Genomic DNA, 71619 nt, shown 5'->3' with positions numbered 1-71619 from the left:
CACCGGCCCCGTGTGTGGAAGGGATTAATTGCACCATCCGTGCTGCTGAGACACCAGCTTGTCCACACCGATGAGAGACCGTTGACCTGCTCCGTGTTTTTGATGCGATTCACTCATTCTTCCACCCTCCTAAGACACCAGCTTGTTCACAGTGATGAGAGACCAATTAAATGTTCTGACTGTGGGAAGAGATTTAAACGGTCCTAGGAGCTGAAGAGACGCCAGCTGGAGAGAGCAGGAGAGATTCTGTTTGCCTGCTCCGTGTGTGGGAAGAGATTCACTCGGTCCTCGAATCTGCTGGCACACCAGCGAGTTCACACTGGGGAGAGGCCAGTGAAACATTCCGACTGTGGGAAAAGCTTTCAAATGTCCCAGGAGCTGAAGGGACACCAGCTGGAGAGAGCAGGAAAGAGACCATTCACCTGCGCCGTGTGTGGGAAGGGATTCATTCGGCCATCCCACCTACAGGCACACCAGCGAGTTCACACTGATGAGAGACCATTTAACTGTTCTTCCTGTGGGAAGAGCTTTAAAACCTCTTGGGATCTGAAGCAACACCAGCGAGTTCACTCTGATCAGAGACCATTTATATGTTCTGTCTGTGGGATGAGCTTTAAAAGCTCCAGCAATCTGAACGGACACCAGCGAGTTCACACCGGGGAGAGGCCATTCACCTGCTCCGTGTGTGGGAAGGGATTCACTCAGTCATCCCACCTGTTGGGACACCAGCGAGTTCACACTGATGAGAGACCATTTAAATGTTCTGACTGTGGGATGAGCTTTAAAACCTCTGGGGATCTGAAGGAACACCAGCGACTTCACTCCGATCAGACACCGTTTACATGTCCTGTCTGTGGGATGAGCTTTAAAAGCGCTGGGATTTTGAATGGACACCAGCGAGTTCACACCGGGGAGAGGCCATTCACGTGCTCCATGTGTGGGAAGGAATTCACTCGATCACCCCACTTGTTGAGACACCAGCGAGTTCACACTGATGAGAGGCCATTTAAATGTCCTGACTGTGGGAAGAGCTTTAAAAGCTCTGGGGATCTGATGGGACACCAGCGACTTCACACTGGGGAGAGGCCGTTCACCTGCTCTGTGTGTGGGAAGAGATTCACTCGGCCATCCCACCTACTGACACACAAGCAAGTCCACACTGGAGAGAGGCCATTCACCTGCTCTGTATGTGGGAAGGGATTCACTCAGTCCTCCAACCTGCTGATGCACCAGCGAGTTCACACTGGGGAGAGGCCATTCACCTGCTCCATGTGCGAGAAGGGATTCGCTCAGTACTCCAGCCTACTGAGACACCAGCGCGTTCACACGGTTCCAGTCACAGTCATAGAGTCATAACGGCACAGAAGGAGGCCATTTGGCCCATCGAGTCCGTGCCGGCTCTCTGTAGAGCAATCCAGTCAGTCCCATTCCCCCGCTCTATCCCCGTAGCCCTGCAAGTTTATTTCCCTCAAGTGCCTATCCAGCCTCCCCTTGAAAACATTGAGTGTCTCCGCTTCCACCACTTCCGTCGGCAGCGAGTTCCAGCTCCTCACCACTCATTGCGTAACAAAGTTTTCCTCACATCCCCCCTGTATCTCTTGCCCATAACCTTAAATCTGTGTCCCCTAGTCCTTGTACCATCAACTAGTGGGAACAGCCTTTCCCCGTCCAGCCTATCCAAACCCGTCATAATCTTGTACATCTCTGTCAAATCACCCCTCAACCGCCTTTGCTTTAATGAAAACAAATCCAGCTTCTCCAACCTGTCCTTGTAGCTAAGATCCCCCATCCCCGGAACCATTCTGGTAAATCTCCTCTGCACCCTCTCGAGCCTTCACATCCTTCCTAAAGTTTGGTGACAAGAACTGGATGCAATACTCCAGTTGTGGCCTAACCAGCGCTTTATAAAGTTTCAGCATAACTTCTCTACTTTTGTACTCAATACCTCTATTTATGAAGCCCAAGATCCCATATGCTTTGCTAACCACTCTCTCAATATGTCCCGCCACCTTCAGGGACCTATGCACATTAACTCCCAGGTCCCTCTGTCCCTGCATGCTCTGTAAAACTGTGCCATTAAGTGTATATTGCCTCTCCCTGTTCCTTCTGCCAAAATGCATCACCTCACACTTCTCTTTATTAAATTCCATCTGCCACTTGTCTGCCCATTCTGCTAGCCTTTCTATGTCCTGTTGCAGTTGATTGGTATCATCCTCACTGTTTGTCACACCCCCCAAGTTTGGTGTCATCAGCAAATTTAGAAATTCTACACTGAATTCCAATATCCAGGTCATTTATATATATCAAAAAAATTATATAACTGCTGTGCTGATGATTCTATAGACACTGGAACAGTTCCCATGGATTGGAGGGTAGCTAATGTTACCCCACTGTTCAAAAAAAGTGGTAGAGAGAAAATGGGGACTTATAGACTGGTAAGCCTGACATCGGTAGTGGGGAAAATGCTAGAGTCCATTGTAAAAGATGTAATAGCAGAGCACTTGGAAAACAGTGACAGGATCAGACAAAGTCAACATGGATTTACAAAAGGTAAATCGTGCTTGATTAATCTACTGGAATTTTTTGAGGATGTAACTGGTAGAATAGATAAGGGAGAACCAGTGGATGTGGTGTATTTGGACTTTCAGAAGGCTTTCGATCAGGTCCCGCATAAGAGATTAGCGTGTAAAGTTAAGGCACATGGGATTGGGGGCAAGGTACTGACTTGGATAGAGAACTGGTTGGCAGACAGGAAGCAAAGAGTTGGAACAAACGGGTCTTTTTCCGAGTGGGAGGCAGTGACTAGTGGGGTACCGCAGGGATCAGTGCTAGGACCCCAGCTATTCACAATATATATTAATGACCTAGACGAGGGAACTAGATGTAATATCTCCAAGTTTTCAGATGACACAAAGCTGGGTGGGCATGTGTGCTGTGAGGAGGATGCTGAGAAACTCCAGTATGATTTGGACAGGTTGGGTGATTAGGCAGATGCCTGGCAGATGCAGTATAACGTGGATAAATGCGAGGTTATCCACTTTGGTGTCAAAAACAGGAAGGCAGATTATTATCTGAACGGCAATAGATTGGGAGAAGGGGAAGTGCAACGAGACCTGGGTGTCCTTGTGCACCAGTCGCTGAAGGTAAGCATGCAGGTGCAGCAGGCAGTTAAGAAGGCAAATGGTATGTTGGCCTTCGTAGCGAGAGGGTTTGAGTACAGGAACAAGGATGTCTTGCTGCAGTTGTACAGGGCCTTGGTGAGACCACACCTTGAGTATTGTGTGCAGTTTTGGTCACCTTATCTGAGGAAGGATGTTCTTGCCATGGAGGGAGTGCAGCGAAGATTCACCAGACCTGGGATGGAAGGAATGACGTATGAGGAGAGATTGGGTCGATTGGGCTTGTACTCGCTGGAGTTTAGAAGAATGAGAGGGGATCTCATTGAAACTTATAAAATTCTAACAGGACTAGACAGACGAGATGTAGGAAGGATGTTCCCGATGGCAGGGGAGTCCAGAACCAGGGGTCACAGTCTAAGGACAAGGGGTAAGCCATTTAGGACAGAGATGAGGAGGAATTTCTTCACCCAGAGAGTGGTGAACCTGTGGAATTCTCTGCCACAGAAGGCAGTTGAGACCAAATCATTAAATATATTCAAGAAGGAGTTAGATATATTTCTTAAAGCTAAAGGGATCAAGAGATATGGGGAGAAGGCAGGGACAGGGTACTGAGTTTGGATGATCAGCCATGATCTCATTGAATGGCGGAGCAGGCTCGAAGGGCCTTCTATGTTTCTATGATTCCCTTCTTTTGACTGTTCTTGGTGTTACATAGAATGTACAGCACAGAATCAGGACATTCAATCCAACTTGTCCAGTGTTTATGCTCCACACCCACCCTACTTCAGTTAACCCGATCAACATATCCTCCTATTCCTTACACACTCATGTGGCTTCCCCTTAAATGCATCTGTACTTTTAGCCTCAACTACTCTTTGTAGTAGCGAGTTCCACATTCTCACCACTCTCTGGGTAAACAAGTTTCTACTGAATTCCCTCCTGGATTTATTGGTGACCATCTTATATTTCGTGGATGTTAAAACCCCAATAACTGGACTGGATTTTAATATTCTGTATCAATAAATCAGCTTCGTTAGAAACAGACAGTCTATTGAGGCCCTGTTTCGAAGATAAGTCGAGAGCCAATTGATGACTTGTTACAGACACTCCCTGTCCTCAATAACTGTGTCCAGGAGAGAAGCTAAGGGGCTTCTGTTACTTTCGTGGAGTGAATTTTTGTGCTCATCGAGATTCTGGATGTCATTATGCGGAAAGGAACATTTTAACATTCTCAGCACCTGGTGTCAACATTAAACACTCCCAGGGCAGGTACAGCACGAGGTAAGATACAGAGTAAAGCTCCCTCCACACTGCCCCATCAAACACTCCCAGGGCAGGTACAGCACGGGCTAGATACAGAGTAAAGCTCCCTCTACACTGTCCCATCAAACACTCCCAGGGCAGGTACAGCACGGGTTAGATACAGAATAAAGCTCCCTCTACACTGCCCCATCAAACACTCCCAGGGCAGGTACAGCACGGGTTAGATACAGAATAAAGCTCCCTCTACACTGTCCCATCAAACACTCCCAGGGCAGGTACAGCACGGGTTAGATACAGAGTAAAGCTCCCTCTACACTGTCCCATCAAACACTAACAGGGCAGGTGCAGCACGGGTTAGATACAGCGTGTCAGCCGTGGCTCAGGCGGCAGCACTCTCTCCTCTGAGTCAGAAGGTTGTGGGTTGAAGTCCCACTCCAGAGACTCGAGTCTAAAACTCCGTGCTGCCTCTCCAGTGCAGTGCTGAGGGAGTAAAGCCCAGTGCAGAGTAAAGTTCCCTCTGCACTGCTCCACTAACAGGCATGAGCCCCAAACTCAGAAGAGCGCCCTCTGCTGTATTCCACTTGTCTCAGCAGTGGGAGAAGCAGGCGGCGGAAGTCCCGCCCCTCGGACACCCCGATTGGTTGGCGGACCCGCCGCCACCTCAGTCCTCCGAGCTCCGCCCGCTCTCTCCCTATTGGTCGGAGCTCCCGTCAGTCACCGCCGTGGAGTTGATGACGTGTCCCAGTCCGGCTCCCTGCAGAAGACAAGGGGCTGCGGCCGCTCAATCCGCTCCGCTCGGTGCCGGGAGGGCGCTGGGACGGTGCGGTTTGTATTTTCTTTTTATTTATCTCCCCGCCGCGCTTCTCTCCGGTATATAAAAAAAACCTGATAAAACTCACTTTCCGCCGGTGATCCGGGCTCTTGCGGTTACCCGGGCCGACCCAGGATGCGGGGTCCTGCGCAGGAGCGGCACATGCGGAGTAGGGGGAGGGGGTGGGGCCTGTTCAGAGCCCGTGCTCACCTTGGAGCGGCGCATGCGGAGTAGGGGGAGGGGGCGGGGCCTGTTCAGAGCCCGTGCTCACCTTGGAGCGGCGCATGCGGAGTAGGGGAAGGAGGCGGGGCCTGTTCAGAGCCCGTGCTCACCTTGGAGCGGTGCATGCGGAGTAGGGGAAGGAGGCGGGGCCTGTTCAGAGCCCGTGCTCACCTTGGAGCGGTGCATGCGGAGTAGGGGAAGGAGGCGGGGCCTGTTCAGAGCCCGTGCTCACCTTGGAGCGGCGCATGCTGAGTAGGGGGAGAGGGCGGGGCCTGTTCAGAGCCCGCGCTCACCTTGGAGCGGCGCATGCGGAGTAGGGGGAGGGGGCGGGGCCTGTTCAGAGCCCGCGCTCACCTTGGAGCGGAGCATGCGGGGGAGGGGGCGGGGCCTGTTCAGAGCCCGTGCTCACCTTGGAGCGGCGCATGCGGAGTAGGGGGAGAGGGCGGGGCCTGTTCAGAGCCCGCGCTCACCTTGGAGCGGAGTAGGGGGAGGGGGCGGGGCCTGTTCAGAGCCCGTGCTCACCTTGGAGCGGAGCATGCGGGGGAGGGGGCGGGGCCTGTTCAGAGCCCGCGCTCACCTTGGAGCGGAGCATGCGGGGGAGGGGGCGGGGCCTGTTCAGAGCCCGTGCTCACCTTGGAGCGGCGCATGTGGAGTAGGGGGAGAGGGCGGGGCCTGTTCAGAGCCTGCGCTCACCTTGGAGCGGAGCATGCGGAGTAGGGGGAGGGGGCGGGGCCTGTTCAGAGCCCGTGCTCACCTTGGAGCGGCACATGCGGAGTAGGGGGAGGGGGCGGGGCCTGTTCAGAGCTCGCGCTCACCTTGGAGCGGAGCATGCGGAGTAGGGGGAGGGGGCGGGGCCTGGTCAGAGCCCGCGCTCCCCTTGGAGCGGCGCATGCGGAGTAGGGGGAGGGGGCGGGGCCTGTTCAGAGCCCGCGCTCACCTTGGAGCGGCGCATGCGGAGTAGGGGGAGGGGGCGGGGCCTGTTCAGAGCCCGTGCTCACCTTGGAGCGGTGCATGCGGAGTAGGGGGAGAGGGCGGGGCCTGTTCAGAGCCCGTGCTCACCTTGGAGCGGCGCATGCGGAGTAGGGGGAGAGGGCGGGGCCTGTTCAGAGCCCGCGCTCACCTTGGAGCGGCGCATGCGGAGCAGGGGGAGAGGGCGGGGCCTGTTCAGAGCCCGCGCTCACCTTGGAGCGGAGCATGCGGAGTAGGGGGAGGGGCCTGTTCAGAGCCCGCGCTCACCTTGGAGCGGAGCATGCGGAGTAGGGGGAGGGGGCGGGGCCTGTTCAGAGCCCGTGCTCACCTTGGAGCGGCGCATGCGGAGTAGGGGGAGGGGGCGGGGCTTGTTCAGAGCCCGTGCTCACCTTGGAGCGGCGCATGCGGAGTAGGGGGAGGGGGCGGGGCCTGTTCAGAGCCCGCGCTCACCTTGGAGCGGAGCATGCGGAGTAGGGGGAGGGGGCGGGGCCTGTTCAGAGCCCGCGCTCCCCTTGGAGCGGCGCATGCGGAGTAGGGGGAGGGGGCGGGGCCTGTTCAGAGCCCGCGCTCACCTTGCAGCGGCGCATGCGGAGTAGGGGGAGGGGGCGGGGCCTGTTCAGAGCCCATGCTCACCTTGGAGCAGCGCATGCGGAGTAGGGGGAGAGGGCGGGGCCTGTTCAGAGCCCGCGCTCACCTTGGAGCGGAGCATGCGGAGTAGGGGGAGGGGGCGGGGCCTGTTCAGAGCCCGTGCTCACCTTGGAGCGGAGTAGGGTGAGGGGGCGGGGCCTGTTCAGAGCCCGCGCTCACCTTGGAGCGGAGCATGCGGAGTAGGGGGAGGGGGCGGGGCCTGTTCAGAGCCCGCGCTCCCCTTGGAGCGGCGCATGCGGAGTAGGGGGAGGGGGCGGGGCCTGTTCAGAGCCCGCGCTCACCTTGGAGCGGCGCATGCGGAGTAGGGGGAGGGGGCGGGGCCTGTTCAGAGCCTGCGCTCACCTTGGAGCGGCGCATGCGGAGTAGGGGGAGGGGGCGGGGCCTGTTCAGAGCCCGCGCTCACCTTGGAGAGGCGCATGCGGAGTCGGGGGAGGGGCCTGTTCAGAGCCCGCGCTCACCTTGGAGCAGCGCATGCGGAGTTGGGGGAGGGGGCGGGGCTTGTTCAGAGCCCGCGCTCACCTTGGAGCGGCGCATGCGGAGGGGGCGGGGCCTGTTCAGAGCCCGCGCTCACCTTGGAGCGGCGCAAGCGGGGGAGGGGGAGGGGCCTGTTCAGAGCCCGCGCTCACCTTGGAGCGGCGCAAGCGGGGGAGGGGGAGGGGCCTGTTCAGAGCCTGCGCTTACCTTGGAGCGGCGCATGCGGAGTAGGGGGAGGGGCGGGGCCTGTTCAGAGCCCGCGCTCACCTTGGAGCGGCGCATGCGGAGTAGGGGGAGGGGCGGGGCCTGTTCAGAGCCCGCGCTCACCTTGGAGCGGCGCATGCGGAGTAGGGGGAGGGGCGGGGCCTGTTCAGAGCTCACCTCCAACAATGAGAAGAACAACAACTTGTATTTCTGTTGCGCCTTTAACGTAGGAAAACGTCCCAAGGTGCTGCACAGGAGTATTGTAAGACATTGAAAAATGTGACCCCGAGCCACAGAAGGAGAAATTAGGGCAGATGGCCAAAAGCTTGGTCACAGAGGTGGGTTTTAAGGTGCGTCTTGGCAGGAATGACGTATGAGGAGAGATTGGGTCGATTGGGTTTACACTCGCTGGAGTTTAGAAGAATGAGAGGGGATCTCATTGAAACTTATAAAATTCTAACAGGACTGGACAGACTAGATGCAGGAAGGATGTTCCCGATGGTCGGGTGTCCTGAACCAGGGGTCACAGTCTAAGGATAAGGGGTAAGACATTGGTGGAAGTGACCACCGCACAGTCCTTGTGGAGACGAAGTCCCGTCTTCATGTTGAGGATACCCTCCACCGTGTTGTGTGGCACTACCACCGTGCTAAATGGGACAGTTTTCGAACAGATCTGGCAACTCAAAACTGGGCATCCATGAGGCGCTGTGGGCCATCAGCAGCAGCAGAATTGTATTCAACCACAATCTGTAACCTCATGGCCCGGCATATCCCTCACTCTACCATTACCATCAAGCCGGGAGATCAACCCTGGTTTAACGAAGAGTGCAGGAGAGCATGCCGGTAACAGCACTAGGCATACCGAAAAATGAGGTGTCAACCTGGTGAGGCTACAACACAGGACTACTTGCATGCCAAACAACAGAAGCAACATGTGATAGACGGAGCTAAGCGATCTCACAACCATCGGATCAAATCAAAGCTCTGCAGTCCTGCCACATCCAGTCGTGAGTGGTGGTGGACAATTAAACAGTTAACAGGAGGAGGAGGCTCCAAAAATATCCTCATCCTCAATGATGGTGGAGCCCAGCATGTGAGTGCAAAAGACAAGGCTGAAGCATTTGCAACTATCTTCAGCCAGAAGTGCCGAGTGGATGATCCATCTCAGCCTCCTCCTGAGGTCCCCAGCATCACAGATGCCAGTCTTCAGCCCATTCAATTCACTCCACGTGATGTCAAGAAACGGCTGAAGATACTGGATACTGCCCAAGTATGTCCGGTCCACAAAAAGCAGGACAAATCCGACCCAGCCAATTACCGTCCCATCAGTCTACTCTCAATCATCAGCAAAGTGATGGAAGGTGTCGTCGACAGTGCTATCAAGCGGCACTTACTCAGCAATAACCTGCTAACTGACGCCCAGTTTGGGTTCTGCCAGGGCCACTCAGTTCCTGGCCTCATTACAGCCTTGGTCCAAACATGGACAAAAAAGCTGAACTCAAGAGATGAGGTGAGAGTGACTGCCCTTGACATCAAGGCAGCATTTGATCGAGTGTGGCATCAAGGAGCCCTAGCAAAACTGAAGTCAATGGGAATCCAGGGGAAAACTCTCCATTGGTTGGAATCATACCTAGCACAAAGGAAGTTGGCTGTGGTTGTTGGAGGTCATTCATCTCAATCACATGACATCACTGCAGGAGTTCCTCAGGGCAGTGTCCTAGGCCCAACCATCTTCAGCTGTTTCATCAATGACCTTCCCTCCATCATAAGGTCAGAAGTGGGGATGTTCACTGATGATTGCACACTGTTCAGCACCATTCGAGACTCGTCAGATACTGACACAGTCCGTGTCCATATGCAGCAAGACCTGGACAACATTCAGACTCGGGCTGACAAGTGGCAAGTAACATTCGCACCACACAAGTGCCAGGCAATGACCATCTCCAACAAGCGAGACTCTAACCATCTCCCCTTGACATTCAAAGGCATTACCATCGCTGAATCCCCCACTATCAACATCCTGGGGGTGAACTGGACCAGCCATATAAATACTGTGGCTACAAGAGCAGGCCAGAGGCTGGGAATTCTGTGGCGAGTGTTTCACCTCCTGACTCCCCAAAGCCTTTCCACCATCTACAAGGCACAAGTCAGGAGTGTGATGGAATACTCTCCACTTGCCTGGATGAGTGCAGCTCCAACAACACTCAAGAAGCTCGACACCATTCAGGATAAAGCAGCCCGCTTGATTGGCACTCCATCCACCTTCAACATTCACTCCCTCCACCACCGGCACACTGTGGCTGCAGTGTGTACCATCTACAAGATGCACTGCAGCAACCCGCGACCTCTACCACTTAGAAGGACAAGGGCAGCAGACGCATGGGAACATCACCACCTACAAGTTCCCCTCCAAGCCACACACCATCCTAACTTGGACCTGTATCGCCGTTCCTTCACTGTCACTGGGCCAAAATCCTGGAACTCCCTTCCTAACAGCATTGTGGGTGTACCTACACCATATGGACTGCAGCGGTTCAAGAAGGCGGCTCACCACCATCTTCTCAAGGGCAATTAGGGATGGGCACTAAATGCAGGCCTAGCCAGCGACGCCCACATCCCATCAATGAATAAAAAAAATTAATTTAGGACTGAGATGAGGAGGAATTTATTCACCGAGAGTGATGAACCTGTGGAATTCTCTATCACAGAAGGCAGTAGAGGCCAATTCATTAAATATATTCAAGAAGGAGTTAGATATATTTCTTAAGGTTAAAGGAATCAAGTGATATGGGGAGAAGGCGGGGACAGGGTACTGAATTTGGATGATCAGCCATAATCGCATTGAATGGCGGAGCAGTCTCGAGGGGCCAAATGGCCTACTCCTGCTCCTATCTTCTATGTTTCTGGAACCAGGGGTCACAGTTTTACATATCCACCTTTCCCAGCCCAGGGGCAGTGAAGCTGATTTTCAGGCCCCAGCTGCTGGCACAGGTTGGTTGAAAGGATCAACTGTAATGGCGGCTGCAATCCCCACAAGCCCCCGCGCTCCAGAAGCGCACCGGCCGCTGCGCTGAGTTGTGGCTGACCCCGCGCATGCGCCCCCATGGCCCCGCCCTCTCCTGCTCCACAGGCGCCCGGCCCGCACCGCGCATGCTCAGCACACACCCTGGGCCCCTGTCAATCATCCTCCCCCGCGCCTGCGCGCTGGGCCCCTGAGCTCCAGGCTGCCGCGCGGGGCTTTCTTTGTAAAGTCGGTGTTGGTGAAGAGCCGCAATCAGTGAGGGAAAGTGAGTTTTCCCCAGATCTGATTGAGATCAGAGGCGGGGAGAGAATAAAGGGGAATCCAAACCTGAGAGTCCGCGGATCCGGGCCCCGAGCGGAGCTTCTTCAGTTTGGCGGAGCGCGCTCCAGGGACACGTGACCCGGGCCCAGGGCCTGATTGACGGGAGCTTCCGACCAATAGGGAGTGAGCGCGGCGGGGCTGGAGGAGCGAGCCGTCGCCCTGCGCACCCACCCACCTCTTCGCCTAACCAGTCACGTCAAGACGTCGCCGTCGTACAATGATAGACGTGAGCTCTCCACCAATGAGCGAGGGGAGGCAGAGCCTGGAGGACCGACCGAGAGGCTTTGGTCCTCCAACCAATCGCGGTGAAGGAGGAGGCGGGACCTGGGATCGGCCCGCCGCCATTTTGTAAAGCGGCCTGGTCAGAATCTCTGATCCTGGGAAAGTTTATTTTTAATGTTCCTTTCGCATTTTACAGCTCAAACTAATTTTATTTTACAGACGATACTTGTTTTAAAAAAAAGCAGTTTGTTTTTAAATTGATGAAACAGAAACAAGAAACCCTGTGACGCAAATGTGAGTAAAAATATTTTTTCTCCGAGTTAATTTTTAAAATATTAATTTTGTGCGTTTTTAATTATTAATTTCAAGCACTTTAAGAGAAATATGGGAGTGGTGGGGGTTCTCTTAAAGGGACAGGCGCTCTCTTTTTCTATGAGATTTTCATTAAAGGGACCGCGTCCCTGTGGATGACTGATTTTAAAGGGACAGCGTCTCCCTTTTTATTAATGTATATGTAAGAGACTGACATTTAAAGTGGGGCTAATCCCCTGCTCCCCTGAGTGCTTGGTGAGAAATCAGGTGCTGTTTGCTCTCACCCCCCTCCCAATTTTCTGCCAAGGGACAGAAAGCAGAGAGTAGTGGTGAACGGTTTCTTTTCAGACTGGAGGGAGGTAAACAGTGATGTTCCCCAGGGGTCGGTATTAGGATCAATGTTCCCTCTAATTTTTTTTGAGGTGCGTGGCCCCTTTAACGGGCTGCACGGCCCATTCAAATTTCCGCGCATGCGCGTTTATTCCATTTATAGTGCGGTGAGCCGGCTGCGCGGGACCTCCAGACCGCTGCGTGGCCGCGCAACATAACGTGAACATTGATTCGGACCACTGCTTTTTTGATATATATCAATGACCTGGATTTGGGGATCCAGGGCAAAATTTCAAAATTTACAGATGACATGAAACTCGGAAATGTAGCAAACAATGAGGATAGTAACAGACTTCAGGAGGATGTAGCCAGACTGGTGAAATGGGCAGAAACGTGGCAGATTAAATTTAATGTAGAGAAGTGTGAAGTGATTCATTTTGGTAGGAAGAATGAGGAGAGGCAATATAAACTAAATGGTCCAGTTTTAAAGAGGGTGCAGGAACAGAGGGGCCTCGGGGGGTATGTACACAAATCTTAGAAGGTGGCAGGACAAGTTGAGAAGCCTGTTAAAAAAGCAAACAGGATCCTTGACTTTATTAATAGAGGAATAGAGTACAAAAGCAAGCAGGTTATGGTAAGCCTTTATAAAACACTGGCTAGGCTTCCGCTGGGCACCACACTTTAGGAAGGATGTCAAGGCCTTAGAGAGGGTGCAGAAGAAATTTACGAGAATGGGACCAGGGATGAGGGACTTGAGTTACGTGGAGAGACGGGAGAAGCTGGGGTTGTTCTCCTTAAGCAAAGAAGATTAAGAGGAGATTTGATAGAGTTGTTCAAAATCAGGATGGATTTTGAGAGAGTAAATAAGGAGAAACCGTCTTCCAATGGCTGAAGGGACAGAAACCAGATTTAAGGCGATTGGCAAAAGAACCAGAGGTGACATGAGGAAACAGATTTTTACACCAAGTTGTTGTGATCTGGAATGCGCTGCCTGAAAGGGTGGTGGAAGCAGATTCGATATTATAATTCAAAAGAGATTGAGATAAATACTTGAAGGGAAAACATTTACAGGACTTTGGGGAAAGAGCAGGGGGAGTGGGATTAATTGGATCGCTCTTTCAAAGAGCCGGCACAGGCACGATGGGCCGAATGGCCTTCTTCTGTGCTGTATCATTCTATGATGCTATTCTACACAGACACACACACATACAGACAGACAGACACACAGACACAGATACTCACTAAAATACAGTCAGACACACACACATTTTTTCTGCATTAACTTTTATTATTAATTTCAAAGACTTTAAGAAAAAGGTGGGAGTGGTGGGCGGAGGGCTCTTAAAGGGACAGGGACTCTTCTTTTCAAAGTGGTATTCATTAAAGGGTCCGAGTCCCTCCTTGCCTGTGGAGGACCAATTTTAAAAGGACAGCGTCTCGAAATCAGGTGCTGTCTGCGTGTGAACCACCTCCTCCCAATTTCCTGCCAAGCGATCCCTGCGGGCACCACTCCACTCTAGGAGTGGCTCCTAGAATCAGACAGCACAGAAGGAGGCCATTCAGCCCATCGTGCCTGTGCCGGCTCTTTGAACGAGCTCTCCATTTAGTCCCACTCCCCTGCTCTTTCCCCATAGCCCTGAAAATGTTTCCCCTTCAAGTATTTATCCAATTCCCCAGTGAACGTTATTATTGACTCTGCTTCCACCGCCCTTTCAGGCAGCGCATTCCAGATCACAACAACTCGCTGCGTCAATAAAATTCTCCTCACCTCGCCTCTGGTTCTTTTGTCAATGACCTTATATCTGTGTCCTCTGGTTACCGACCCTCCTGCCACTGGAAACAGTTTCTGCTTATAAGCTACAGCTATACAAAGCCCTGGTTAGACCCCAAGAGAGTCATAACGGCACAACAGGAGGCCATTCGGCCTGTGGAAATGTGAATAAAATGGACGATGAATTGGCTTACAAAAATGGCTTCGCACAAGGAAAGTCTAGATTAGATTAAAGAGCAGCCCCAACTTTGCAAAGTGCAAAGCTAGCAGAAAAGAGAGACACCTGCCCCAGCCTGCGGCCAAGTGTTAACGAGCAATAAAGGTCACTGAAAGGGCGTAACTGCTAGCTAGAAGATGATTGACTAGCTATTGTGCGGTGCCCAATCACGATCCGCTACTTCAGGAAGGCATATGCAGCAGTGAGACAAGTCAGGACTTGCCCGCCAGACTGAAGACCAGATCATGGCCAAACTGAAAGGGCTTAAGTGATCCCCATTGGAGAACGCTTGTTGCCAGGGAAGTGATGTAATGACCCTTGTCCCACTGTATAAAAGGGGCTTCCCGACCGGCATTCGCTCTTAGCCAGAAGACGTGTGGATCATCAAGAGAGTCAGACACCTCCCGGGGACGTAAATGCTGGCAACACGTGCCTAACCCGGTGTGACTCTCGGGACACGAATGTACTGTAAAAGACCTCAATATACTGTGTGACCACTGCGAACAGTTGGAAGTAATAAAATGTTGTTTTAACTCTCCGAACCCTCGAGCCTGAAATCATTCTTCGTACTACGGAACTCAAGACGAGGACCAGGAAAACCCGGTTCTAACAGGCCCATCGAGTCCATGCTGGCTCTCTGTAGAACAATCCAGTCAGTCCCACTCCCCCGCTCTATCCCCGTAGCCCTGCAAGTTTATTTCCCTCAAGTGCCTATCCAGTCTCCCCTTGAAAACATTGAGTGTCTCCGCTTCCACCACTTCTGTCGGCAGCGAGTTCCAGGTCCTCATCACTCGCTGCGTAAAAAAGTTTTCCCTCACTTCCCCCCTGTATCTCTTGCCCAAAACCTTAAATCTGTGTCCCCTAGTCCTTGTACCATCAACTAGTGGGAACAGCCTTTCCCCGTCTAGCCCATCCACACCTGTCATAATCTTGTACACCTCTGTCAAATCACCCCTCAACCTCCTTTGCTCTAATGAAAGCAAATCCAGCTTCTCCAACCTGTCCTTGTAGCTAAGATCCCCCATCCCCGGAACCATTCTGGTAAATCTCCTCTGCACCCTCTCAAGGGCCTTCACATCCTTCCTAAAGTGTGGTGACCAGAACTGGACGCAATACTCCAGTTGTGGCCTAACCAGCGCTTTATAAAGGTTCAGCATAACTTCTCTACTTTTGTACTCAATACCTCTATTTATGAAGCCCAAGATCCCATATGCTTTGTTAACCACTCTCTCAATATGTCCCGCCACCTTCAGGGACCTACGCACATTAACTCTCAGGAACTCCCTGGAGCACTGTGTACAGTTCTGGGCACCGCACCTCAGAAAGGATATACTGGCCTTGGAAGGAATGCAGCACAGATTCACCAGAATGTTACCCGGGCTCCAAGGGTTAGATTATGAGGGAGAGATTACATAAACTAGGCTTGTGTTCCCTGGAATCTAGAAGGTTAAGGAGTGATTGAGGATTTTAGGATTTTGAAAGGAATTGGTAGAGTAGATAGAGAGAAACTTTTTCTGCCGGTGGGGGAGTCGAGGACAAGGGGACATCACCTTAAAATCAGAGCCAGGCCATTCAGGAGAGAAGTTGGGAAACACTTCTTCACACAAAGGGTGGTAGAAGTGTGGAACCCTCTCCCGCAGAAAGCAGTCGATGCCAGCTCAATTAATCATTTTAAATCCGAGAGCCATAGATTTTTGCTAGACGAGGGAGCAAAGGGATATGGAGCCAAGGCAGGTGGGTGGAGTTAAGACACAGATCAGCCATGATCTCATTGAATGGTGGAACAGGCTGGAGGGGCTGAATGGCCTCCTCCTGTTCCCATGCTCCTATTTACTCTATCAAAACCCTTCATGTTTTGAACACCTCTATTAAATCTCCGCTGCACCTTCTCTGCTCCAAGGAGAACAATCCCAGCTTCTCCAGTCTCTCCACGTAACTGAAATCCTCTGTGTATTTGTCGTGGTGCAGCAGGCTATAGCAAATAGCTTTCTTAAGAACATAAGAAATAGGAGCAGGAGCAGGCCATTCGGCCCTTCGAGCCTGCTCCGCCATTCAATAAGATCATGGCTGATCTTCTACCTCATCTCCACCTTCCCGCCCGATCCCCAAATCCCTTGATTCCCCATGAGTCCCAAAATCTATCGATCTCAGCCTTGATTATACTCAATGACTGAGCCTCCACAGCCCTCTGGGGCAGAGAATTCCAAAGATTCACCACCCTCTGAATGAAGAAATGTCTCCTCATCTCAGTCCTAAATGGCCGACCCCTTATTCTGAGACTGTGACCCCTGGTTCTAGACTCCCCAGCCAGGGGAAACAGTCTCTCAGCATCTACCCTGTCAAGCCCTGTAAGAATTGTAGATGTTTCAATGAGATCACCTCTCATTCTTCAAAATTCCTGGGAATATAGGCCCAGTCTCCTCAATCTCTCCTCACAGGACAATCCCCCCATCCCAGGAATCAGTCTGGTGAACCTTTGTTGCACTCCCTCTGAGGCAAGTATATCCTTCCTTAGGTAAGGAGACCAAAACTGTACACAATACTCCAGGTGTGGTCTCACCAAGGCCCTATATAATTGCAGTAAGACTTTACTCTTATACTCCAATCATAAGAAGTAGGAGCAGGAGTAGGCCATACGGCCCCTCGGGCCTGCTCCGCCATTCAATAAGATTATGGCTGATCCGAATCGAGACTCACGTCCACTTCCCTGCCTTCTCCCCGTAACCCCTAATTCCCTTATCTGCTAGGAAACTGTCTATCTCCATTTTAAATTTATTTAATTTTGCAGCTTCCACAGCTCTCTGGGGTAGCAAATTCCATAGATTTACTACCCTCCTTAGTGAAGAAGTTTCTCCTCATCTCAGTTTTGAAAGGGCAGCCCCTTATTCTTAGATTATGCCCCCTAGTTCTAATCTCACCCATCAGTGGAAACATCCTCCCCGCATCCACCCGATCAAGCCCCCTCACAATCTTATATGTTTCGATAAGATCGCCTCTCATTCTTCTGAACTCCAATGAGTAGAGTCCCAACCTACTCAACCTTTCCTCATACGTCAACCCCCTCATCTCCGGAATCAACCGAGTGAACCTTCTCTGAACCACCTCGAGAGCAAGTATATCTTTTCTTAAATATGGAAACCAAAACTGCACGCAGTATTCCAGGTGTGGCCTCACCAATACCCTGTATAACTGCAGCAAGACCTCCCTGTTTTTATACTCCATCCCCCTTGCAATAAAAGCCAAGATTCCATTGGCCTTCCTGATCACCTGCTGCACCTGCATACTAACTTTTTGTGTTTCATGCACCAGGACCCCCAGATCCCTTTGTACTGTAGCACTTTGCAGTTTCTCTCCATTTAGATAATAACTTGCTCTTTGATTTTTTCTGCCAAAGTGCATAACCTCACACTTTCCAACATTATGTTGCATCTGCCAAATCTCTGCCCACTCACTTAGCCTGTCTATGTCCTTTTGCAGGTTTTTTATCTCATCCTCACTCATTGCTTTCCCTCCCATCTTTGTATTGTCGGCAAACTTGGATATGTTGCACTCGGTCCCTTCCTCCAAATCGTTAATATAGATTGTAAAGAGTTGGGGTCCCAGCACTGACCCCTGCGGAACACCACTAGTTACTGATTGCCAGCCCGAGAATGAACCATTTATCCCAACTCTTTGTTATCTGTTAGATAGCCAATCTTCCACCCATGCCAGTATATTACCCCCAATCCCGTGATTTCTTATCTTGATCAGTAATCTTTTGTGTGGAACCTTGTCAAATGCCTTTTGGAAGTCCAAATACACCACATCCACTGGTTCCCCTTTATCCACCCTGTATGTTACACCCTCAAAGAATTCAAGCAAATTTGTCAAACATGACTTCCCCTTCATAAAACCATGCTGACTCTGTCCTATTAAATTATGCTTATCCAAATGCTCTGTTACTGTTTCCTTAATAATGGACTCCAACATTTTGCCAACCACAGATGTTAGGCTAACTGGTCTATAGTTTCCAGCTTTTTGTCTACTTCCCTTCTTAAATAAGGGTGTTACATTAGCAGTTTTCCAATCTGCCGGGACCTTTCCTGAGTCCAGGGAGTTCTGGAAAATAATCACCAATGCATCCACAATCCCTACCGCCACTTCTCTCAAGACCCTAGGATGTAGGCCATCAGGTCCGGAGGATTTATCCGCCTTCAGTCCCTACAATCCTTTTGTAATAAAGACTAACGTACCATTTGCTTTCCTAATTGCTTGCTGCACCAACGTGTTAAGATGAGAAATGATAAAGGCAAGAAGTCACTTGTGGGAGTGGTGTACAGGCCCCCTGACAGTAACCACACGGTAGGATGGAGTATAAAGGAAGAAATAATGGGAGCTTGTCAGAAAGGTATGGCAATAATCATGGGGGATTTTAATCTACATATAAACGGGAAAAATCAGATGGGCAAAGGTAACCTAGATGAGGAGTTCATAGAATGTTTTCGGGATAGTTTCTTAGAACAGCACGTTCTGGAGCCAACCAGAGAGCAGGCTATACTAGACCTGGTATTGTGCAGTGAGATAGGATTAATTAATGACCTCATAGTGAAGGCACCCCTAGGTAGCAGCGATCATAATATGATTGAATTTTACATTCAGTTTGAGGGAGAGAAGAATGGGTCCAAGACTAGTATTTTAAACTTAAATAAGGGCAATTAAGAGGGCATGAAAGCAGAGCTAGCTAAAGTGAACAGGCAAATTAGGTTAAGGGATAGGTCAATAGAATCGCAGTGGCAGACATTTAAGGGGATATTTCAGAATACACAGAATAGATACATTCCAACGAGAAAGAAAAATTCCAAGAGGAGGACCCACCATCTGTGGTTAACTAAAGAAGTTAAAGATAGTATCAAACTTAAAGCAAAAGCATATAATTGTGCAAAGATGGCTGGCAGGTCAGAAGATTGGACAGAATATAAAAAACAGCAAAGAATGACTAAAAGATTAATAAGGAGAGAAAAATGAGAGTACCAGAGAAAGCTAGCTAGAAATATAAACACTGATAGTAAGAGTTTCTATAGATATTTTAAAAAGAAAAGAGTTAACAAAGTGAGCATTGGTCCTATAGAAAGTGAGACTGGGGAATTAATAATGGAAAATAAGGAGATGGCAGTTGAATTGAACAGGTATTTTGCATCGGTCTTCACTATAGAGGATTCAAGTAACATCCCAGAAATAACTGTAAATCAGGAAATGGAAGGGAGGGAGGAACTCAAGAAAATTACAATCACCAGGGAAGTGGTACTGAGCAAATTGTTGGAGCTGTGGGCTGACAAGTCCCCAGGTCCTGATGGACTTCATCCTAGGGTCTTAAAAGAAGTGGCTAGTGAGATAGTTGATGCATTGGTTTTAATTTTCCAAAATTCCCGTGATTTGGGGAAGGTTCCATTAGATTGGAAAATAGTGAATGTAACTCCTTTACTCAAAGGGAGGGAGACAGAAAGCAGGAAACTACAGGCCAGTTAGCTTAACATCTGTCACAGGGAAGATGTTAGAAGCTATTATTAAAAACGTTATAGCAGGGCACTTGGAAAAGTTCAAGGTAATCAGGCAGAGTCAACATGGTTTTGTGAAAGGGAAATCATGTTTAACCAATTTATTGGAGTTCTTTGAGGAAGTAACATGTGCTGTGGATAAAGGGGAACCGATGGATGTACTGTACTTAGATTTCCAGAAGGCATTTGATAAGGTGCCACATCAAAGACTATTGCGGAAAATAAAAGCTCATGTTGTATGGGGTAACATGTTGGCATGGATAGAAGATTGGCTAGCTAATAGGAAACAGAGAGTAGGCATAAATGGGTCATTTTCTGGTTGGCAAGATGTAACGAGTGGTGTGCCACAGAGATCAGTGCTGGGACCTCAACTTTTTACAATTTATATAAATGACTTGGATGAAGGGACCGAAGGCATGGTTGCTAAATTTGCTGATGACACAAAGATAGGTAGGAAAGTAAATTGTGAAGAGGACATGAGGAGGCTACAAAGGGATATAGATCAGTTAAGTGAGTGGGTAAAGATCTGGCAAATGGAGTATAATGTGGGGAAAATGTGAAGTTGTCCATTTTGGCAGGAAGAATTAAAAAGAAGCATATTATCTAAATGGTGAGAGATTGCAGAGCTCTGAGATGCAGAGGGATCTGGGTATCCTAATGCATGAATCGCAAAAGGTTAGTATTCAGGTACAACAAGTAATCAGGAAAGCTAATAGAATGTTATTGTTTATTGCGAGGGAAACTGAATACAAAGGTAGGGAGGTTATGCTTCAGTTCTACAGGGCATTGGTGAGATCACATCTGGAGCACTGTGTACAGTATTGGTCGCCTTATTTAATGAAGGATGTAAATGCGTTGGAAGCAGTTCAGAGAAGGTTTACTAGACTAATACCTGGAATGGGCGGGTTGTCTTATGAGGAAAGGTTGGACAGGCTAGGCTTGTATCCGCTGGAGTTTAGAAGAGTAAGAGGTGACTTGATTGAAACATATAAAGATCCTGAGGGGTCTGGACAGGGTGGATGTGGAGAGGATGTTTCCTCTTGTGGGAGAATCTAGAACTAGGGGTCACTGTTTAAAAATAAGGGGTTGCCCATTTAAGACAGAGATGAGGAGAAATCTTTTCTCAGAGGGTCGTGAGTATTTCGAACTCTCTTCCTCAGAGGCTGGTGGAAGCAGAGTCTTTGAATATTTTTAAGGCAGAGGTAGATAGATTCTTGATAAGCAAGGGGGTGAAAGGTTATCGGGGGTAGGCGGGAATGTGGAGTAATCAGATCAGCCATGATCTTATTGAATGGCGGAGCAGGCTCGAGGGGCCGAGTGGCCGACTCCTGCTCCTAATTCGTATGTTCGTATGTAACCTGTGCAGCAGCTGGGGCCTGAAAATCAGCTTCACTGCCCCTGGGCTGGGAAAGGGGGACATGAGGTAACATTCTCCCTCTTACCCCTTTCTACACTTCTTTTACAGGGTTTTAGAAGTGGAGCATTTACAGACAGGAAGCTCAGACCAAACATCACTTCAAGATCAGACAGTCACTCGATTCACCAGGACCTGATTCAGTCGCTCCTCCAATCTGCTGGCACACCAGCTTGTTCACACTAATGAGAGACCTTTTAAATGTTCTGAGTGTGGGAAGAGATTTAAAAGGTCCCAGGACCTGAACAGGCACCAGCTGGAGAGAGCAGGAGAGATTATGTTCACCTGCTCAGTGTGTGGGAAGGAATTCACTCGGTCCTCGAATCTGCTGGCACACCAGCGAGTTCACACTGGGGAGAGGCTGGTGAAACATTCTGACTGTGGGAAAAGCTTTAAAATCTCCCAGAAGCTGAAGGGACACCAGCTGGAGAGAGCAGGAAAGAGGCCATTCACCTGCTGCGTGTGTGGGATGGGATTCACTCGGTCATTCAATCTGCTGAGACACCAGCAAGTTCACACTGATGAGAGACCATTTAAGTGTTCTGACTGTGGGAAGAGCTTTAAAAGCTCTGGGGATCTGAAAGAACACCAGCGAGCTCACACTGATGAGAGACTATTTAAATGTTCTGACTGTGGGAAGAGCTTTAAACGCTCTGGACATTTGACGGCACACCAGCGAGTTCACACTGGGGAGCGACTGTTCACCTGCTCCGTGTGTGGGCAGGGATTCACTCGGTCCTCAACACTGCTAGAACACCAACAAGTTCACACCGGGGAGCGGCCTTTCACCTGCTCTGTGTGTGGGAAGGGATTCACTCAGTCATCCCACCTGCTGCCACACCAGCGAGTTCACACTGGGGAGAGGCCGTTCACCTGCTCTGTGTGTGGGAAGGGATTCACTCAGTCATCCCACCTGCTGAGACACCAGCGAGGTCACACTAATGAAAGGCCTTTCACCTGCTCTGTGTGTGGGAAGGGATTCACTCAGTCATCCCACCTGCTGACACACCAGCGAGTTCACACTGGGGAGAGGTCGTTCACCTGCTCTGTGTGTGGGAAGGGATTCACTCAGTTATCCCACCTGCTGACACACCAGCGAGTTCACACTGGGGAGAGGCCTTTCACCTGCTCTGTGTGTGGGAAGGGATTCACTCAGTCATCCCACCTGCTGACACACCAGCGAGTTCACACTGGGGAGAGGCCGTTCACCTGCTCTGTGTGTGGGAAGGGATTCACTCATTCATCCCACCTGCTGACACACCAGCGAGTTCACACTAATGAAAGGCCTTTCACCTGCTCTGTGTGTGGGAAGGGATTCACTCAGTCATCCCACCTGCTGAGACACCAACGAGTTCACACTGTTCTGTAGCTGGGGCGACATGAACATGGAATGGATGAATGTTTTCGAAATTCTTGGACTGCTGTTTAATCTTTAAGACTGTTGTGCTGATGATTCCCTTTGTTTGACTGTTCATGGTGTTACACAGAATGTACAACACAGAAACAGGCCATTCGGCCCAACTGGTCCATGCCAGTGTTTATGCCCCACACCCACCCTACTTCAATTAACCCGATCAACACATCCTCCCATTCCTTTCTCCCTTGTGGGGCTTCCCCATAAATCCATCTGTGCTGTTCACCTCAACTACTCCCTGTGGTAGCGAGTTCCCCATTCTCACCACTCTCTAGGTAAAGACATTTCTCCTGAATTCCCTACTTGATCTGTCAGAGACTATTTTATATTGATGGCCCCTTAAATATGATGAGATTCTGTTAAGCTGACCAGTATGTTGTTGTACTTTGTCTTTTTCTGATGGATGAAACATTACTGAGCCCCTGTACCCGTGTTATGGGATGAAGTGCCAGACAAGTGAAGGCACAACGTCTGGGTTTGAATCTAATAATAACCTCACGGACCGTATAGTTGTGATAACCCGACGGTCTTGTGGTTATAGTCTGGTCACAGATGGACTAAATTCCCTGAATTAGCAGGAGTTCAGGAGGCAGTCAACAGACGGGTCCAAACAATCTCATTTCCTGAGCGGTAACCAAGCTTGTGTATAAGAACAGGCCACTTAAGCCATTGTCAGTTGGAACAGACTCGAGAAGGTCCTAGTAAAGGACCTAGAAAATGTCCTAGTAAAGGATCCCCTTGGAATGAGTGACCATAACATGGTTGAATTCCATATTCAATTAGAGGGTGAGAAGGTTGGATCTCAAACAAGCGTGCTAAGCTTGAATAAAGGAGACTATGAAGGTATGAGAGCGGAATTGAGTAGAGTGGATTGGGAAAATAGATTAAAGGGTAAGACGATACATGATCAGTGGTGTACATTTAAGGAGTTATTTTACAACTTCCAAAAAATATATATTCCACTGAGAAGAAAAGGGTGTAAAAGAAAAGACAGCCATCCATGGATAAGTAAGGAAATTAAGGATAGCATTCGACTAAAAACAAGGGCATATAAGGTAGCCAAATCTAGTGGGAGGATCGAGGATTGAGAAAACTTTAAAAGACAGCAAAAAATAACAAACATTGATTAAGAAAGGGAAGATAGATTATGAAAGTAAATTAGCAAAAAATATAAAAACAGATAGTAAGAGTCTTTATAGTTATATAAAAAGAAAAAGGGTGGCTAAAGTAAATGTTGGCCCCTTAGAGGATGAGACCGGGGAATTAATGGTGGGAAATATGGAGATGGCAAAAACACTGAATGAATATTTTGTATCAGTCTTTACAGTAGAAGACACTAAGAATATCCCAACACTGGACAAACAGGGGGCTATAGGGGGGGAGGAGCTAAACACGATCAAAATCACTAAGGAAGTGGTACTCGGTAAAATAATGGGACTCAAGGCGGATAAATCACCTGGACCTGATGGCTTACATCCTAGGGTCTTGAGGGAAGTGGCGGTAGGGATTGTGGATGCATTGGTAATAATTTTCCAAAACTCCCTGGACTCTGCAAAGGTCCCGGCAGACTGGAAAACTGCTAATGTAACGCCCTTATTTAAAAAGGGCAGTAGACGGAAGACTGGAAACTATAGCCTAACATCTGTGGTAGGTAAAATATTGGAGTCCATTATTAAGGAGACAGTAACAGGACATTTGGATAATCATAATTTAATAGGACAAAGTCAGCATGGTTTTATGAAGGGGAAGTCATGTTTGACAAATTTGCTGGAGTTCTTTGAGGAAGTAACATATAGGGTGGATAAAGGGGAACCAGTGGACGTAGTGTATTTAGACTTCCAAAAGGCATTTGACAAGGTGCCACACAAAAGATTATTGCTTAAGATAAAAAATCACGGGATTGGGGGTAATATTCTGGCATGGATAGAGGATTGGCTATCTAACAGAAGGCAGAGAGTTGGGATAAATGGTTCATTCTCGGACTGGCAATCAGTAACTAGTGGTGTTCCACAGGGTTCAGTGCTGGGTCCCCAACTCTTTACAATCTATATTAACGAATTGGAGGAGGGGACTGAGTGTAACATATCAAAGTTTGCAGATGATACTAAGATGGGAGGGAAAGTAGTGAGTGAGGAGGACATAAAAAACCTGCAAGGGGACATAGACAGGCTAAGTAAGTGGGCAGAGATTTGGCAGATGGAATACAATACTGGAAAGTGTGAGGTTATGCACTTTGGCAGGAAAAATCGTAGAGCAAGTTATTATCTTAATGGCAAGAAACTGGAAAGTACTGAAGTACAAAGGGATCTGGGGGTCCTGGTGCACGAAACTCAAAAGGTTAGTATGCAGGTGCAGCAAGTGATTAAGAAGGCCAATGGAATGTTGGCTTTCATTGCTAGGGGGATAGAATATAAAAATAGGGAGGTATTGCTTCAGTTGTACAAGGTATTGGTGAGACCGCACCTGGAATACTGCATACAGTTTTGGTGTCCATACTTAAGAAAATACATACTTGCTCGCGAGTCAGTACAAAGGTGGTTCACTCGGTTAATCCCGGGGATGAGGGGATGGACATATGAGGAGAGGTTGAGTCGATTGGGACTCTACTCATTGGAGTTCAGAAGGATGAGAGGCGATCTTATTGAAACATATAAGATTGTGAAGGGGTTGGATCGGGTGGATGCGGGGAGGATGTTCCCGATGATGGGTGAAACTAGAACTAGGGGGCATAGTCTTAGAATAAGGGGCTGCTCTTTCAAAACTGAGATGAGGAGGAACTACTTCACTCAGAGGGTGGTAGGTCCATGGAATATGCTGCCCCAAAAAGCTGTAGAAGCTACATCATTACATAAATTTAAAACAGAAATAGACAGTTTCCTAGAAGTAAAGGGTTATGGGGAGGGGGCAGGAATTTGGACATGAGTCTAGGTTCGGATCGGTCATGGCCCTGTGGGTAGCGGAGCGGGCCCAGGGGCCATGTAGCCTGATCCTGCTCCTAATTCTGTTAGATTCAGGAGATGGTTCTGTGATAGTAGATTGGCGGTTAGGATCAGATCAGCCATGATCTTATTGAATGGTGGAGCAGGCTCAAGGGGCCGATTGGCCTACTCCTGCTCCTATTTCTTATGTTCTTAAGATCGCGCGTGAATCCACTGTACTTCTATTCTCCAGATTGAGGGCATTATCACCTGATCTGTGTTATGCAGCGCTCTTAATAAAGCCTGGAGAGACAATTTGTGTTCTTGTGAGCTTGATTATCTGGTGTCCGAAACCCTGGGACTCCCGCTCATTTGTCAACCTCAGTGTGTGGAAAGGGATTCCCTGGTGTATCCCACCCGCTGACACACCAGCGTGTCCACATTGTGACTGCGGTGGGTCGATTCCACTGTATCCGATGCCTTTAATCACATCCAGGACTGAACCATGTTAATTCAGGCAACTGGGGCTTGTTAATGTTAAGAGCCCCCAATAACTGGGCTGGATTTAAAGATTATTCCCTGTTCTCTCAGTACCAGTGAGCAGAGAGAAGCTGATGTTATAGAATCATAGAGCACAGTAGGATGCCTTTCGGCCCATCATGCTGGTGCCAGCTCTCTGAAAGAGCGATGCAATTAGTCCCACTGCCCTGCTATTTCCCCACACCTCTGCAAATTTCTGCTTTTAGTATATATCCAATTCCCTTTTGAAAGTTACTATTGAATCTGCTTCCACCTCCCATTCAGGCAGTGCATTCCAGATCATCACAATTCACTGGCTAAAAAAAGTCTTCTCATTTCCTCTCTAGATTCTTTTGCCAATGAACTGAAATCTGTCCTCTCGTTACCGACCCTCCTGCCAGTGACAATAGCTTCTCCCTGTTTGCTCGATCAAAACCCCTCATAATTTTGAGCACCTCGACCATAGCTCCACTTAACCGTCTCTGTTCCAAGTTATATTGCCGTTATTTTGTGAATTGTTGCTGTGATCGAGGTGCTGGATGTCCGTGCCTGGGGAATGGGACATTCTATCCTCGTGAGCTCCGAGTGTCAGCATCCAGCAATCTCTGGTCAGGGACTGTCTTTTTAAACTGCCTCACCTGAGCTTTTTGACTCCCTGATTTCATTATGAAACATTTCAGAGTTTTTGCAGAGTGACCAAGGCTGAACAGATAAATGTGAGGTATTACATTTTGGTCGGAAGAATGGGGAGGTCACTTATCACTGGGAGGGTGCGAGTCTAGGTGGGGTAGAGGAACAAAGGGATCTCGGAGTACAAATACACAAATCACTAAAAGTTGCGACACAGGTTAGCAAGGCCATAAAAAAAGCAAACCAAGCACTAGGGTTTATTTCTAGAGGGATAGAATTGAAAAGTAGTGAAGTTATGCTAAACCTGTATCGAACCTTGGTTAGACCACACTTAGAGTACTGCGTACAGTTCTGGTCGCCATATTATAAAAAGGATATAGAGGCACTGGAGAGGGTGCAGAGAAGATTTACAAGGATGATACCAGAAATGCGAGGGTATACATATCAGGAAAGGATGAACAGGCTGGGTCTCTTTTCTCTTGAAAACAAGGCTGAGGGGTGACCTAATAGAGGTCTTTAAAATTATGAAAAATGTTGATAGAGTGGATACAGAGAGAATGTTTCCACTTGTGGGGAAGAGCATAACCAGAGGCCTCAATATAAGATAGTCACCAAGAAATCCAATAGGGAATTGAGAAGAAACTTCTTTACCCAGAGAGTGGTGAGAATGTGGAACTCGCTGCCACAGGGAGTGGTTGAAGCGAATAGTATCGATGCATTTAAGGGGAGGCTAGACAAGCATATGAGGGAGAAGGGAATAGAGGGTTATGCTGATAGATTTAGATGAGGAAAGACGGGAGGAGGCTCGAGTGGAGCATAAACACCGGCATGGACTGGTTGGGCCGAATGGCCTGTTTCTGTGCCGTATATCTGATGTAATCCTATGTCAAGTATCCCAGCTGGCTTAGCTCCAGGCACTTTAGCTCAGTGGGCAGCACTCTCACCTCTGAGTCAGAAGGTCGTGGGTTCAAGTCCCAGTCCAGAGACTTGAGCATAAAAATCTAGGCTGACACTCCAGTACTGAGAGTGCTGCGCTGTCAGAGGTGCCGTCTTTCGGATGAGATGTTAAACCGAGGCCCCGTCTGCTCTTTCAGGTGGATGTAAAAGATCCCATGGCACTACATTGAAGAAGAGCAGGGGAGTTCTCCCCGGTGTCCTGGGGCCAATATTTATCCCTCAATCAACATCACTGAAATAGATTATCTGGTCATTGTCACATTGCTGTTTGTGGGAGCTTGCTGTGCACCAATTGGCTGCTGCGTTTCCTACATTACAACAGTGACTATACTTCAGAAGATCTTCATTGGCTGTAAAGCGCTCTGGAACATCCTGATGTTGTGAAAGGCGCTATATAAATGCAAGTCTTTCTTTCTCAGCAAGAGGGCGAGTGTCAGTGGTTGGAGGGAGGGGCTCAGTGTTGTCACTGGGTGGACACAGACAGATTGAAGCTAAAAGACAGAGAATGCTGAAGTTTGGAATGATAACAGCCAAAGTCAGGAGTTGGGCCCTTTGCCTCGATAAGGGAGGTGGTTGCTAAGAGACCCACAGACCTAATAACACTGCAAACTGCTCAGGCAGCAGACTTGTTGGCAACATGTGAGGTCACGAGTGAGTTGGTGCCCAGACAACAGAGCCTTGGGCATTCCTGAGAGAGACAAACTGGTTCTGTAACCGGGAGAACAGGTTGAGGGAGTCACTCTACGTGGGACGGCTCGTCTGAGGTGTTAACACAGAGTCAGCTTGGGAATGGGATGATCAATGAATCATAGAATCATAGAAATTTACAGCACAGAAGGAGGCCATTCGGCCCATCTTGTCCGTGCCGGCCGACAAAGAGCTATCCTCCCTAATCCCCCTTTCCAGCACTTGGTCCGCAGCCTTGTAGGTTACGGCACTTCAAGTACATATCTGTTAGGGTGAAAATTATACAGCTTAAAGCAGCAACATAAAGAATTAAAGAATGTATTGTAAGAAGTGAACTTGTAAATAAGAAACAAGACAAACAAACTCAGCTTAAGCGGGGGCGGCTCAGCTCGGGACACAACCTGTAATTCCCCCTTAGGCTTTACAACATTCGCTGCCCTCATTTTGTGTTAAATTCACAAAGCTTCCATCTTTGCCCCATGAGGATTCCCCATAGTGTGTCTAAGTGCTGTTGTGGTGGGCAAGAGGCAGGAATTAACTGTTTGTGTCTGTTCCCATTAAAACCATTGTGCTTGACATTAATTGAATTGAGGAATAGTCGACATTTTTAAGTAGTTTCTTGCCAGATTGAGGGTAGGCAAGATAATTGATAGAAGGCCTCCAATCAAATTACATCAGTGCCCTTCAGCCAGTCAGATTAATGTGTTCAAATGAGGCAAAATAAAATGAACAGTTATTGAATGTGGGAAACACTAAATATTTCATATTTATTCAGTGGTGCAGCCTTCTGCAAACTATTTGCTGGAAGCCCTTTGGATGTATTAATGTAATTCTACTATTCTATAATGCAAAGTCGATGAATCAGAATTGTGTGTATTGATGAGTTACAGTAATTGGTAGCTGCAAAACTGCCCGTTTTGTAATTAACCATTAAAAAGTGCCCAAAGTTCTGGAAGGTTCCATATCATTTTATGTTACCAATCTAGTATCCTGTGAGGACCGGGGAGTTGTTGCTGGGGAGCGAGATTGGTTGAAGACACCTGTGTGTAATATTTTGCGAGAATGTATAAAAGAAGTTTCAATACCTTGTTGCTAAGGGAACGTGATTGGGTGAGGACAAGAGAATTGTTGCTGGGGGAGAATGTTGTCAATTTCTGTCCTGGACTCTCAGTGATGGCTTTTGGAAACTCCTTTCACAGGCTGTGAGAAGGGCAGGATTGACAGACGGGGAAACTCAAACCAAACTTCACATCGAGATCTCAGAGAGTCACTCCATTCATCAGGACCTGAAATTCATCGGCCTTTTGAGTGTGGAAGGAGAAATGTTTGGGAGGTAAGTAGCATGGAGTCCAGTTCTACGGAGTGCTGCTTCTACAGAGTGCTTAACTCGGGAATTGGGTGAGTGAGCGAATTCGATGAGGTGGGGGTAAGAGGTGCTGCTTGATACGTGAAAAAATATAAACAACTCGGGTTTAATTAGGACTGTGGGCTAAGTTACAGTAAAGACCTAAAGCATATAGCTAAATGTTATAAATTAAACAAGATTATTACCTAGATTAAAAACTATTAATAGACAATTGGGTATTTCAAAACTTGAAAACCTAATTAGTTAAATAAAATACAATAGAGATGGCCGGGCAGGTGATGTGTTGCAGCTGTAGCATGTGGGAGCTGGTGGACCCCAGTGTGATCCACAGCAACCACATAGAGTCATAGAGGCACAGAAGGAGGCCATTCGGCCCATCGAGTCCGTGCCAGCTCTCTGTATACAATCCAGTCAGTCCCACTCCCCCGCTCTATCCCCGTAGCCCTGCAAGTTTATTTCCCTCAAGTGCTGATCCAGTCTCCCCTTGAAAACATTGAGTGTCTCCGCTTCCACCACTTCCGTCGGCAGCGAGTTCCAGGTCCTCATCACTCGCTGCGTAAAAAAGTTTTTCCTCACATCCCCCCTGTATCTCTTGACCAAAAGCTTAATTCTGTGTCCCCTAGTCCTTGTACCATCAACTAGTGGGAACAGCCTTTCACCGTCTAGCCTATCCAAACCCATCATAATCTTGTACACCTCTGTCAAATCACACCACAACCTCCTTTGCCCTAATGAAAACAAATCCAGCTTCTCCAACCTGTCCTTGGAGCTAAGATCCCCCATCCCCGGAACCATTCTGGTAAATCTCCTCTGCACCCTCTCAAGGGCCTTCACATCCTTCCTAAAGTGTGGTGACCAGAAGTGTCTGCAGCTCGAGGAACTTCGGCTCAGAGTTAGAGTCATAGGGCTAAAAATTGGGTTTTGGCTTAGCCAGGGCTTTAGCGCCGGAAATTAGTGCAGGCGCAAAGTCCCCTGCGCGCGCCAAAAATTCAGTGGCGCCGCGCCCAAACGGCTGCCGGCGCTACTGAAGGGTCTTAGCGCCTGGAAAAGGGCGCTAACTGCCGTTTCGCGCCGGAATTCCGGCGCTGCGGCACCCGATGCGGTGCGGCAGGCTGGGGAAGTGCAGGCCTCCTCCTTCCGTTAAGGAGGAGCTGCCTGCACCCGGCCGCGGCCCGCGCAAATCTGCTTAAAAATGAGCCCGGCACCTCGGACAAGTGCCGGGCTTGCATCTGTTCCGGGGGGGGGTGGGAGAGAAGTCCGGGGAGGGAGCTGCGGGCAGGCGCCGGCGCTAACTGCAGTAAGGCACCTCTGACAAAACGCTGGTTGCAGCTGCCACGGGCGAGGCGGCCGCAACTCAATTTCGGAGTTCGGGCGGGTTACCACGGCAACCGGGACGCTGCGCACACCGATGACGTCATCGGTGCCGGCGCAGCGCTACCGGAGCAACGCCGATTTAGGGCCCCAGGGAATTTCACTACTGGCCATAACTCCGGCGCAAGGCCCTCTAGCGCCTCAAATGAGGCACTAAGGCTACTGAATTTTCAGCCGATAGAGTTATACAGCACAGAAAGAGGCCCTTCGGCCCATCGTGTCTGCGCCGTCCATCAAGCCCTGACTATTCTAATCCCATTTTCCAGCACTTGGTCCATAGCCTTGTATGCTATGGCATTTCAAGAGCTCATCTAAATGCTTCTTGAATGTTGTGAGGGTTCCTGCCTCTACCACCCTTTCAGGCAGTGAGTTCCAGATTCCAACCACCCTCTGGGTGAAAAAGTTTTTCCTCAAATCCCCTCGAAACCTCCTGCCCCTTACTTTGAAACTATGCCCCCTGGTTATTGACCCCTCTACTAAGGGAAAAAGTTCCTTTCTATCTCCCCTATCTATAACCCTCATAATTTTGTACACCTCAATCAGGTCCCCCCTCAGCCTTCTCTGCTCTAACGAAAACAACCCCAGCCTGTCCAGTCTCTCTTCATATCTGAAGCGCTCCAGCCCAGGTAACATCCTGGTGAATCTCCTCTGCACCCTCTCCAATGCAATCGCATCCTTCCTATATTGTGGCTACCAGAACTGCACACAGTACTCCAGCTGTGGCCTAACTAGCATTTTGTACAGCTCCATCATAACCTCCCTGCTCTTATATTCTATGCCTCGGCTATTGAAACCAAGTATCCCATATGCCTTTTTAACCACCTTATCCACCTGTCCTGCTGCCTTCAGGGATCTATGTACATGCACACCAAGGTCCCTCTGATCCTCTGTCCTTCCTAGGGTCCTACCATTCATTGTGTATTCCCTTGCCTTGTTAGTCCTCCCAAAATGCATCACCTCACACTTTTCAGGGTTAAATTCCATTTGCCACTGTTCTGCCCATCTGACCAACCCGTCTATATCGTCCTGTAGCCTGAGGCTTCTCTCCTTGCTATTTACCACTCCACCAATTTTTGTGTCATCTGCGAACTTACTGATCATACCGCCTACATTCATATCTAAATCATTAATGTACACGACAAACAGCAAAGGACCCAGCACCGATCCCTGCGGTACACCACTGGACACAGGCTTCCAGTCACAAAAACAACCTTCAACCATCACCCTCTACCTCCTGCCACTAAGCCAATTTTGGATCCAATGTGCCAAATTGCCCTGGATCCCATGGGTTCTTACCTTCTTGACCAATCTCCCATGTGGGACTTTGTCAATAGCCTTACTAAAGTCCATGTAGACTACATCAACTGCACTACCCTCATCCACACACCTAGTCACCCCCTCTCAAAATTCAATCAAATTGGTTAGACATGATCTCCCCCTGACAAAGCCATGCTGACTATCCTTGATTAATCCTTGCCTCTCCAGGTGGAGACTAATTCTGTCCCTCAGAATTTTTTCCAATAATTTCCCTACCACTGATGTTAGGCTCACTGGCCTGTAATTCCCTGGTTTATCCCTACTACCCTTGTTGAATAATGGTACTACGTTAGCTGTCCTCCAGTCCTCCGGCACCTCCACTATGGCCAGAGAGGTTCTGAAAATTTGTGTCAGAGCCTCTGCAATCTCCTCCCTTGCCTCACACAGCAGCCTGGGATACATCTCGTCTGGGCCTGGGGGTTTATCCACTTTTAAGCCTGCTAAAACCACTAGTACCTCCTCCCTCTCAATACTAATTTGTACAAGTATATCACAATCCCCCCTGCCTGATTTCTATGCCTGCATCGTCGTTCTCCATAGTGAACACAGATGCAAAATATTAATTTAAAACCTCACCTTCATCTTCTGGCTCTACACACAGATTGCCACTTTGGTCCCTAATGGGCTCTACTCTTTCCCTGGTTATCCTCTTGCCCTTAATATACTAATAAAACACCTTGGGATTTTCCTTTATTTTGCCTGCCAGTGTTTTTTCATGACCCCTCTTCGTTCTCCTAATTTCTTTTTTAAGTACCCCCCTGCACTTTCTATACTCCTCTAGGGCTTCCAGTGTTTTTAGTCCTTTGTATCTGCCAAAAGCCCCCCTTTTTTTCCTAATCCATTCTTGTATGTCCCTTGACATCCAGGGTTCCCTGGGCTTGTTGGTCCCACCCTTGACCTTTACAGGAACATGTTGGCGTTGTACTCTCTCTATTTCCTTTCTGAAAGACGCCCACTGCTCTGATGTGGATTTTCCTACAAGTAGTTGATCCCAGTCCACTTTGGCCAGATCCTGCCTTATCATATTAAAATTGGCCTTCCCCCAATTTAGATCCTTTATTTCCAGTCCATCTTTGTCCTTTTCCATAACTACTTTAAATCTCACCGAATTATGGTCACTGTCACCAAAATGCTCTCCTACTAACCCTTCTACCACGTGCCCTGCTACATTCCCTCGAATTAGGTCCAGTACCGCCCCTCTCTTGTAGGACTTTCTACATGTTGGCTGAAAAAGTTCTCCTGGATGCACTTTAAGAATTCCACACCCTCTAAGCCTTTCACACTCTGACTATCCCAGTTAATATTGGGGAAGTTGAAATCCCCAACAATTATTACCCTATTATTTCTACACTTCTCTGAGATTTGCCGACATATCTGTTCCTCTATCTCCCCCTTACTGTATGGGGGCCTATAGTACACTCCCAGCAAAGTGCTTGCCCCCTTTTTGTTTTTAAGTTCTACCCATATGGCCTCATTAGAGGAACCTGCTAAGGTATCATCCCTCCTTATAGCAGAAATTGACTCCTTGATTAATATTACTAACCTGATTTTTGGTCAACTCTTGGCGTATTCACGTTTAATAAGTCTCCGGGAGAAGGAGTCGCTTCACTTGTACTGGTTCCTGGGGCCTGATCACCTTCCCCAGGAGCAGGGTCTTGACCCTGACTTTATTCACTTGTACTGGTTCCTGGGGCCTGATCACCTTCCCCAGGAGCAGGGCCTTGATTCTGGGGGTGTTTTATTGCACCGCATGGTGTACTTGAGAAGAGCCCCATCAGGGCGAGTGCGGGAGGGTCAGGGGGCGCATGCGGGGGGGTCAGGGGGCGCGTGCGGGGGGGTCAGGGGGCGCGTGCGGGGGGGTCAGGGGGCGAGTGCGGGGGGGTCAGGGGGCGCGTGCGGGGGGGTCAGGGGGCGCGTGCGGGGGGGTCAGGGGGCGCGTGCGGGGGGGTCAGGGGGCGCGTGCGGGGGGGTCAGGGGGCGCGTGCGGGAGGGTCAGGGGGCGCGTGCGGGAGGGTCAGGGGGCGCGTGCGGGAGGGTCGGGGCGTGTGCGGGAGGGTCAGGGGGCGAGTGCGGGAGGGTCAGGGGGCGAGTGCGGGAGGGTCAGGGGGCGAGTGCGGGAGGGTCAGGGGGCGAGTGCGGGAGGGTCAGGGGGCGAGTGCGGGAGGGTCAGGGGGCGAGTGCGGGAGGGTCAGGGGGCGAGTGCGGGAGCGTCCATCTCCAGGACCAGTGTGTATCTGAGTCATTGGGACTCTCTCTGACCTTTCTCCCCAGTCCATCTCCAGGACCGGTGTGTATCTGAGTCAATGGGACTCCCTCTGACCTTTCTCCCCAGTCCATCTCCAGGACCAGTGTGTATCTGAGTCAATGGGTCCCCAGTCCATCTCCAGGACCAGTGTGTATCTGAGTCAATGGGGCTCTCTCTGACCTTTCTCCCCAGTCCATCTCCAGGACCAGTGTGTATCTGAGTCAATGGGACTCTCTCTGACCTTTCTCCCCAGTCCATCTCCAGGACCAGTTTGTATCTGAGTCATTGGGACTCTCTCTGACCTTTCACCCCAGTCCATCTCCAGGACCAGTGTGTATCTGAGTCAATGGGACTCTCTCTGACCTTTCTCCACAGTCCATCTCCAGGACCAGTGTGTATCTGAGTCAATGGGACTCTCTCTGACCTTTCTCCCCAGTCCATCTCCAGGACCAGTGTGTATCTGAGTCAATGGGACTCTCTCTGACCTTTCACCCCAGTCCATCTCCAGGACCAGTGTGTATCTGAGTCAATGGGACTCTCTCTGACCTTTCTCCCCAGTCCATCTCCAGGACCAGTGTGTATCTGAGTCAATGGGACTCTCTCTGACCTTTCACCCCAGTCCATCTCCAGGACCAGTGTGTATCTGAGTCAATGGGACTCTCTCTGACCTTTCCCCCCAGTGCATCTCCAGGACCAGTGTGTATCTGAGTCAATGGGACTCTCTCTGACCTTTCTCCCCAGTCCATCTCCAGGACTAGTGTGTATCTGAGTCAATGGGACTCTCTCTGACCTTTCTCCCCAGTCCATCTCCAGGACTAGTGTGTATCTGAGTCAATGGGACTCTCTCTGACCTTTCTCCCCAGTCCATCTCCAGGACCAGTGTGTATCTGAGTCAATGGGACTCTCTCTGACCTTTCCCCCTAGTGCATCTCCAGGACCAGTGTGTATCTGAGCCAATGGGACTCTCTCTGACCTTTCTCCCCAGTCCATCTCCCGGACCAGTGTGTATCTGAGTCAATGGGACTCTCTCTGACCTTTCTCCCCAGTCCATCTCCCGGACCAGTGTGTATCTGAGTCAATGGGACTCTCTCTGACCTTTCTCCCCAGTCCATCTCCAGGACCACTGTGTATCTGAGTCAATGGGAATCTCTGACCTTTCTCCCCAGTCCATCTCCAGGACCAGTGTGTATCTGAGTCAATGGGACTCTCTCTGACCTTTCTCCCCAGTCCATCTCCAGGACCAGTTTGTATCTGAGTCAATGGGACTCTCTCTGACCTTTCTCCCCAGTCCATCACCAGGACCAGTGTGTATCTGAGTCAATGGGACATTCTCTTTGACCTTGTTCCACAGTCGATCTCTGGAAGCTCTTTGAATCGGAAGGGTTCTCTCCGGTTGGTGCTCTCACAATCCTGTGCTGGTTCACCTGCTGTTGTTCCTCAGTCTACAATCCCTGTTTACTTCGAGCTGAGCACCTTCCTCAATCACACCATCTCTCACCGGGACATCTAATTGTGGCAAAGCAGAAAATAAGAACAATATTGAAAACGTGAAATAATATAATGTAGACTTTTAATCAGCTTACTAATAATTCAATTTCAAGGCCGAGTATTTGTTTGATTTTGTGCCTTTCCTCAGATCCCCAGTTGCGGGGCTGTTTGTTTAGTTTGGAGATTTTCCTCAGATCCCCAGTTGCGGGGCTGTGTATTTAGTTTGGAGATTTTCCTCAGATCCCCAGTTGCGGGGCTGTGTGTTTAGTTTGGAGATTTTCCTCAGATCCCCAGTTGCGGGGCTGTGTGTTTAGTTTGGAGATTTTCCTCAGATCCCCAGTTGCGGGGCTGTGTGTTTAGTTTGAAGATTTTCCTCAGATCCCCAGTTGCGGGGCTGTGTGTTTAGTTTGGAGATTTTCCTCAGATCCCCAGTTGCGGGGCTGTGTGTTTAGTTTGGAGATTTTCCTCAGATCCCCAGTTGCGGGGCTGTGTGTTTAGTTTGGAGATTTTCCTCAGATCCCCAGTTGCGGGGCTGTGTGTTTAGTTTGGAGATTTTCCTCAGATCCCCAGTTGCGGGGCTGTGTGTTTAGTTTGGAGATTTTCCTCAGATCCCCAGTTGCGGGGCTGTGTGTTTAGTTTGGGGATTTTCCTCAGATCCCCAGTTGCGGGGCTGTGTGTGTAGTTTGGAGATTTTCCTCAGATCCCCAGTTGCGGGGCTGTGTGTTTAGTTTGGAGATTTTCCTTAGATCCCCAGTTGCGGGGCTGTGTGTTTAGTTTGGAGATTTTCCTCAGATCCCCAGTTGCGGGGCTGTGTGTTTAGTTTGGAGATTTTCCTTAGATCCCCAGTTGCGGGGCTGTGTTTAATTTGGAGATTTTCCTCAGATCCCCAGTTGCGGGGCTGTGTGCTTAGTTTGGAGATTTTCCTCACTAAATTTCCGGCCTCCTGAGACTCCCCCATTCTCACTGCTCTGGGCGGAAATGCGCCATTTTCTGTGCGGAGTTACTGCCCGGAGCGGTGACCCTGTGACCCTCCCTCGCTGTGATCTAAACTCAGGGCTGAGCAGCCGTTGTCGGGCCGGGTGCTGAATGGAGCCGAGTTCCCTCAGTCACAGAACAGGCCCTGTAACCCGGGCAACAAGCCTGTTTCTGACCGGCCCAGCACACAGCAAACCCATGATCAGCAGGGGAGCAGCACTGCGCCTGCGCGGGAGAGAGAGAGAGAGAGAGAGAGAAAGGGACGGCACTGCGCCTGTGCCGGAGGGCGAGAAAGGGAGCGGCACTGCGCCTGCACAGGAGGGCAGGGGAGCGGCACTGCGCCTGCGCGGGAGAGAGAGATAGAGAGAGCAAGGGCGCGGCACTGCGCCTGCGCGGGAGTGCGTAAGGGAGCGGAACTGTGCCTGCGCCGGAGTGCAAGGAGCGGCACTGCGCCTGCATGGAAGAGAGAAAGGGAGCGGCACTGCGCCTGCACAGGAGGGCAGGGGAGCGGCACTGCGCCTGCGCGGGAGAGAGAGAGAGATAGAGAGAGCAAGGGAGCGCCACTGCGCCTGCGAGAGAGAGAGAGAAAGAAAAAGGGAGCGGCACTGCGCCTGCGCGGGAGTGCGTAAGGGAGTGGAACTGTGCCTGCGCCGGAGTGCAAGGAGCGGCACTGCGCCTGCGTGGAAGAGAGAAAGGGAGCGGCACTGCGCCTGCACGGGAAAGAGTAAGGGAGCGGCACTGCGCCTGCGCCGGAGTGCAAGGAGCGGCACTGCGCCTGCGCGGGAGTGCAAGTCTGCGTCACAGCGCCTGCGCGGGAGAGAGAAAGGGAGTGGTATTGCACCTGCGCGGGAGAGCGATGTCGCACGAACGCATCACTATCGCTCCCAGTGGTGGGAGGACTACATCGGAACATATTGTCAGGAGGAGGCCATTCAGCCCCTCCAGCCTGTTCCACCAGCCCATTCCATTCACTCCACCTGATTTCAAGAAAGGGTTGAGCATACTGGATACAGCAAACACCTGACAACTAGCCGCGCCTCTAGCCAAGCTGTTCCAGTACAGCTACAACGCTGGCATCTATCCGACAATGTGGAAAACTGCCCAGGTATGTCCTGTCCACAAAAAGCAGGACAAATCTAACCTGGCCAATTACCGCCCCATCAGTCTACCCTCAATGATCAGCAAAGTGATAGAAGGTCTCATCGACAGTGCTATCAAGCAGCACTTACTCACCAATAACCTGCTCAATGATGCCCAGTTTGGGTTCCGCCAAGACAGTTCGGCTCCCAACCTCATTACAGCCTTGGTCCAAACATGGACAAAGGAGCTGAATACCAGAGGTGAGGGGCAAATGTAAGAAGTCACACAACACCAGGTTATAGTCCAACAGTTTTATTTGAAATCACAAGCTTTCGGAGCGCTGCTCCTTCGTCAGGTGAAGGGGAGGTGAGGGGAGGTGAGAGTGACTGCCCTCGGCATCAAGGCTGCATTTGACTAACTGTGGCATCAAGGAGCCCTAGTAAAACTGAAGTCAATGGGAATCGGTTGGGGGGGGGGCGGGGAGGAACCTCCACTGGCTGGAGTCATACCTAGCACAAAGGAAGATTGGCTGTGGTGATTGAAGGTCAATCATCTCAGCCCCAAGACATCGCTGCAGGAGTTCCTCAGGGCAGTGTCCTAGGCCCAACCATCTTCAGCTGCTTCATCAACGACCTTCCCTCTAACAAGAGGTCAGAAATGGGGATGTTCGCTGATGACTGCAGCGAGGTGATTTACTTCCTATGTTACCTTACACTGTACACACACAGCCCGAGAATGGCCTCTCCCTTCCCCCACTCACTCCATGTTCCGGAAATATTTCCTGCTTCAATCTGTCTCGTACAAACAGCCCCGACTGCCGCTGAACTTACCCGACACAAAGCCCATCTGCGGACACAGTCCTAGTGCGATGTGCTGCTGTGAGGAGGCTGCTGTTTGTTCCCTTACTCGGGCCCGTGCTATCTCCACTCCCTGATGTGGTCAGCGATCTTCAGCCGAGCACAGAGGAAACGGCCCCTGCTGGCAGAGCTTGGGGAGGGGAGCTTGCAGGATCCTTCCTGTCGCTTTAAACAGTGTGGAGAGAGGGGGAGGAGCAGGCAAGTGTTTATCACGCATGCTCAGACCTCTCTCCTGACGCAAATTAAAAGAAGCAACAGCAAAAAAAACACTTTGAACTTATATAGCACATTTAAATGAATAAATCGTCCCAATGAGCTTGAAAGGAGCGTTATCAAAGAAACATTGTCACCGAGACAGATAAGGAGATATTAGGAGAGGGGAAAGCAACCCTGGACACACGTCAGTTGCTGCCGGTGAGTGTGAGAGTGATGCGAATCCTGTCCCTCAGAGCGATTTGTTTCCCCATACTGTATGGAAGGATGGAGAGGAACAGGTTCTGTCAATCTCTGACACTGAACTGCTGCTGAGCGGGGAGTTTAATCAGTCTCTGCCTGTCTCCGGTGGGTGAGTAGGCGACAGATACCAGACAAGTTCCCGGGCCTGTGTGACTGTCACCCCCTGTGTCTTTCTCTGTGCCTTGTGTACAGGATCAATCCCCAGTCCCTCTATCCCCCAGCCCTGCCTGTTATATCTGGATCGATGCTGAACCTCTCAGTTTTCGCTCTATTGAAACCAAGTTCAAGGCATATGTGGTGAACAGAATGTTTCACTATTTCTGTGAATAATACTATCATCTAAAAGCAGGCTAGGATCCACACAGCCAAACTGTGACATGTTCCTGACCCTAAATCTCGGTAACAGACTGCGTGGACCGCTTGGCTCAGAGTACGACCATTCAGACTGATACAGTCTCTCTCTCTCTGGTTGCTGTCTCTGTGTGTTGAGAATGGAATGCACAGGACACCAGTTGCTCTGTTCTGTTCCTCAGTTTTGGGGAGAGAGAGACAGAGAGAGGCGGTGAGATCATCATTTCTATTTTCATATAAATCAAACTTATTCCTGCCTGCGAACAATATAATACCTTCAAACCAGATATGGGTGAACACAGCCAGAGCTGTGATTGGCTCCTGCCCCTGAATCTGGGGAACAGACACTGTGAGGAGCGCCGGCCTCAGAGTGTTTAACACTGACTGAGCTGGGAAACTCCAACTAACCCCGAGAATCGGCAGCACAGGCCGAGCGGAGAGGAAAACCTGTCCTGTGAACTGTAAATCTGGGAACAGATTGTGCTGTGAATGAGCAGAGTGAACATTATGTCAGCGAGAGTGTGTTAAAGGGGCGGGCGGGTTAGACTAATGTCACTGTGTTTGTGTGCCCGCTCTCATCGCCGGATTTCAGAGACCCTCTTGTGTAAAATTCAAAGATTTCCCTGTCATAGGATCGCCCTGCTCCCCCCTGATGTGGGAATTAAATGTGAAGTTTTAGTTGATTTCAAATTTCAGTCGAAAAACAGTGAACATGTCCGCGATCGGGTGAGAGAGCGCGATCAGTGCAGCAAAGAAACGGTTTTAAATCGAAATTGCTGTCTTGAATTCTGATGAAACTTTCTCGACAGCAAACATCCCGGTCTTCGAGACAGAAAGAGACCAATCTGGGAATGTGGAGTGCCCGAGTTTAATTGTAATCGGAGAGTTAATGAGGAGAGAGAAACAGAGAGAGGCTGGAGGGGCCGGGAGCTGACAGCAGGGTGTCTCCGCCCCGTCCGCTCGCTGCCTTTAAGTTGCTCTGTGCCGCCGCCTCTCGTTTCATTTCTGACCCAGCTCTGACTGTCAGAGAGATTTTCTACAGAGTCGCCGACATGACCGAGACTGCAGCCGCCAAAATGGCTCCTCCTGCCGCCGCCGCTCAAACCAAGGCTCCCAGCAAGAAGAAGAAGGCGGCTCCCCACTCCAAGCCAGCCGGTCCCACGTTGGGCGAACAGAAACTCAAGGTTGTGGCGAGTGGCAGCGATCGCAAGGGGATGTCCCTGGTTGCGATAAAGAAGGCTCTGGCTGCCAACGGCGTCGACGTGCTGAAGCTCCGGTCCCAGATCAGGTTAAGTATCAAGATGAAAGTGGGAAACGGCTCCCTGGAGCAGAACAAGGGCACGGGCGCCACGGGTTCCTTCAGGCTTGCTAAGAAGGAATCCCAGCGGAAAGAGGGAAAGAAGGTGAAGAAACCAGCAGCCAAGAAATCTGCAGTAAAGAAACCGGCAGCCAAGAAATCTCCAGCCAAGAAACCAGCAGCCAAGAAATCTCCAGCCAAGAAACCAGCAGCCAAGAAATCTCCAGCCAAGAAACCAGCAGCCAAGAAATCTCCAGCCAAGAAACCAGCAGCCAAGAAAACAATCACCAAGAAGGCAGCAACGTCTAAAAAGACAGCGAAAGCGGCGGCTGGGAAGAAGGTGGTGGTGAAGAAGCCCAAGAGCCCCAAGAAGGCCACAGGCAGAAAGGTGAAGGCGGCCAAGAAGGTGGAAAAACCCAAGGCCAAGCCCAAATCAGCAAAGTCTCAGAAAGCAGCGAGCAAAAGAAAATAAAAAGGACAACTGTAGTGTATGTACCTTTTAAGAGGAACTATGTTTTTGAAGCCCCTGTATACTGTAGTACCAGTAGTAACCACTCGGGTATATAAGCCTGTATAGCGTCTTGTGTAGTTAGTTCACCTCCAGACTTTGTTCAGTAAACACTTGTTAAATCAACTCCTGCATTCCGTGTCTCCATTAACACATGGATCTAACAACAACTTGTAAACATCTGAACCCAAAGGCTCTTCTCAGAGCCACCCATATCTTTCCAAAAAGAGGTGATCGCGGAATCATATGATCCATGTCCTGGGGCCGGGCTCAGATTCCAGATTGAAATCATTTCAAATGAACCCCGGCTCCCTGGTGACTCGCTGATTTTCGCTGCACCCACCCCTCCCCCAGTGTCTGCAATAAAACAGAGAGAGAATGGGATGTCCGGGCCGGGCCTCACTCTAACTGGGGGGTGTTCGACTCCAGTCTCAGTTCATGGTCATTTTCAGTTCACGGTCATTTTCAGTTCACAGGTTCAGGGTGAAAGTCTCTGAGACGCTGACACTGGCGGAGATACCCCACATCACAACTCGAACCCCAACACATGAGATTCTCCAAATCAACTGGAATAAGGTGTTTGTAAACTGCTGAACCCGTCTGTGAGGGGAAGTGTGGGGAGATGGAATAAAGTCAGAGATTGACATGGAAGGAGACGGGTCGACTTGTGATCGAAGGGACTGTATATAGGCGGGAATATTACTGATTGTTAATTGTAACAGGATCTTACTTAAAATATTCTGGTTTCAGGGAACCCTTGAATATGAAGCCCGAGTCTGTAAGGGTTTGTGCGGAGCGCTGTGTTTCGGTTCTACTGTCAATAAATGGTTTGAAATTGGCGGTTGCAGATAGCTGGAGGTGGATAATTGATTTACAAATAGATTCAGTCCCACACTCTGATACAGTAGCAGATACTAGCAGAAATGGAATTAATTTCAAACTAACATCAAGTGCCAGAGTCTGATAGATGCAGTAAGAATCCCACTTTCATAAACCGAGTAAGTAGCAGATACATGCGGAATTCTTCGGTGAAAGACAGTACGAGAGACTGACAGATTCAGCACTAATATGACACTAACATGCAGTCCCAGAGACTGACAAATACAGAATGAAACTCACACTCAGTACCAGGGACTGACATCTTAGACTTAGACTTGCACAACATCCCAGTGAATGACAGATACGGAATGAATCCCACACTACACTCAGTACCAGAGACTGACAGATCCAGAATTAATCTTAGACATGCACACCATCCCAGTGAATGACAGATACAGAATGAATCTCAAACTCGCACATCCCAGTGACAGACAGATACAAAATTAATGTCACACACACATACACTACCAGAGAATGACAGATTCTGAATGAATCCCAACACTGACACACGGTACCAGAGTCTGACGGATACAGATGGAGTCCCACCCTAACACATGGTATCAGTGACGGACAGGAAATGAATGGATCCCACACGCACATACTGTAACAGAGACTGAGATTGGTAATGATTCCAACACTTACATAAATCACCAGAGACTGAATAATACAGAACTATTCCAATACACACACTCACAGTACTAGAGACGGGCAGATACTGAACTAAAGTGGTGGAGACCGCACTGCAAGACATGAATATAGTGCACTGGTTGGAGGAAGTACATCTAAATTGCTGTCTCGTCCGGAAGAAGTGCTTGGGACCCCAGATAATGGTCTGGGAATTGGTGCATGGATATATGCTCTTGCAATTACCTTTCTGACTACAGGGGGCGTGCTGGTGACAAAATCTCAATCTGATTGGATACATAAAGAAGCCAATCATAGAGATGCAGAACAATGGAATTTAACATCACTCTTCAGCAGCCAATCACAACCATTGCCTTCACCCATCCCTCATTAGCATAGGACTGTGGGGCTGCCTATATATTCCGAGCCCGGCGCGGGTTTGCGTCGTTTTGTGTCTGAAATCGAGTTTGAGAATGGTTGATGAAAAGAAAGCAGTTGCCAAGAAGGGCGCCAAGAAAACCGTCAGTAAACCGGCAGCGAAGGGCGGCAAGAAGCGCAGAAAGTCGAGGAAGGAGAGTTACTCCATCTACATCTACAAAGTGATGAAGCAGGTTCACCCCGACACCGGCATCTCCTCCAAGGCCATGGGCATCATGAACTCGTTTGTGAACGAGATTTTTGAGCGCATCGCGGGTGAGGTTTCCCGCCTGGCCCATTACAACAAGCGGCACACCATCAGCTCCCGGGAGATCCAGACCGCCGTGCGCCTGCTGCTGCCCGGGGAGCTGGCCAAGCACGCCGTGTCAGAAGGGACAAAGGCGGTGACCAAATACACCAGCTCCAAGTAAAACTCCACGCTGTCCTGAAAGAACAAACCCAAAACACAACGGCTCTTTTAAGAGCTACCCAAAATCTCTCTGAAAGAGCTACACAAACTCATCTCTCTTTAGACACAATTTACTGTAATTATTTCCGTAACAAGTGTGTTTTGAGAACGTTTGAAGTTCCAGCCGTAGATTTAGTTTTGAATTCTCAGATAAGCACTTTCACTGCCCGGATTCAACCTTAGCGTCGCTGTTGTATTTCCCGTCCAGTAAAGTACAAACACGGTCCCTGATCGCTCTTTCCCTTTGATCTCAGACCCATTCACTTGCAGCGCCTTCCGACAAATTAAAAGCTTGTTTTCGAGATGAGACTCTGATTTCAGTCACCTCAATCTCTGCAAAAACATTTTCATTTTTTTCAATGCCAGTTGGGAGTCAATCCTTTTATTAACCAGAGAATTCCTGCAGTGTAACAACCCAGAATGGGGTTTCTTAGAGACCAGAACGCGGTCAGTTTGAACGCTCTGTCCCTCTTCTCCTCTCACAGAAGGACTCCCAGATCTGGTTTCACTTCCGCAGCAGCGCCTGTGCAAAGGATCACTCGATAATCTGAATCCTCACTTTTACAGAGATTGAGCTGGAATGTGTCCCGTTACAGAATCAATGGGAATTTAATCCCACCCGTTAAAGTTCGATATTGAACCCGGAATTAATCCTGATTGTAACAGCCTGGAATTTGCAAGGGAGAGATGGAAGAAGACAAAAGGAATAAAAAACTGTCTGGAAATCTTTGGCTAATAGTTAATTTATTAACTTAATTCGCTGGGTTAGGAAAATATTGGCGAGCTTTTTGAAATTAAAAATCGTTGGCGGTCTGACTGTTGAGGACAGTTATTTCCACACACTTGCCATTGGCGGAAAAGCAGACTGTGATTGGTCACCGGAGAACACCAATGGAATTCACCACAGAGCGACCAATCACAAGTTTGCTGTCTGCATTCCTCCAGAAGGTAGAAGGGCGGCAGATGTGGGCGGAGTTTATCATTATTTCTTTCAACGAGTGGATTTTGGAAATGTCTGGAAGAGGAAAAACCAGCGGTAAAGCTCGGGCCAAGACCAAATCCCGCTCATCCCGGGCCGGACTGCAGTTCCCTGTGGGCCGTGTTCACAGGCTCCTGCGAAAGGGCAACTACGCTGAACGTGTGGGTGCCGGAGCTCTGGTCTACATGGCTGCTGTGCTCGAGTATCTGACCGCTGAAATCCTGGAGCTGGCCGGCAACGCGGCCCGCGACAAGACCACCCGCATCATCCCCAGACACCTGCAGCTGGCCATCCGCAACGACAAGGAGCTCAACAAGCTGCTGGGAAAGGTGACCATCGCTCAGGGCGGGGTACTGCCTAATATCCAGGCGGTGCTGCTTCCCAAGAAAACCAGCACTGCCAGCTCCAAGAGCAAGTAAAGTGGACAAGATTCAATCTAATAACCCAAAGGCTCTTTTCAGAGCCACCCACTGTATCTGTGAAAGGGCTGCTTACTATTTAGCCATTTTCGGTAAACTGTCTGTCCAACATGTAGAAATCCAGATCCAGAAACACTGCAGCGGGCTTGCTGTGAGCGAATATTCAGATCAGTGATTCAATATAGATGAGGACTGGCTTCAGAGAAAAACAAAACACACGGAACCCTAACGTGAGCGCAGCACTCAATGAACACGTTGTTAGGAGAGCCGAATATGAACGGATGTTAAGAACCGAGTATAAAGTGAGTGAGCGGCTACCATTCCTTATTGGGATAATAATTCCATAGGGAGAACGATATACACCCTGACCCATACAAACATTCCCTTTTTATTTGGGAGACAGGATCTAACCAGAATTGCAGCTCTGGTTAATTTTTAAATATTTCAAATAGTAACTGAAGTTCCTACCTGTCCCTGCATTAAGAGCTGGTTTTAAAGGTGAGTATCAGACTTCAGGCACCTCGTTCTCTCTCTCGGATCGATCCCGGTATGTGGAGTTGGATCAATTCTCTCTCTCCCGCACAGTCGCAGTGCCGCTCCCTTGCTCTCACGCAGGCGCAGTGCCGCTCCTTGCCCTCTCACGCAGGCGCAGTGCCGCTCCTTGCCCTCCCACGCAGGCGCAGTGCCGCTCCTTGCCCTCCCACGCAGGCGCAGTGCCGCTCCCTTGCCTCTATCTCCCGCGCAGGCGCAGTGCCGCTCCCTTGCCTCTTTCTCCCGCGCAAGCGCAGTGCCGCTACCTTTCTCGCTCCCTCCGGCGCAGGCGCAGTGCCGCTCCCGTTCTCTCTCTCTCTCTCTCTCTCTCTCCCGCACAGTCGCAGTGACGCTCCCTTGCTCCAACTCCGGCGCAGGCGCAGTGCCGCTCCTTGCCTTCCCACGCAGGCGCAGTGCCGCTCCTTGCGCTCCCACGCAGGCGCAGTGCCGCTCCTTGCCCTCCCACGCAGGCGCAGTGCCGCTCCCTTGCCTCTATCTTCCGCGCAGGCGCAGTGCCGCTCCCTTGCTCGCTCCCTCCGGCGCAAGCGCAGTGCCGCTCCCTTTCTCTCTCCCTTCGGCGCAGGCGCAGTGCCGCTCCCTTTCTCTTTCTCTCTCTCTCCCTCCCGAGCAGGCGCAGTGCCGCTCCCTTTCTCTCTCTCTCTCTCCCGAGCAGGCGCAGTGCCGCTCCACTGCTGATCCTGGGTTTACTGTGTGCTGGGCCGGGCGGCGCCGGCCGCTCAGAAACAGGCTGGTTGCCCGGATTACAGGGCCCGCTCTGTGACTGAGGGAACTCGGCCCGACAGCGGCTGCTCAGCCCCGAGTTCAGATCACAGCGAGGGAGGCTCACAGGGTCACCGCTCCGGTTAGTAACTCCGCACAGAAAATGGCGCATTTCCGCCCAGAGCAGTGAGAATGGGGGAGTCTCAGGAGGCCGGAAATTCACAGTGAGTAAAATCTCCAAACTAAACACACAGCCCCGCAACTGGGGATCTGAGGAAAATCTCCAAACTGAACACACAGCCCCGCAACTGGGGATCTGAGGAAAATCTCCAAACTAAACACACAGCCCCGCAACTGGGGATCTGAGGAAAATCTCCAAACTACACACACAGCCCCGCAACTGGGGATCTGAGGAAAATCTCCAAACTAAACACACAGCCCCGCAACTGGGGATCTGAGGAAAATCTCCAAACTAAACACACAGCCCCACAACTGGGGATCTGAGGAAAATCCCCAAACTAAACACACAGCCCCACAACTGGGGATCTGAGGAAAATCTCCAAACTAAACACACAGCCCCGCAACTGGGGATCTGAGGAAAATCCCCAAACTAAACACACAGCCCCGCAACTGGGGATCTGAGGAAAATCTCCAAACTAAACACACAGCCCCGCAACTGGGGATCTGAGGAAAATCTCCAAACTAAACACACAGCCCCGCAACTGGGGATCTGAGGAAAATCTCCAAACTAAACACACAGCCCCGCAACTGGGGATCTGAGGAAAATCTCCAAACTAAACACACAACCCCGCAACTGGGGATCTGAGCAAAATCTCCAAACTAAACACACAGCCCCGCAACTGGGGATCTGAGGAAAATCCCCAAACTAAACACACAGCCCCGCAACTGGGGATCTGAGCAAAATCTCCAAACTGAACACACAGCCCCGCAACTGGGGATCTGAGGAAAGGCACAAAATCAAACAAATACTCGGCCTTGAAATTGAATTATTAGTAAGCAGATTGAAAGTCTACATTATATTATTTCACGCTTTCAATATTGTTCTTATTTTCTGCTTTGCCACAATTAGATGTCCCGGTGAGAGATGGTGTGATTGAGGAAGGTGCTCAGCTCGAAGTAAACAGGGATTGTAGACTGAGGAACGACAGCAGGTGAACCAGCACAGGATTGTGAGAGCACCAACCGGAGAGAACCCTTCCGATTCAAAGAGCTTCCAGAGATCGACTGTGGAACAAGGTAAGAGAAAGTCCCATTGACTCAGATACACACTGGTCCTGGAGATGGACTGGGGAGAAAGGTCAGAGATTCCCATTGACTCAGATACACACTGGTCCTGGAGATGGACTGGGGAGAAAGGTCAGAGAGAGTCCCATTGACTCAGATACACACTGGTCCTGGAGATGGACTGGGGAGAAAGGTCAGAGAGAGTCCCATTGACTCAGATACACACTGGTCCTGGAGATGGACTGGGGAGAAAGGTCAGAGAGAGTCCCATTGACTCAGATACACACTGGTCCTGGAGATGGACTGGGGAGAAAGGTCAGAGAGAGCCCCATTGACTCAGATACACACTGGTCCTGGAGATGGACTGGGGAGAAAGGTCAGAGAGAGTCCCATTGACTCAGATACACACTGGTCCTGGAGATGGAACGGGGAGAAAGGTCAGAGAGAGCCCCATTGACTCAGATACACACTCGCCCTGGAGATGGACCGGGGAGAAAGGTCATAGAGAGTCCCATTGACTCAGATACACACTGGTCCTGGAGATGGACTGGGGAGAATGGTCAGAGAGAGTCCCATTGACTAAGATACACACTGATCCTGGAGATGGACTGGGGAGAATAGTCAGAGAGAGTCCCATTGACTCCAATACACACTGGTCCTGGAGAGGGACTGGGGAGAAAGGTCAGAGAGAGTCCCATTGACACTGATACACACTGGTCCTGGAGATGGACTGGGGAGAAAGGTCAGAGAGTCCCATTGACTCAGATACACACTGGTCCTGGAGATGGACTGGGGAGAAAGGTCAGAGAGAGTCCCATTGACTCAGATACACACTGGTCCTGGAGATGGACTGGGGAGAAAGGTCAGAGAGAGTCCCATTGACTCAGATACACACTGGTCCTGGAGATGGACTGGGGAGAAAGGTCAGAGAGAGTCCCATTGACTCAGATACACACTGGTCCTGGAGACGGACTGGGGAGAAAGGTCATAGAGAGTCCCATTGACTCAGATACACACTGGTCCTGGAGATGGACTGGGGAGAAAGGTCAGAAAGAGTCCCATTGACTCAGATACACACTGGTCCTGGAGATGTACTGGGGAGAAAGGTCAGAGAGAGTCCCATTGACTCAGATACATACTGGTCCTGGAGATGGACTGGGGAGAAAGGTCAGAGAGAGTCCCATTGACTCAGATACACACTGGTCCTGGAGATGGACTGGGGAGAAAGGTCAGAGAGAGTCCCATTGACTCAGATACACACTGGTCCTGGGGATGGACTGGGGAGAAAGGTCAGAGAGTCCCATTGACTCAGATACACACTGGTCCTGGAGATGGACTGGGGAGAAAGGTCAGAGAGAGTCCCATTGACTCAGACACACACTGGTCCTGGAGATGGACTGGGGAGAAAGGTCAGAGAGAGTCCCATTGACTCAGATACACACTGGTCCTGGGGATGGACTGGGGAGAAAGGTCAGAGAGTCCCATTGACTCAGATACACACTGGTCCTGGAGATGGACTGGGGAGAAAGGTCAGAGAGAGTCCCATTGACTCAGATACACACTGGTCCTGGAGATAGACTGGGGAGAAAGGTCAGAGAGAGTCCCATTGACTCAGATACACACTGGTCCTGGAGATGGACTGGGGACAAAGGTCCGAGAGAGTCCCATTGACTCAGATACACACTGGTCCTGGAGATGGACTGGGGAGAAAGGTCAGAGAGAGTCCCATTGACTCAGATACACACTGGTCCTGGAGATGGACTGGGGAGAAAGGTCAGAGAGAGTCCCATTGACCCAGATACACACTGATCCTGGAGATAGACTGGGGAGAAAGGTCAGAGAGAGTCCCATTGACTCAGATACACACTGGTCCTGGAGATGGACTGGGGACAAAGGTCCGAGAGAGTCCCATTGACTCAGATACACACTGGTCCTGGAGATGGACTGGGGAGAAAGGTCAGAGAGAGTCCCATTGACTCAGATACACACTGGTCCTGGAGATGGACTGGGGAGAAAGGTCAGAGAGAGTCCCATTGACTCAGATACACACTGGTCCTGGAGATGGACTGGGGAGAAAGGTCAGAGAGTCCCATTGACTCAGATACACACTGGTCCTGGAGATGGACTGGGGAGAATGGTCAGAGAGAGTCCCATTGACTAAGATACACACTGATCCTGGAGATGGACTGGGGAGAATAGTCAGAGAGAGTCCCATTGACTCCAATACACACTGGTCCTGGAGATGGACTTGGGAGAAAGGTCAGAGAGAGTCCCATTGACTCAGATACACACTGGTCCTGGAGATGGACGCTCCCGCACTCGCCCCCTGACCCTCCCGCACTTGCCCCCTGACCCTCCCGCACTTGCCCCCTGACCCTCCCGCACTCGCCCCCTGACCCTCCCGCACTCGCCCCCTGACCCTCCTGCACTCGCCCTGATGGGGCTCTTCTCAAGTACACCATGCGGTGCAATAAAACACCCCCAGAATCAAGGCCCTGCTCCTGGGGAAGGTGATCAGGCCCCAGGAACCAGTACAAGTGAATAAAGTCAGGGTCAAGGCCCTGCTCCTGGGGAAGGTGATCAGGCCCCAGGAACCAGTACAAGTGAAGCGACTCCTTCTCCCGGAGACTTATTAAACGTGAATATGCCAAGAGTTGACCAAAAATCAGGTTAGTAATATTAATCAAGGAGTCAATTTCTGCTATAAGGAGGGATGATACCTTAGCAGGTTCCTCTAATGAGGCCATATGGGTTGAACTTAAAAACAAAAAGGGGGCAAGCACTTTGCTGGGAGTGTACTATAGGCCCCCATACAGTAAGGGGGAGATAGAGGAACAGATATGTCGGCAAATCTCAGAGGTGTAGAAATAATAGGGTAGTAATTGTTGGGGATTTCAACTTCCCCAATATTAACTGGGATAGTCAGAGTGTGAAAGGCTTAGAGGGTGTGGAATTCTTAAAGTGCATCCAGGAGAGCTTTTTCAGCCAACATGTAGAAAGTCCTACAAGAGAGGGGCGGTACTGGACCTAATTCGAGGGAATGTAGCAGGGCACGTGGTAGAAGAGTTAGTAGGAGAGCATTTTGGTGACGGTGACCATAATTCGGTGAGATTTAAAGTAGTTATGGAAAAGGACAAAGATGGACTGGAAATAAAGGATCTAAATTGGGGGAAGGCCAATTTTAATATGATAAGGCAGGATCTGGCCAAAGTGGACTGGGATCAACTACTTGTAGGAAAATCCACATCAGAGCAGTGGGAGTCTTTCAGAAAGGAAATAGAGAGAGTACAACGCCAACATGTTCCTGTAAAGGTCAAGGGTGGGACCAACAAGCCCAGGGAACCCTGGATGTCAAGGGACATACAAGAATGGATTAGGAAAAAAAGGGAGGCTTTTGGCAGATACAAAGGACTAAAAACACTGGAAGCCCTAGAGGAGTATAGAAAGTGCAGGGGGGTACTTAAAAAAGAAATTAGGAGAACGAAGAGGGGTCATGAAAAAACACTGGCAGGTAAAATAAAGGAAAATCCCAAGGTGTTTTATTAGTATATTAAGGGCAAGAGGATAACCAGGGAAAGAGTAGAGCCCATTAGGGACCAAAGTGGCAATCTGTGTGTAGAGCCAGAAGATGAAGGTGAGGTTTTAAATTAATATTTTGCATCTGTGTTCACTATGGAGAAGGACGATGCAGGCATAGAAATCAGGCAAGGGGGATTGTGATATACTTGAACAAATTAGTATTGAGAGGGAGGAGGTACTAGTGGTTTTAGCAGGCTTAAAAGTGGATAAACCCCCAGGCCCAGACGAGATGTATCCCAGCCTGCTGTGTGAGGCAAGGGAGGAGATTGCAGGGGCTCTGACACAAATTTTCAGAACCTCTCTGACCACAGGGGAGGTGCCAGAGGACTGGAGAACAGCTAACGTAGTACCATTATTCAAGAAGGGTAGTAGTAGGGATAAACCAGGGAATTACAGGCCAGTGAGCCGAACATCAGTGGTAGGGAAATTATTGGAAAAAATTCTGAGGGACAGAATTAGTCTCCACTTGGAGAGGCAAGGATTAATCAAGGATAGTCAGCATGGCTTTGTCAGGGGGAGATCATGTCTAACCAATTTGACTGAATTTTTCAATGGGGGTGACTAGGTGTGTGGATGATGGCAGTCCAGTTGATGTAGTCTACATGGACTTCAGTCAGGCTTTTGACAAAGTCCCACATGGGAGACTGGTCAAGAAGGTAAGAGCCCATGGGATCCAGGGCAATTTGGCACATTGGATCCAAAATTGGCTTAGTGGCAGGAGGGAGAGGGTGATGGTCGAAGGTTGTTTTTGTGACTGGAAGCCTGTGTCCACTGGTGTAACGCAGGGATCGGTGCTGGGTCCCTTGCTGTTTGTAGTGTACATTAAGGATTTAGATATGAATGTAGGAGGTATGATCAGTAAGTTCGCAGATGACATGAAAATTGGTGGAGTGGTAAATAGCGAGGAGGGAAGCCTCAGGCTACAGGAGAATATAGATGGGTTGGTTGGATGGGCAGCACAGTGGCAAATGGAATTTAACCCTGAAAAGTGTGAGGTGATGCATTTTGGGAGGACTAACAAGGGAATACACAATGAATGGTAGAACCCTAGGAAGGACAGAGGATCAGAGGGACCTTGGTGTGCATGTACATAGATCCTTGAGGGCAGCAGGACAGCGAGAAGGCATATGGGATACTTGCCTTCATTAGCCGAGGCATAGAATATAAGAGCAGGGGGGTTATGATGGAGCTGTACAAAATGTTAGTTAGGCCACAGACTGAATACTGTGTGCAGTTCTGCTCGCCACACTATAGGAAGGATGTGATTGCATTGGAGAGGGTGCAGAGGAGATTCACCAGGATGTTACCTGGGCTGGAGCGCTTCAGCTATGAAGAGAGACTGGGGTTGTTTTCCTTAGAGCAGAGAAGGCTGAGGGGGACCTGATTGAGGTGTACAAAATTATGAGGGGAATAGATAGGGTAGATAGAAAAGAACATTTCCCCTTAGTAGAGGGGTCAATAGCCAGGGGGCATAGATTCAAGGTAAGGGGCAGGAGGTTTAGAGGGGATTTGAGGAAAAGCTTTTTCACCCAGAGGGTGGTTGGAATCTGGAACTCACTGCCTGAAAGGGTGGTAGAGGCAGGAACCCTCACAACATTCAAGAAGCATTTAGATGAGCACTTGAAACGCCATAGCATACAAGGCTACGGACCAAGTGCTGGAAAATGGGATTAGAATAGACAGGGCTTGATGGCCGGCGCAGACACGATGGGCCGAAGGGCCCCTTTCTGTGCTGTATAAATCAATGACTCTATGGTAGCACTCTTGCCTCTGAGGCATAAGGTTGTGGGTTAAAGTCCCACTCCAGAGACTTGAGCACAAAAATCCAGGCTGACACTCCAGTGCAGTACTGAGGCACTGTCAGAGGTGGCGTCTTTCGGATGAGACATTAAACTGAGGCCCTGTCTGCTCTCTCAGGTGGATGTAAAAGATCCCATGACATTATTTTGAGAAAGAAAGACTTGCATTTATATGGTGCTTTCATGACCAGCAGACGTCTTGAAGTGCTTTACAGCCAATGAAGTACTTTTGAGGTGTAGTCACTGTTGTAATGTGGGAAAGAGCAGGGGAAATATCCCCGGTGTCCGAGCCAATGTTTATCTTTCAATCAATGTAACAAAAGGATAATAGCAAAATACTGCGGATGCTGGAAGTCTGAAATAACAACAGGAAATGCTGGAAACACTCAGCAGGCCAGGCAACATCCGTAGAGAGAGAAACAGAGTTAACAAAAAGATAGATTATCTGGTCATTATCACATTGCTGTTTGTGGGAGCTTGCTGTGCGCTATTTGACTGCTGCATTTCTTACATTACAACAGTGACTACACTTCAAAAGTACTTCATTGGCTGTAAAGCACTTTGGGTCGTCCGGTGGTGGTGCAAGGCGCTATAGAAATGCAAGTCTTTCTTTCTTCACTGGTCTCACCAGCGACCTCTTCTGGCTGATGGTTGATTGACAGACGGGCTGGAGGAGCGAGCCGGCGGCGGGTCCTCCAACCAATCGGGTAGCCCGAGGGGCGGGCCTAGCGCCGGCTGATTGTCTGACCCGCAGGGCAGCGAGTTTCTCCAGTCCCTTGTTCAGGGCCCGGGGCCAGGGGAGGCTGTGGGCCTTTATTCCCCTCATTGGACACAAGGCTCTTTGGCTCACAACACACGGGCTCAGGTTTTAATAGAGACTTTTTAAATTCATCAATAAAAGCAGATAAACCTCGTGCTTCTGTGGAACAAACTTTCTAATATTTTATAGAATCATAGAATGGTTACAGCACAGAAGGAGGCCATTCAGCCCGTCGAGCCCGTGCCGGCTCTCTGCAAGACCACTTCAGCGAGTCCCACTCCCCGCCCTTTCCCCGTAACCCTGCAATTCTTTTTCATTCAGGTATTTATCCAATTCCCTTTTGAAAGCGGTGATTGAATCTGCCTCCACCACCCTTTCAGGCAGTGCATTCCAGATCCTAACCACTCACTGCGTAAATTTTTTTTTCCTCATAGAGTCATAGAGTTATACAGCACAGAAAGAGGCCCTTCGGCCCATCGTGTCTGTGCTGACCATCAATCCCTGTCCAGTCTAATCCCATTTTCCAGCATTTGGTCCATAGCCTTGTATGCAATGGCGTTTCAAGTGCTCATCCAAATGCTTCTTGAATGTTGTGAGGGTTCCTGCCTCTACCACCCTTTTGGGCATTGAGTTCCACATTCCAACCACCCTCTGGGTGAAAAAGTTCCTCCTCAAATCCCCTCTAACTCTCCTGCCCCTTACCCTGAATCTATGCCCCCTTGTTATTGACCCCCCTACTAAGGGGAAAAGTTCCTCTTTGTCTACCCTATCTATGCCCCTCATCATTTTGTATACCTCAATCAGGTCCCCCCTCAGCCTTCTTTGCTCCAAGGAAAACAACCCCAGCCTGTTTAGTCTTTCTTCATAGCTGAGGCGCTCCATCCCAGGTAACATCCTGGTGAATCTTCTCTGCACCCTCTCCAAAGCAATCACATCCTTCCTATAGTGAGGCGACCAGAACTGCACACAGTCCAGCTGTGGCCTCACCAGTGTTTTGTACAGCTCCATCATCACCTCCCTGCTCTTGCCTTCATTAGCCGAGGCATAGAATTTAAGTATCCCATATGCCTTTTTAACCACCTTATCTACCTGTTCCGCTGCCTTCAGGGATCTATGTACATGTACACCAAGGTCCCTCTGACCCTCTGTCCTTCCTGGGGTCCTACCACTCATTGTGTATTCCCTTGCCTTATTTGTCCGTCCAAAATGCATCACCTCGCACTTTTCAGGGTTAAATTCCATTTGCCACTTTTCCGCCCATCTGACCAACCCGTTTATATCGTCCTGTAGCCTGAGGCTTTCCTCCTCGCAATTGACCACCCCACCAATTTTCGTGTCATCTGCGAACTTGCTGATCATACCTTTTACATTCTCATCCAAATCATCTATGTAGATCACAAACAACAAGGGACCCAGCACCGATCCCTGAGGTACCCCACTGGACACAGGCTTCCAGTCACAAAAGCAACCTTCGACCATCACCCTCTGCCTCCTGCCACTCAGCCAGTTTAGGATCCAACGCGCCAAGGCACCCTGGATCCCATGGGCTCTTACCTTCTTGACCAGTCTCCTATGCGGGACTTTGTCAAAGGCTTTACTGAAGTCCATGTAAACCACATCCACAGCATTTCCCTCATCCACCCCCCTAGTCACCCCCTCGAAAAATTCAATCAGATTTGTCAGACATGATTTACCCTTGACAAAGCCATGCTGACTATCCCCGATTAATCCTTGCCTCTCCAAGTGGAGACTAATTTTGTCCCTCAGAATTTTTTCCAATAATTTCCCTACCACAGATGTTAGGCTCACTGGCCTGTAATTCCCTGGTTTATCCCTGCTACCCTTCTTGTATAATGGTACTACATTAGCTGTTCTCCAGTCCTCTGGTACATCCCCTGTGGCCAGAGAGGTTCTGAAAATTTGTGTCAGAGCCCCTGCAATCTCCTCCTTTGCCTCCCACAGCAGCCTGGGATACATCTCGTCCGGGCCTGGGGATTTATCCACTTTTTGGCCTGCTAAAACCGCTAGCACCTCCTCCCTCTCGATGCTAATATGTTCAAGTATGTCACAGTCCCCTTGCCCGATTTCTATGTCTGCATCGTCTTTCTCCATAGTGAACACAGATGCAAAAAATTCATTTAAAACCCCGCCTACATCATCTGGCTCTACACACAGATTGCCACTTTGGTCCCTAATGGGCCCTACCCTTTCCCTGGTTATCCTCTTGCCCTTAATATACTTATAAAACATCTTAGGATTTTCCTTTATTTTGCTCGCCAGTGTTATTTCATGGCCCCTCCTCGCCCTCCTAATTTCTTTTTTAAGTATGCCCCTGCACTTTTTATACTCCTCTAGGGCTTCTTCTGTCTTTAGTCTTTTGTAACTGCCAAAAGCCCCCCTTTTATTTCTAATGCATTTTTGTATATCCCTTGTCATCCAAGGTTCCCTTTGCTTGTTGGTCCCACCCTTGACCTTTACAGGAACATGTTGGCGCTGTACTCTCTCTATTTCCCTTCTGAAAGTCTCCCACTGTTTTGATGTGGATTTTCCTATAAGTAGCTGCTCCCAGTCCACTTTGGCCAGATCCTGCCTTATATTAAAATCGGCCTTCCCCCAATTTAGAACCCTTATTTCCGGGCCGTCTTTGTCTTTTTCCATGACCACCTTAAATCTCACCGAATTATGGTCACTGTCGCCAAAATGCTCTCCTACTGATACTTCCACCACTTGCCCGGCTACATTCCCCAGAATTAGGTCCAGTCTCTTGTAGGACTTTCTACATGTTGGCTCAAAAAGCTCTCCTGGATGCACTTTAAGAATTCTGCACCCCCTAAGCCTTTCACACTCTGACTATCCCAATTTATATTGGGGATGTTGAAATCCCCCACTATTATTACCCTATTATTTTCGCACTTCTCTGAGATTTGCCTACATATCTGTTCCTCTATCTCCCCCTGACTGCTTGGGGGCCTATAGTACACTCCCAGCAAAGTGCTTGCCCCCTTTTTGTTTTTAAGTTCTACCCATATGGCCTCATTAGAGGAACCCGCTAATATATCGTCCCTCCTTACAGCAGTAATTGACTCCTTAATTAATATTGCAACACCCCCTCCCCTTTTACACCCCCCTCTGTCTCGCCTGAAGATTCTATACCCCGGAATATTGAGCTGCCGGTCCTGACCCTCCCTCAACCATGCCTCCGTGATAGCAACAATATCGTACTCCCATGTGTTCAACAACAACTTCAGTTCATCCACCTTATTTGCAAGACTCCTTGCATTAAAATAAATGCCTTCCAGCCCTGCCATATTCCCTTTTGCCTTCACATATTTGCTCTGCCTTCCCAGCTGACTTGTTTTTTCCTCTGTATTTGGCTGTAAATCACCCCCTACTATAGCTCCACTCTGTACCCCATCCCCCTGCCAAGTTAGTTTAAACCCCCCCCAGCAGTGCTAGGAAACCTCCCCGCAAGGATATTGGTTCCCCTCTGGTTCAGGTGTAAACCGTCCGACTTGTACAAGTCCCACCTTTCCCAGAAGCAGACCCAGTGATCCAGGAAACTAAAGCCCTCCCCCCTGCACCATCCCTTTAGCCACGCATTCATCTGTTCTATCTTCCTATTCCTATACCCACTAGCACGTGGCACGGGGAGTAATCCAGAGATTACAACCTTTGAGGTCCTGCTCTTTAATCCTTCACCTAGCTCCTTAAATTCTTGCTGCAGGACCTCATCCCTCTTTTTACCTATGTCGTTGGTACCAATGTGGACCACGACCTCTGGCTGTTCACCCTCCCCCTCCAGAATGCCCTGCAGCCGCTCAGTGATATCCTTGACCCTGGCACCAGGGAGGCAACAAACCATCCTGGATTCACGTCTACGGCCACAGAAACGCCTATCTGTTCCCCTTACTATAGAATCCCCTACCACTATTGCTCTCCCACTCTTTTTCCCCCCTTCCTGGGCAGCAGGAGCACCCCCAGTGCCAGCAAGTTGGCTGCTGCTGCCTTCCCCTGGTGAGTCATCCCCCCCAACAGTATCCAAAGCGGTATACTTGTTTGAGAGGGGAATGGTCACAGGGGTCTCCTGCACTACCTGCCTGCTTCTATTGCTCCGCCTGGTGGTCACCCATTTCCTGTCTTCCTGTGCAGCCCTTCCCTGCGGTGTGACCAACTCACTAAACGTGCTATCCACGACCCTCTCAGCATCGTGAATGCTCAACAACCCATCCACCCGCAGCTCCAGCGCCTCAATGCGGTCTGCTAGTAGCTGCAGATGGATGCATCACTGGCACACGTGGTCATCAGGGGCACCGGGGTCCCTGAATTCCCACATAGAGCAAGAGGAGCATATCACGGGGCTGGGCTCACCTGGCATGACCTTCCCTTTACTTAATTTAAATTAATTTACTACCACCAATTAAAAATATCTCTAAGGCGCTTGTATAGTCTACCAACAGTCCCTGCTACACCAGAAAAGACCCTAGTAACTATAAACTACAGAGTTAAAGTTTAAAAAAGAGAAATACTCACCAACCAATCACTTACCTGCTCCCTGGTGACGTCACACTCTGATTACTTTTTACCTCTCTCCTCTGCTGTTGATTTGGTCGGGCCTCACCTTGCACTGCCGCCGCTTTTAAGCTCTGCCGGTCACTGCCCCTTCACAGGTCCGATGCTCTGATCGGGCCTCACCTCGCAACTTCGTTCTTTCGTTCTTCTGCCAATCACCTTAAATCTGTGTCCTCTGGTTCTCGACCCTACCGCCAATGGGAACAGTTTCTACTCTGTCCAGACCCATCATGATTTTGAACACCTCTATCAAATCTCCTCTCTACCTTCTCTGCTGTAAGGAGAACCACCCCAGCTTCTCGAGTCTATCCACATAACTGAAGTCCCTCATCCCTTATCCCTGGAACCACTCTTGTAAATCTTTTCTGCACCCCCTCTGAGGCCTTCACATCCTTCCTAAAGTGCGGTGCCCAGAATTGAACACAATACTCCAGATGAGACCGAACAAGTGTTTTATAAAGGTTCACCATAACTTCCTTGCCTTTGGACTCTGCCTCTATTTATAAAGTCCAGGATCCCATATGCTTTTTTAACTGCTTTCTCAACCTGCCCTGCCACCTTCAATGATTTGTGCACACATACCCCCAGGTCTCTCTGTTCATGCACACACTTTAGAATTGTACCCTTTAGTTTATATTGCCTCACTTGGTTCTTCCTACCAAAATGTATCACTTTGCACTTTTCTGCATTAAATTTCAGCTCCCATGTGTCCGCCCATTCCACCAGCCTGTCTATGTCTTCTTGAAATCTATCACTATCCTCCTCACTGTTCACTACACTTCCAAGTTTTCTGTCATCTGCAAATTTTGAAATTGTGCCCTGTACCCCAAGTCTAAGTCATTAATATATATCAAGTAAAGCAGTGGTCCTAGTACCGATCCCTGGGGAACACCACTGTATACCTTCCTCCAGTCCGAAAAACAACCATTCACCACTACTCTCTGTTTCCTGTCACTTTGCCAATTTTGTATCCATGTTGCCACTGTCCCTTTTATTCCATGGGCTTCAACTTTGCTGGCAAGCCTATCATGTGGCACTTGTTGAACGCCTTTTGGAAATCCATGTGCACCATGTTAACCGCATTGCCCTCATCAACCCTCTCTGTTACCTCATCAAAAACCTCAATCAGAATCAGAGCGGCCGGGCCCAGCGGACGTGCGGCCAGAGCCCCGGCACCAGGAAACCCAGAGTGCAGCGCCTCCCCCATCCGAGCCGCCGCTTCCCGGTTTCTTCAGCCGGTTCCACCAAGTCCGACTCGGGCCAAAGGACAGGAGCCAGGCTCCCAGAATGGCCCACGGCCCCGGGCGGCATGCGCACTCTCAGCGGGGAAATCAGCGCATTGGATAGAGCGGTTTCTGGGGCACGGGGGATTGTGGGTGCTGCGGCCGCCATTAGTCAGCGGCTGTCGGGAAGGGTTTTATTTCAGGCTGACGGAAGGTAGGTCCCTGGCCGCCTGTGGAGGTCTTTTTGTTGCTTCATTGTTGAGGATGTAACTGGGAAAATAGATAAGGGAGAACCAGTGGATGTGGTGTATTTGGACTTTCAGAAGGCTTTCGATAAGGTCCCGCATAAGAGATTAGCGTGTAAAGTTAAGGCACATGGGATTGGGGGCAAGGTATTGACTTGGATAGAGAACTGGTTGGCAGACAGAAAGCAAAGAGTTGGAATAAACGGGTCTTTTTCCGAGCGGCAGGCAGTGACTAGTGGGGTACCGCAGGGATCGGTCCTTGGAACCCAGCTATTCACAATATATATATTAATGATCTAGACAAGGGAACTAGATGTAATATCTCCAAATTTGCAGACGACACAAAGCTGGGTGGGCGTGTGTGCTGTGAGGAGGATGCCGAGAAACTACAGGATGATTTGGACAGGTTGGGTGATTGGGCAGAAGCATGGCAGATGCAATATAACGTGGATAAATGTGAGGTTATCCACTTTGGTGGCCAAAACAGGAAGGCAGATTATCATCTGAATGGCAATAGATTGGGAGAAGGGGAAGTGCAACGAGACCTGGGTGTCCTTGTGCACCAGTCACTGAAGGTAAGCATGCAGGTGCAGTAGGCGGTTAAGAAGGCAAATGGTATGTTGGCCTTCATAGCGAGAGGGTTTGAGTACAGGAACAAGGATGTCTTGCTGCAATTGTACAGGGCCTTGGTGAGACCACATCTTGAGTATTGTGTGGAGTTTTGGTCGCCTTATCTGAGGAAGGATGTTCCTCCCGTGGAAGGAGTTCAGTGAAGATTCACCAGGCTGATACCTGGGATGGCAGGAATGACGTATGAGGAGAGATTGGGACAATTGGGCTTGTACTCGCTGGAGTTTAGAAGAATGAGAGGGGATCTCATTGAAACTTATAAAATTCTGACAGGACTGGACAGACTGGATGCAGGAAGGATGTTCCCGATGGTCGGGGAGTCCAGAACCAGGGGTCACAGTCTAAGGATAAGGGGTAGGCCATTTAGGACAGAAATGAGGAGGAATTTCTTCACCCAGAGAGTGGTGAACCTGTGGAATTCTCTACCACAGAAGGCAGTAGAGGCCAATACATTAAATATAGTCAAGAAGGAGTTGGATATATTTCTTAAGGCTAAAGGGATCAAGGGGTATGGGGAGAAAGCAGGGACTGGGTACTGAACTTGGATGATCAGCCATGATCGCATTGAATGATGGAGCAGGCTCAAGGGGCCGAATGGCCTACTCCTGCTCCTATCTTCTGTGTTTCTATGCTTCAGTTTGAGCTGGAGTGGAGATGGAGGAGAAGCTGCTGGGTTTAACCCCCAGTACTTCTGAGCCCAGGAGGACCCAACAATTTCCAATGTGAGACTGTCAAAGGAGGTGGATTCTAGGGGAGATCAGGTTGTTACACAGACACTGTCCATACAATGTAAAAGAGTATTGTTTTAGGAACAATATTTCTGTACAGGCTTCTAATCCAGTTTACATCTACAGATTTGTTTCAATTCATTCTTGGGATGTGGGAGTCGCTAGCAAGAGCAGCAAATATTGCCAATCCCCAGTTTCCCGTTGAGAAGGGGGTGGTGAGTCACCTTCTTGAACTACTGCAGTCCGTGTGGTGAAGGTATTCCCACAATGTTGTTCGGTAAGGAGTTCCAGGATTATGACCCAGCAACGATGAATATATCTGAGTCAGGATGACGTGTGACTTGGAGGGGAACTTGGAGGTGATGGTGCTCCCATACAACAGCTGCCCTTGTCCTTTGAGGTTGTGGGTTTTGGAGGTTCTATCAAAGTTCTGGTCGAGTTGCAGATGTATAAGGTTCCTTTCCTTCGCCCCCTCCCCCTCCCACCTCTCCCTCTCTCTCTCTCCTCCCATAGAGGCCAGAGTCTTGTGTAGGCCCAGACCAGGTGGCGGATTCCCTTCCCTGAGGGACATCAGTGAACCAGTTGGGTTTTTATGACAATCTGGCAGCTTTCATGGTCACTTTTTTCTAGTGCCGGCCCACAATTGACCAGATTCATTGAGCTCAGTTTCACAACCTGCCTTTGTTTTCTTGTGGGTTGTCTCTCACACTCCCTGTTTTAAATTCATTTTTCAAGGCACTGGAAGGGGAGGATTTACAGACGGTAAGCTCAAACCAAACATCACTTCAAGATCTGACAGAGTCACTCGACTCATCGGATCTGAATATCATCGGCCTCTGAACATGGAAGCAAAAAGCACCGTTCACAGTGGGGAGAAACCGTTCACATGTTCTGTGTGTGGACGAGGCTTCAGCCGATCCTCTGGCCTATCGAGACACAAGCACAGTCACACCGGGGAGAGGCAGTTCACCTGCTCTGAGTGTGGGAAGGGATTCACTCAGTCATCCCACCTACTGAGACACCAGCGAGTTCACACCGGGGAGAGACCGTTCACCTGCTCTGAGTGTGGGAAGGGATTCACTCAGTCATCCCACCTACTGACACACCAGCGAGTTCACACCGGGGAGTGGCCATTCACCTGCTCTGAGTGTGGGAAGGGATTCACTCAGTCATCTGAACTTCAGACACACCAGCGTGTTCACACCGGGGAGAGACCGTTCACCTGCTCTGAGTGTGGGAAGGGATTCACTAATTCATCCAACCTGCTGAGACACCAGCGAGTTCACACCGGGGAGAGGGCGTTCACCTGCTCTGAGTGTGGGAAGGGATTCATTAATTCATCCAACCTGCTGAATCACCAGCGAGTTCACACTGGGGAGAGGCCGTTCACCTGCTCTGAGTGTGGGAAGGGATTCATTAATTCATCCAACCTGCTGAATCACCAGCGAGTTCACACTGGGGAGAGGGCGTTCACCTGCTCTGAGTGTGGGAAGGGATTCACTAATTCATCCAAGCTGCTGAATCACCAGCGAGTTCACACTGGGGAGAGACCGTTCACCTGCTCCGTGTGAGGGAAGGGATTCACTCTGGCATCCAAACTGCTGACACATCAACAAGTTCACACTGTGGAGAGGCCATTCACCTGCTCTGAGTGTGGGAAGGGATTCACTCTGGCATCCGACCTGCTGAGACACCAGCGAGTTCACACTGGGGAGAGGCCGTTCACCTGCTCTGAGTGTGGGAAGGGATTCACTGAGTCATCCAACCTGCTGACACACCAGCGAGTTCACAAGTGACTGCAGGGGTTGGATTCTGCTGTTATTGCTGCTGTTAATCACATTCAGGACTGAACCATATTCATTCTGACAGTTGGGGTTTGTTTCTGCTGATGTTAATAACCCCTATAACTGGGCTGGAGTTTAATATTCTGGATAGATGTCAAATAAACGAGCTTTGTTTTAAACACATTATTGTAGATTTCCTTCTTTCCCACCTGAGTGTTTAGCATCACCTGGCTGGAGCTCAGAAAGGACAATCTGGGGGAGGATTGTACAGCAGGAACAGAACTCCAGCCTGGACACAGTCCTTCAGGGCCACACTGAGAGGGGCAAACGGCACTTTAGTCTTTCTTGTCTCTCTTCACTGACAGCAAAGTTGCCGTGCGGGTTAATCTCGAGGCGGGTGAGAAACATGTCCCAGCCGCTCTCTGCCATGGTTCAGAGCTCCTAGCCACGGAACAGAAGGCTCCTTTAGGAATGTACCCCAGTGCTTTTTTTTTAATGGCCTTATTAACGTGTGTCGCTACTTTTAGTGATTTGTGTATCTGTATCCCTGGATCCCTCTGCTCCTCCAGCCCATTTAGACTCTTAGGGGGAAATTCGGTGGCGCCCCCTATGGGTTGCTAATGTCACCGGGGTTAATTTTAGTGCCCCGAAAAAGTTAGCGCCCCTGCGCATTAAATTTAGTGGTAACGCCCCAGGCAGGGTGCTACTGGAAGCACTCCCCACCCTCTTGAGGCGCGACCAGTGAATTTCACGGTGCTTCATGTAACAGCGCCACGCCCGTCGGCACATAGCACCGTGTCATAGCAGACCTCCCTCCCTGATTAAAGGGGAGGAGCCTAGCACTGCGCACACCAGGGCCCTGCTGGACCACCAGGGAGCGGGGTGTCGGATCAAGAGGAGCGCCGGGCTGTGCGATCACGGCCGACACCCCGAAGAAGAAAGGAGAAGGGGGCAGGTGCTGGCAGTCGGCCAAAATAAAAAGTTGCCGCCCGACACCTGCCCTTTAAAGTGGCGCCGCGGCGGCTGCAAGAACGACCCTTGACCCTGTCAGACATATCGCCCGGCAATAGGTATGGGGTCGCAACCCAAGGCGATGACGTCATTGCCGGCGCTAACCTCCCGCTGAATATCACGGGAGGCGCAAAGCAACCCAATTTCTCCCCCTTGTCCAAGTAGTGTGTGGCCTCCTTATTCTTCCCACCAAAACACACCACCTCACACTGACCTATAGTGAAATTCATTTGCCAATTACACGCCCATTCTGAAATTTATTAATATCTTCTTGCATTTTGTCTTCCTCAGTATTAACTCTACCTCCCAATTTGGTGTCATCGACAAACTTTGAAATTGTTCTTCTGATTCCCGAGTCCAAATCGTTTATGAACAACAGTGATCCCAGCACCGATCCCTGTGGAACACCACTTCCCACCTTTTGCCAGTCTGAGTAGCTGCTCCCAACCCCATCTCTCTGTTTTCTGACCAGCTTGCTATATCAATAAACAGTTTGTAAGATCGACAAGATGACCCAGGTCAGGCCGTGGGGAGTGAAGGGCCAGGCAGCAGAATGGATGGAAAGCTGGCTACAAAATAGAAATCAGAGGGTTGGAGTTAAGGGAAGTTTGTTGCGATCTTTCCATCCATTCTGCTGCCTGGCCCTTGACTCCACACGGCCTGACTGTGGTCATCTTGTGGACCGTACATACTGCAAACACACTGCACCAGTGGTGGAGGGGGTGGATATTGAGTCCTGTGGCAGGGGTGTCCCTGACGGTTACAGACTGTAATGAAATCTGTTTGTCTTGATCCTGTATTCGTTTTGCACTCATGTATATTACCCTCCCCCACTGTGTATAGTTTCACTTCCTCTTTCCCGACTAACCTGGGAGGTTCCAGGTCTTGGCTCTTGGCTCCGCCCCGACTTCTCTTACATAAAGATCCCAGGATCTGTATGACTCATTCCTGTGAACAGTCGGCGTGTTGAGATGTTAGCTCTGATCTTAGTGATTAAAAGCCAACGGCCTAGAAATTCAGTTGCCTTAGCGCTGCTTTTGAGGCGCTAGAGGGACTAGCGCCAGAGTTATGGCCAGTTTTAAAATTCCCTGGGGCCCTAAATCGGCGTTGCACCGGTAGCGCTGCGCCGGCACCGATGACGTCATTGGTGTGCGCAGCGTCCCGGTTGCCATGCCGACGGGCCCTAGCGCCGAAATTCAGTTGCGGCCGCCTCGCCCGTGGCAGCCGCAACTAAGACTCTGGCAACAGAGTCCAACATGTGTTTGCGCCGGCGCATTAAAGGCCCCGCGGCGGCCGGCCGCTTTCCCGCCGGCCGCCTGCCCGCAGCTCCCTCCCCGGACTTCTCCCCCCCCCCCCCCCGGAACAGATGCAAGCCCGGCACTTGTCCGAGGTGCCGGGCTCATTTTTGAAGAGATTTGCGCGGGCCGCGGCCGGGTGCAGGCAGCTCCTCCTTAACGGAAGGAGGAGGCCTGCACTTCCCGAGCCTGCCGCACCGCATCGGGTGCCGCAGCGCCGGAATTGCGGCGCGAAACGGCAGTTAGCGCCGATGTACCGCCGCAAAGACCCTTCAGTAGCGCCGGCAGCCGTTTGGGCGCGGCGCCACTGAATTTTTGGCGCACGCAGGGGACTTAGCGCCGGCACTAACTTCCGGCGCTAAAGCCCTGGCTAAGCCAAAACCCAATTTCTAGGCCAACTTGTTTAAGTCTATAACTTCTAGTTTTGTGGTTATTGAAGGCCCATCAATTTTAATCACTAAAGAATACTGGGATGGATCGACTCCTAAAACCAGAGCGTCTGGACTTGGATCCACATTCTGCTGAAGCATCAATTCAATTTGGACACTGGCTCAAATGCTTCGAACTCTTTGCGGGGGCCTCATCCGCTAGCAAGGTAGATAAACTGAGTCTACTGACTACTCGCGTAAGTCATCGGATTTATTCGTTCATCCGGGACGCCACCTCTTACACGGAGGCCATCACTATCCTGAAGGCCCAATACCAAAGGCCGGTAAACGAAGTGTACGCCAGACATCTGCTGGCTACACGCAGGCAGCGACCAGAGGAATCAATGGACGATTTCTTACAGGGCCTAAAGGACCTGGTCCGGGACTGTAACTGCAAGGCCATGACGGCCAACGCGTACTCTGACGAATTGGTCCGCGATTCCTTCATCACGCGCCTCAAATCGAATTATATCTGGCAGAGACTGCTGGAGAAGGAGGTCCTGGACTTAAAAAAGGCAGTGGCCACTGCGCGATCGCTGGACGTGGCCCAGAAAATCTCTGACTCTTATTCTTCCGGCCATGCGGCCCTCACTGCCTCGTGCGCGCCGAGGGGGCCGCCTTCTTGGAATCAGCCATCTTCCCCATCCAGGTCTCAGACCAGCTCTACGCCGCCGGAGTCCCCACACAGAAGTTCACCCATGAGTCCTACTACAGCGGCAATGTCTCGAGGCCTGAAATGCTACTTCTGCGGCCAGGCCAAGCACCCCAGACAACGATGCCCAGCGAAGGACGCTACATGCTTCAAATGTAAGAAAAAGGGGCATTTTAGCAAAGTCTGCAAGGGGAATCCGATTTCCAACTCTGTCACCGCCTCGTGCGTGCCGTGCGGGCCGCCATCTTGGGATCCGCCATCTTTTCCCGACTCAACGGCCGCCCAGGGCCCAACAGTGGCTTCGATCACGGTGGATCAATCCAGGCCACACCCGTTGACAAAATCCATGATGGACATACAGGTAAACGGGAATTTAACTAAATGTTTAATTGACTGTGGGAGTACCGAGAGTTTTATCCACCCTAGCCTGGTACGGCGGCACTCATTAACGGTAACCCCTACACGGAGCAGAATTGCTATGGCTGCTAAGCCCCACACTTCGGACATTTTGGGCTACTGTGTGGTAACACTGACTGTAAAAGGCACGGACTACAAGGATTTTAAACTCCTTGTGATGCCAGAACTCTGTGTTAATGTAATCTTGGGCCTGGACTTCCAGTGCCACCACAAAAGTGTCACGCTAGCATATGGCGGGTCCCAGCCGCCACTCACAGTCTGTGGCCTATCAACCTTAAAAATCAGCCCGCCCTCTTTATTCGCTAATCTCGCTCTGAACTGTAGGCCCATAGCGACCAAAAGTAGACGGTACAGTCTGGAAGACAGACACTTTATCAAGGCGGAAGTGGACAGACTCCTGCGGGAAGGCATTATTGAATGCAGTACCAGCCCGTGGCGTGCCCAAGTAGTCATAGTTAAAAATAGCGAAAAGAAACGGATGGTAATTGACTACAGCCAGACTGTTAATATTTATACCCAGCTGGACGCCTACCCTTTACCCCGCATATCAGAAATGGTCAACCAGATTGCGCAATACCGAGTCTTCTCGACTATCGACCTCAAATCCGCGTATCACCAGCTCCCCATTAGAACGGAGGACCGCCCATACACCGCCTTCGAGGCGAACGGGCGCCTCTACCATTTTCTCAGAGTGCCCTTCGGGGTAACAAATGGGGTCTCGGTCTTCCAACGTGAGATGGGCCGCATGGTTGACGAGAATAAACTACAAGCTACCTACCCCTATCTGGACAATGTCACTATCTGCGGGCACAACCAGCAAGACCACGACCTAAATCTTGCGAGATTTTTAAAAACTGCCCTAAAGCTGAATCTAACCTACAACGAAGACAAATGTGTCTTCAACACAACCCGTCTCTGTATCCTCGGCTGTGTGGTGGAAGATGGGGTAATTGGACCGGACCCTGACTGATTACGCCCCCTAAAGGAACTGCCCCTGCCACACAATCCCAAAGCTTTAAAAAGGTGCCTGGGATTTTTTTCGTATTATGCCCAATGGGTGCCCAATTACTCTGATAAGGCCCGACCCCTCATTAAATCGACGTCCTTCCCACTATCAGCTGAAGCTCGGGAGGCTTTCACCAGTATTAAACAGGACATTGAAAGGGCTGCAGTGTGTGCAGTGGACGAATGCATTCCCTTTCAAGTAGAAAGTGATGCGTCAGACTTTGCCTTAGCTGCGACCCTCAATCAGGCTGGGAGACCTGTGGCCTTCTTCTCCTGAACCCTTCAGGGACCTGAAATCAGGCACTCTTCTGTCGAGAAGGAGGCACAGGCTATAGTGGAGGCAGTGCGGCACTGGAGACACTACCTAGCCAGCAAACGTTTCACCCTGCTCACCGACCAGCGGTCGGTGGCTTTCATGCTTAATAACAAACAAAGGGGGAAAATCAAGAATGACAAAATACTCAGGTGGAGGATCGAACTATCCACGTTCGACTATGATATTATGTACAGGCCAGGAGCCCTTAATGAACCCCCAGACGCCCTATCGCGGGGAATGTGTGCCAGCATTCATACGGACAAATTACAGGGTCTCCACAACGACCTCTGTCACCCAGGGGTCACCCAACTATACCATTTTATAAAGTCCCGCAATCTGCCCCACTCCATCGAGGAGGTCAGGGCAACGACCAGAGCCTGCCGCATCTGTGCGGAATGCAAGCCTCGTTTCTACAGGCCTGACCGTGCACACCTTATCAAAGCCACACGGCCATTCGAGCGCCTAAGTCTGGACTTCAAGGGACCCCTTCCCTCTGCCGACCGTAACGTATACTTCCTCAATATCATTGATGAATATTCCCACTTCCCCTTCATCATTCCCTGCCCAGACATGAACAGTGCCACGGTCATCAAGTGTCTCTGTAATCTATTCTGCATGTTTGGCATGCCGAACTACATACACAGTGATAGTGGGACATCATTCATGAGTGACGAGCTGCGCCAGTTCTTGCTCTCGAAGGGGATAGCCACTAGCAGAACCACTAGCTACAACCCCCGGGGTAATGGGCAAGTGGAAAGGGAGAATGCTACTGTTTGGAAGGCTGTCACGTTAGCCTTAAAGTCAAAAGGCCTTCCGACCTCCCGCTGGCAGGAAGTCCTCCCAGACGTGCTCCACTGCATAAGGTCTCTGTTATATACTGCCATTAACGCTACCCCTCACGAAAAGATGTTCGTTTTCCCCCGGAAATCCACCTCAGGCATATCTCTACCCACGTGGCTGACGTCTCCGGGGACAGTACTATTGCGGAAGCACGTGAGAGGCCATAAAATGGACCCCCTTGTGGAAAAGGTACAGCTCCTCCATGCAAACCCTCAGTACGCCTATATCAAATACTCTGACGGGCGAGAGGACACTGTTTCCATAAAAGACCTCGCTCCCTTGGGGAGCGGAGAGAACGATGGGAGACTACCCGATGAAGACCTACACTACAAAGAGACAAGACGCCCAGAGGTATCAATACCCAACTTTAACCTGGAAGACACTGCAGATAACCTGAAAGACACTGCGGAGGCACGGACAGCGGAGGAACCAGAATCCACTCCCCTAGAGGCACCCCAACCAGCTTTGCGCCGATCACTGAGAACTGCAAAACCTCCTGACAGACTCACTTATACCAACTTTTAAGAAACATCACCCCGATGGACTAAATCTATAGAAGGGGTGAATGTAATGAAATCTGTTTGTCTTGATCCAGTATTCGTTTTGCACTCATGTATATTACCCTCCCCCACTGTGTATAGTTTCACTTCCTCTTTCCCGACTAACCTGGGAGGTTCCAGGTCTTGGCTCTTGGCTCCGCCCCTGACTTCTCTTACATAAAGATCCCAGGATCTGTATGACTCATTCCTGTGAACCAGTCGGCATGTTGAGATGTTAGCTCTGATCTTAGTGATTAAAAGCCAACTTGTTTAAGTCTATAACTTCTAGTTTTGTGGTTATTGAAGGCCCATCACAGACCCTTCAGCCACTGGAGAGACATGGAGAGCTGAGCTCGGCAGCATTAGTCCTGTTTTGCCTCCTTTGGAGACCAGGCGTACGAGCAGAATGAGCGCAGCCTTCACAGCAACCGGAATAAAATTGTTACAGTTGTGAAGGAACTGGACCACAAACATAGTATGTGTGTCAATTATTGTCTGACTGCACTAGTGTGACATTTTAAAGGTGCCATATAAAGGTAAGTAGTTGTTGGTCTGAGTTTGCGGTGTGTAAATGCTGCCCTTCTCACAGCCTGTAAAAGGAGTTTACAAAAGCCATCACTGTGAGTCCAGGATAGAAATTGACAAGTTTCTCTCCTCCTGGTTCCTGGCCAAGGGGGCCGCGCATTCGCCCTGCTGCCCCCTGAGCCTCTCAAGATGGCGGCCGTTACCCCGGGCCTGTCACCGGGAGAAAGCAAAGTTGGTTGGCGGACAGAAAGCAAAGAGTTGGAATAAACGGGTCGTTTTCCGAGTGGCAGGCAGTGACTAGTGGGGTACCGCAAGGATCGGTCCTAGGACCCCAGCTGTTCACAATATATATTAATGATCTGGACGAGGGAATTGGATGTAATCTCTCCAAATTTGCAGACGACACAAAGCTGGGTGGGAGGGTAAGCTGTGAGGAGGATGTCGTGAAACTCCAGTACGATTTGGACAGATTGGGTGATTGGGCAGAAACATGGCAAATGCACTATAATGTGGATAAATGTGAGGTTATCCACTTTGGTGGCAAAAACAGGAAGGCAGATTATTATTTGAATGGCAATAGATTGGGAGAAGGGGAAGTGCAAAGAGACCTGGGTGTTCTTGTGCACCAATCGCTGAAGGTAAGCATGCAGGTGCAGCAGGCAGTTAAGAAGGCAAATGGTATGTTGGCCTTCGTAGCAAGAGGGTTCGAGTACAGGGACAAGGATGTCTTGCTACAGTTGTACAGGGCCTTGGTGAGACCGCACCTTGAGTATTGTGTGCAGTTTTGGTCACCTTACCTGAGGAAGGACGTTCTTGCCATGGAAGGAGTGCAGCGAAGATTCACCAGGCTGATACCTGGGATGGCAGGAATGACATATGAGGAGAGATTGTGTCGATTGGGCTTATACTCACTGGAGTTTAGAAGATTGAGAGGGGATCTTATCGAAACTTATAAAATTCTGTCAGGACTGGACAGACTAGATGCAGGAAGGATGTTCCTGATGGCCGGGGAGTCCAGAACCAGGGGTCACAGTCTAAGGATAAGGGGTAAGCCATTTAGGACTGAAATGAGGAGGAATTTCTTCACCCAGAGAGTGGTGAACCTGTGGAATTCTCTGCCACAGAGGGCGGTGGAGGCCAGTTCATTAAATATATTCAAAAAAGAGTTGGATATATTTCTTAAGGCTAAAGGGATTAAGGGATATGGGCAGAAGGCAGGGACAGGGTACTGAATTTGGATGATCAGCCATGATCTCATTGAATGGCGGAGCAGGCTCGAAGGGCCGAATGGCCTACTCCTGCTCCTATCTTCTATGTTTCTATGTTTCTAAAGCCCCGCAGCTGCCACCCCGCGCAGGGCAAACGCCCGGCCCGGAGGCTCTTGTTCGGGGCCTGAGGCCCACACCGGGCGTTTTTGAAGCGGATAATGTTGAGTGTTTTAATAATGGGGCCCGGGGCCTACCTGCAGATTATTAATCTCCCGACCCCGCTCCCGCCGACCAGCAGCTCCGCCCGGCGACCGCGCGGGGCTTTCTTTGTAAAGTCGGTGAGGGACACGTGACCCGGGCCCGCGGCCTGATTGACGGGAGCTTCCGACCAATAGGGAGCGGGCGCGGCTGGAGGAGCGAGCCGGCAGCGGGTCCTCCAACCAATCGGGGAGCCCGAGGGGCGGGACTGGCGCTGGCTGATTGTCTGATCCGCA

At 50.0% G+C, this 71619-nt stretch overlaps 2 protein-coding genes and 1 pseudogene across 2 annotated transcripts; all 3 read left to right on the top strand.

The window, feature by feature from the left end:
- Positions 1 to 20968: 20968 nt before the first annotated feature.
- LOC147084075 (uncharacterized) lies at positions 20969 to 63184 on the top strand (annotated as a pseudogene).
- Positions 40219 to 41415, top strand: LOC147084077 (histone H1-like). The gene has a single exon (XM_085979902.1). It carries the CDS (start codon positions 40537 to 40539, stop codon positions 41251 to 41253), a length of 717 nt encoding a protein of 238 aa, XP_085836028.1. The 5' UTR covers positions 40219 to 40536; the 3' UTR covers positions 41254 to 41415.
- Positions 44365 to 47508, top strand: LOC147084076 (histone H2A type 2-C-like). The gene is made up of 2 exons (XM_085979903.1): positions 44365 to 45378; positions 47418 to 47508. Exon 1 carries the CDS (start codon positions 44570 to 44572, stop codon positions 45074 to 45076), a length of 507 nt encoding a protein of 168 aa, XP_085836029.1. The 5' UTR covers positions 44365 to 44569; the 3' UTR covers positions 45077 to 45378; positions 47418 to 47508.
- Positions 63185 to 71619: the final 8435 nt, after the last annotated feature.

The sequence above is a fragment of the Somniosus microcephalus genome, unplaced genomic scaffold (assembly GCF_052327205.1).
Source record: "Somniosus microcephalus isolate GS21.2 unplaced genomic scaffold, FLI_Smic_1.0 scaffold2, whole genome shotgun sequence".
In the NCBI taxonomy this organism is placed as follows: Eukaryota; Metazoa; Chordata; class Chondrichthyes; order Squaliformes; family Somniosidae; genus Somniosus; species Somniosus microcephalus.
This window is presented reverse-complemented; position numbering and strand designations above follow the sequence as displayed.

Excerpts from the sequence above, each read along its gene's own strand:
- LOC147084077 (XM_085979902.1), top strand. The coding sequence starts at position 40,537 with ATGACCGAGACTGCAGCCGCCAAAATGGCTCCTCCTGCCGCCGCCGCT.
- LOC147084076 (XM_085979903.1), top strand. The coding sequence starts at position 44,570 with ATGGAATTCACCACAGAGCGACCAATCACAAGTTTGCTGTCTGCATTC.